Source organism: Dermacentor andersoni, chromosome 3, assembly GCF_023375885.2.
Source record: "Dermacentor andersoni chromosome 3, qqDerAnde1_hic_scaffold, whole genome shotgun sequence".
Taxonomy (NCBI): Eukaryota; Metazoa; Arthropoda; class Arachnida; order Ixodida; family Ixodidae; genus Dermacentor; species Dermacentor andersoni.
In genome coordinates this window covers 113,969,935-114,042,023 of record NC_092816.1, presented here as the reverse complement: position 1 = coordinate 114,042,023, position 72,089 = coordinate 113,969,935, and the positions used below count along the sequence as shown (strand labels likewise).

The 72,089-nt window shown below is 44.3% G+C and overlaps 1 protein-coding gene and 2 long non-coding RNA genes across 3 annotated transcripts; 1 reads left to right on the top strand and 2 right to left on the bottom strand.

The window, feature by feature from the left end:
• Window positions 1-17,900: 17,900 nt before the first annotated feature.
• On the top strand, window positions 17,901-21,447 carry LOC140216394 (uncharacterized). Its single transcript, XR_011893053.1, has 2 exons — window positions 17,901-17,995; window positions 21,172-21,447. It is a non-coding gene; the product is annotated as an uncharacterized lncRNA (long non-coding RNA).
• A 4,428-nt stretch (window positions 21,448-25,875) lies between these two features.
• Window positions 25,876-37,939, bottom strand: LOC129386414 (uncharacterized). The gene is made up of 3 exons (XR_011893052.1): window positions 37,851-37,939; window positions 33,764-33,934; window positions 25,876-26,019 (listed from the first exon to the last, which is right to left on the bottom strand). It is a non-coding gene; the product is annotated as an uncharacterized lncRNA (long non-coding RNA).
• A 14,906-nt stretch (window positions 37,940-52,845) lies between these two features.
• LOC129386294 (membrane metallo-endopeptidase-like 1) lies at window positions 52,846-67,910 on the bottom strand. The gene is made up of 3 exons (XM_055074109.2): window positions 67,683-67,910; window positions 66,264-66,407; window positions 52,846-53,363 (listed from the first exon to the last, which is right to left on the bottom strand). The coding sequence occupies exons 1-3, from the start codon at window positions 67,764-67,766 to the stop codon at window positions 53,001-53,003; spliced, it is 591 nt and encodes a 196-aa protein (XP_054930084.1). The 5' UTR covers window positions 67,767-67,910; the 3' UTR covers window positions 52,846-53,000.
• Between the last annotated feature and the right edge of the window lie 4,179 nt (window positions 67,911-72,089).

Here is a 72,089-nt window from a genome sequence, read left to right as displayed (position 1 = left end):
CTCACACTTTTAGAAACAGAAGCTCTACGGTCATGCCTCGGGCTTCCTAGATTTGTTGCCAACGCTGTTTTATATCAGGAAGCTCATATACCCACCCTAGATTGCAGATTCCGCATGCTTACGGTTCAGACATTTTTAAAAATTTATAAGTTTTAAAAAAGGCGTACGCAATATGCTTTTATCACTGAACCATCAGAGTTTTTTCAGGTATCCTGGTCAAGATTCCACAGTCCTGAAATATTATTTGTGCAAGCACAGTTACAACAATTGGATGTGTCTATACGCCAAGTTTGTCATTCAAATGATGACTTAACAGACCTCAAAATTGAGTTCGAGGACATATTTCGGAATGATGCGAAACTGTTACCAAGACGAGATTTGATTAATATCTTACACGACCACCTACACCAACTAACCACTGAAAATGTAATAGCCACTGACGCTTCTGTGTGCAATGAGAAGGCGGGAGTGGGGATCTTCTCTGAATCTCTACAATGGTCTTACTCCCTTCGCCTTCCCGATTTCACACCTATATTTCAAGCAGAATTATTAGCGATTATAGTAGCGTTACGAAAACTCCCCCAAAGCGACCCATTAGCTGTTATTGTGACCGACTCGCTATCTGTATGTGCAGCACTAACTGCATCTTTAGATACAAGAATTCAAATAACATTTCATTCGATGGTACCTCCGTACTTACGGAAAGTATGTTTGCTTTGGGTACCGGGATATCATGGGTTACACTTGAATCAAATGGCCGATTCACTCGCACGAGCATCCCTCAACGGCCCTATCATATCTGGTTTGCCGACATCAGCTTATATCACAGCGGCTAGGTATAGAAATTTCGCTATATCTCAAAACTCTGCAACATCCATACTACCACCATCTTCTGATTTCCACCATCTTGGCTTCTCATGGAATAGTAATTGGTGTCCTACAAGACAATTGGAAGTTTATTTTACAAAATTGAGATGTCGTATACCTCCTCTAAATTTTTACTTACACAGGTCTGGTCTCGCTATGTCTCCTCTATGATCTTTTTGCAGTGCATCTGAAACTATCGAACATTATTTTCTCTCCTGCCGCCACTTTATAAGACAAAGAAAATTATTAGTACACTCATTCACCAAACTTGGGCTATCGCTAACCTCACCAACCATTCTTTCTTTTGATGCGACCTCACTGGGATCCAGCCACAGGGATGGGATTCCTTTCTTGCAATTTACAATTTTATTAGAGATACAAAAAGAGTACCTTGCTGACTTTCTAAAATTACTAATATGTTCTATGATTTCATTTATTTACGTTAACTTAATTTATCAAAATTCTTAACAATATCTTTATCACACGTCTAAATTACGGTTTAGTCTCACGCTCCACAATTTAAATCTAGTTCGGCTTTACTTCTAAGCATACGAAAAACCGCCTGCTTCTTGGCCAATCCCCCATAGTGGGTATGCGCCACTGTCTGGGACACAAGACAAGACAAGAAGGCATTCCTGATCTCCTGTTTAGAAAGCGGCAGTCCTTTTTTATTTACCCCCAGGGCACAAGTTAGCCCACAATAAATAGTTGTACCTTAACTCCCTTAACTGTTCGTTACAGAAATACTCTGGTAGCTTGAATTTTTTCCTTATAAAGTATTGAAAGGTAATGTAAATCCAGCACTTTTTCTGCGGGTTTCCAATCTTAGAAGGTAGTGTAAATGCATTAACCATGACAGAGAGTCTTTTTATATTGCCCAATATAAACCCAACAGGTTTCATATAGTCTTGTCAAGCTGTACAATGTCTATTTTCGTGCACGGGTCCCATATTGATGAAGCGTACTTCAGTAAAGTATGTATACAGGTACTTTACAGGTACAGGTAATTTATTTATGTGTGCCGGGGCAGTTTTTAGTTTTCTTCGTAAAGCACATAGCTTTCCTAATGCAGTGTACAAATATTAGTAACATGTACTGACCACTTTAGAGGGACACCAAAGGCAACTACTATGTCGACGTGGACTGTTTAAATACCTTTCCAGAAAACTCACAACACTTGTTTCGAGCCAAGGAAAGACAGTTTACGAGAAAATACTATCTGTGGGGTCCGAATACCTTTTTCGAAATTCGAATCTCCCGCCACCTAACCGGGGGAGTGGTGACGCTGCATATGCCACCACCGCCCTTTGCTGCCGTCGGTGAGTAAAACGAAACCCGGCAGACGGCAGCACTGATCCAAGACAGAGCGGCGGATTCACCACTGCAGCTGCTCTTTGGTCAAGTGGCGTAAACCGTTCGGACATCCCGCAACATCACATGGAAGTTGAATTCTCTGCTACTTCCAGCTTGTGCGAGTTTCGCGAGCCAGCAAACCCAGCGCACCACTACGCGACCAGGAAAGTACTGAAACGGGCGAGCGTGGGCGGCGCAGTGTCGAGTGAAAACAAAACCTTTGGGCCACTCGCGTCGTTGTCAACGGTAATTTCATTTAGGTTTTCTAAACATAAAATGGAAGTGGACAAGTGACATTTCTATTTCATCTTATAATGCAATACGAGGTCTTTTTTGCAACAAGAAGTATTGCACTAGTCACAGAATTTAACTGAGGAGCGCTTTCTTCATCGGCCAAGTGCTTGAATGTCCCGGGGGAATCTTTAATCATTTACCTCAATTTCTCGATTATTAAGGCTCTGTTCGGGATAATATTGACGCCTCAGAGATTTTCGATCACTCATCTATCACTTTAGCTTGACTTAGTATTTGTCTCTAGTGGCGCTTTAACTTATTATCAAGTGTTACAACTAGATATTTAGATTTCTCAACTCCCAAATAGCATTGTCATGAAGGAGATAAGGAAACCAGTTCGTGGATGTATTCTAGTTATTCGCAAGAGGACAGTGTTTTTCGGTATTCAGCTCCATTCCTCCTTTCAGCCACTACTTATCAATGGTGAGAATCGCTTTTTGTACGCTTTATGACATCGGCACTATTTCTCAGCAAGTTTTCCGGGTGCAACTCCTAATGGACGTTTAATAATAATAATAATTACGGTGCGCAGGTGCGTGAGTACCGTGTTACCAGACCCGCCAGACAGGCTGTTTAGCGTGCCCTCGTGTGTCGCGCGGGTAGCTTTCGCCTACCACTACCCCCTCCCCCCTGCCTGCGTGGCGATTCTCCGAAAGTGTGTACACGTAGTTCGGTGCGTTGAGAAGTGGTTGACCTTCGCCCAGAGAAAAGCTGCTTCGCTGCACTAGACGGTCGTTCGGGGACGACCACGCCAGGAGGCAACGCGGGAGGGATGTGCCGATCTGAGAGGAGAGCCCAGGGAGCGTCCCCATTAGCCGAACATGAGGTCACCTGTACGGGCTCGCCGACTGACTGAAAATGACGTGACCTCGATGGTCTAAAGGGGTTATAAGCCACAGACCCATCGCAAAGGGAGATATGTACTTCTTGCCACGGGCCGCAGCGTACAATTTCCTACCGGTGGTTGATAACTTCTTACTTTTATTTTACTTGTTTCTAAGTCCTGCACACAATCAGAATGAATTATCCGTTCTCAAGGTCCACCTCAACGTCGGCCAACTGCCGCTCTTAAGTGCAAGATCAAATTGCACCTATGATCACGTTCTGATCAAATTTCTTTGAACACCCCACAATCGCTCCCGAATAACTTAACAGGTACGCCGTCAGGAGCAGCTACAACTAAACCGTTCACGTAAATTAGGAACAATAGCGCACCACGCACACTTCCTTGCAGAACTCCGGAGTAAACACTGAACACACTTGAAGGGGTCTCAATTTTCTACGTATTGTCGTCTGTCTTTAAGGTAGGCTTGCATCTAGCGGATGATGCGAAAAGGGACATTCAAGCATTCCACCTTGTACAAAAGTTTGCCATGTGGCTCTTTATTACAAGTCTTTTTGAAGTCAAAGAAAAAACCACTACCCTTTGTCAGGACATATTAATCACAAGCGCAAAATCGTGCACAGATAAAATAGTCTAAGTAGGTGCGGACAATCTCTGCCTAAACCAACACCACCCAGAGAGTACAAGGCCTGTTCACTCCGATCCATGACGTCATGCTACTGGTCCGACTGCCATGAAATCTAACGGGCGTGCTCCCGAGTAAGCCACGGTGATTTTGGCGTCCCCGCTTTCGTCATGCTAGCCTTCGCAATGAAAATTTCGGGCAAGTAGCATGACGTCATGGATCAGAGTGAACAGGCGTTGCGCAGTTTAGGTAGAGTTGCCTAAACCCCTGCTGATTGCCAGACAAAAAATTTTGATGATTCAGGAACTTTTGCAGTTATTGGGCAACAATACACTTCAAAATTTTGCATCTATATGAAATGGAAACAGCTCGATAGTTTGCAGCTGACAATCGATCACGCATTTTACATAGAGGAACCACACGCGCTATTTTCAAATATTAAGGTATTAGTCCATTTGATAATGACAGCTTAGAAACTGTGATATGTATTTAGCATATCGCCTCAAAGATACATTCCGAAGACCGTCGCTTCCGGTGCACTTCTTACTGTGAATATTGAACAACACTGCAAGCATACCTTCACGAGTTTTTCCAGTGCCATCATCTCTTACAGCTGTTGGTATTCTTTCAAATTAATCTAATGCTATGAACACCCCATAAAAATCTAACTATCCGCTATTTCAGTAGAACCTGGTGCAGTCGTGTCGCTTATAATAATTTCCTTAATCTCGTATGTGGGCTTGCTCAAGTGAAGCCGAAATTTCTGCTACAGTCTGCGAAAAACATTTAGCCAGGGTGAAGCTCACTTTTGAAAATAGCTCATATTTATCTTCATTAAACACTGGTTAATAAAAGGAAAATTAGACATACACTCAATCGTAGCAATTGCTACAGAGGAAACCCATGCGGGTTCTTCGAAAAAGAAAGTCTCGTAGTCGAAAAAAGAAATATTCTTGACCAGGAATCGAGCCAGACACCACCGCCTTTCTGGGGCCGCTGCTTTACTCTCTGAGCTATCCAGGTGGCTAGCAGATGGCCGGGCCAAATCCAGCATATCAACAACTCAAAGCAAAGGCAAGATTTTGACGTAATAGTTCTGCGGACACCCGCAAGGTGGAAAGAAGTAATTACTAAAGGCAAAATGAGCTATGAAATTGAAAATCTGCTAGCCACCTGGTGAGTTATAGTGGGTTAGATTATAACAATTCCTGCTCTGAACGCTTCACTAATGAACAGAAGGTCCATAATTCTTGTGTCGAGAGCATCTATCTGATCAAGAGCAAACATAATATACAAGAAATGTCCCTCGTGCACAATGATTCAAAAGACACATTATTCCAAATGATTGTAGGCAAATTAAAGCCCCCAGTTAAAATCAGATTCTTTAGTAACAACAGCAATCGATCATGCAGTATACTCAAGAAGCTGTCATCAGCATCTGGATCACGATAAACTGCACACAGATAAACGTAGTTTCCTGCACTTTAATTTTTGAAAATAGACTTTCATGTTCAGCAATCTTGCTTTCGATTACAACGTGACACCGTATTTAACATCAACAACACCACTCACATTATATCCTTTGTCGCTTCAATATAACAGACATCCTGGTGGTACAATCTTAAGAGTGCAAACATTCTTCTAGTTTTTGTCTTGTTCACAATCTGATTAGATCTAACGCTGAAGCTAAGAAAATAAGGGAAGTATTTTATTCTTACGCTGTTGCTCGTATTCGATGACTCTGGCCGTGAGTAGTGCGACTCTGCTGCTATGAACGCCGTACTTTTGGAGTAGCTTCCAAGTGGGTCCTATGGTCCCCCAGATACCCTTTTTTTCTAGGTATTCAAACCTTTCCATATCCGCCTTGTTTACATTTAACTGTGGGAAAGAAGAAGCAAAAGCAATGTGACACTATTTCAGCAAAGAATCAGTGGCTCTCACCTCCAGGTCATCCCGACACACCCAAGGCGCAATAATACGCGCACAAATATTGAGGAAAGAAAACAAAATTTTTTAGCTTGTAGTCAAGTCCTGGACACTTCTTACACCACTTATCTTCGAAATACTAAGCGTGAGGTTCGTGCCTTTAGGGAAAAATGCTTTTTCAAACCCTCAATTAAAAACTGGGCGGAAAGCGAAGCTCTTTTTATGCTCCTTCAATCTTCAGTATCTTCAGTGACGGCAGAATCAAATTAGTAAATAAATGCAATTTTCTTTATTTATTTTCTCTCACGGCAGAGTGTTTACTGAGAGGAGAGGGCGGTGAGAAAACAAAAATAAAGCGAATTTTCGTAGAGCAGTGAAGAATTTTGTTTAGTAACAACAGCAATCGATCATGCAGTATACTCAAGAAGCTGTCATCAGCATATGGAGCACGACAAACTGCACACAGATGAAAAGTACTTTCCTTCAATTTAATTTTTCAATATAGACTTTCATGTTCAGCAATCTTGCTTTCCATGACAACTTGACACCGTATTTAACAACAGCAACAACACCACTCACTTTATATCCTCTGTCCCTTATTATAACTGACATCCTGGTGGTGCCATCTAAAGACACCGTATTTAACAACAGCAACAGCACCGCTCACTTCATATCCTTTTTCAAACACTTAATTGAAAACTCGCCGGAAAACGAAGCTCTTTTTATGCTCCTTCAATATTCAGTATCTTCAGTCACGGCAGAATCAAATTAGTTCCAAATGGTAACTAGGGCTTTGGGGAATTTGTTGGTTTCGACGATTAACAACATGGAAGCGGGTGCAGGTGGCGCTTGTGAAAATTGTAATACCACTTATTTTGGCGACATCATTCCTCAATATTGAATTGGTCAAGATTTCTGAAACAAATGCGCAATGATTGTAACCAAAGAGGGCCACTTAAAGAATGGTTGTAGTTACAGATTTTACAAAATAGAGCGAGACGCGATGTCTTTGGACGAAATGGTAGGTTAGGCAAACGAAGATTGGGTTCCATTAAAGTGGCACTTGCTGTGCGCGAATAGTTGATGAAATAAATTGTGCTGCATAGCTCTGAATGGTTTCCATGCTGAGGCAAACGGAACTGACATGAGGATTGTAGTGACAGATCTTGGCTCATCTGCTGCGTATATGCAGTAAACTCTCTTCTGAATACTTTAAATGTCGTAAGAACCGACGCAACAAGTTTTTGAGCATCTGCGGCCACTTGTGTAGAAGCCTGTACGGAGCATCATAGCGTGCTGAAAATACCGATTATTTTCTAAATTATTATTCTATGCTTCACGCTTTTAATACAGTGTGATCCTGTACCAAAAACCCGGCGTTGTTGCTTGTGGCTTAAACAGAAAAATAGAACCAGTTTCGCATAGCCGGTGAAGTACTGAAAGTGTCAGCATGATTAAGCGTTACGCTAGCGCTTCTGAGATGGCCTTTAAACGGCGCAGCTTGTCGATGATTTTGCGCGACATAGCACGAGAGGCAACGGCCAGCATGCAGAGAAAACAGTGCCCGGCAGCAGTTGGCGCTCGAAACGCTGGCATGTTGAGCAGCGTCGCTAACGGCGTTGCGCGAGTCATACCGCAATGTTACTCTAAAAGGGACCGAAGGAAAACGCAAGCTTTGTAGCTTGAGGTGCACCGACCAGGTCACTGCACCCACCGTTTTATAATTATCAGGCACTATGTACCGTATTTTTACATTACGGGGTACGTGCCCCTAAATATAAGTGCAGCAGCTCGCTTGTATTTCGTCCGTTTTGAAATGCGACCGCTCTGGCTGGGAGCGAAGCCGCGACCACGAGCTCAGCAGCGGAATGCCACAACCACCGATCTACAAGGGCGGGTCGTCGTTCGCATCCAAAAACAGAAAAAAAAAATTGGTGCATACACTTAAGAGGAAGCTTTAGCTCGGGCCCAACTCCGACGCGGCCTATTCAACTACATGTAAAACGCAAAAACGTTTTTCTGAGATAACCTCTGGACCGATATTAATGAAATGTACTGCATTTGAGAGAGAAAGTTAAATTCTAGTGACTGTTGGTAGCGGAATTTCGATTTAGGGCCTGAATTTTGTTTGAAAATTTTCAAATATTCGAACGTTTGAAAAGAATAGAAGCATGGAGTTTACAAATTCATAGCTTTGCATTATTAACAGATATCGCGGTTCTGTAAACGAAATCCAGTAGATCATTTAAAGCGGACAAATTCGATATGTCATTTTATATCTTACGTGAATTCGTTACGTTGATTACAAGGGTTCTGCGAAAGCTGTATTTCCATATTACAATTTTTTTTTATATTCATGTGTAACATATCAATTTTGTCCGCTTTAGACATACTATTAGATGAAATGCACAGTATTGTATTACCCTTTTTCATTGTTTAGTTAGAGTGTTCTAAACTTGATAGTCTCGCTTTGAGAAAATTTTCGGTTTTTTCTGACTTTTATTAAAAAATCGACAACCTAACTCAATAGTTTGAAACCAACAGTCACTAGATTTTAAGTTTTTCTTTTAAACGCAACAAACGTCGTCAAATTTTCTGCGGTGCTTGCCGAGAAAAACGAGTTCTCCTTTTACATGTATTTACATAGGATCAGTCGAGCTAAAGCTTCCTCTTAAGACTAGGTGAGGGCCTGCGAAATCATTATCGTGCCTTCCGGGAGGTGTCTTAAAGCGAAAGCTTTACTGACCTACTCGAGCCGAGTTTCACCGTAGCCAGCAATCTGACTTTCATTTGACCGTAGCTGCGCTTTAGCCTAGGCAATGAATCACGTGACTCGCCTCACCGAGCTCCGCTGCCGCCGCGGGCGCTAGTCGTCGCCGTCGCCGCTGGGCTTGGTGCATGCGTTCTCTTCTGTTGGGTCGCCACCTGACCACGTGACTTACCGCGCGCCTGATTGAGACGAGCGCCACGCTCGCCTCTCGCATTGTCACTGCGAGCCACGGAGCAAGAAACATTTAGGAGTGGAAACTCCGTTCCTTGCGGCAACCAGAAGAGGTCATAAGCCCGCGGACCCACTATCATGCTGGCGGTACCTGGCGGCTGAGAAAGGAATTACCGAAGGTTCGGTTGCCAAGGCAACCAGTCGCGCGTATTGCTTGCATTCGGCTCCCGCGCGCCTGGCACAAGGCAGTAACGCGCGCCTCTTCAGCGCTGACAGCCTGGACAGCGATCCGTGCTACGCCTCAAATATTTGAGCACAGTAAAAAAGAAAACGCATTCTTTTCGGTGACCGCTATAATTAGGTAACCTGTAGCTTGCGGTTGTAAGCGGCCCTGTTTTTTCACCCACGCGATGACTTTGACTGGATTGCTGTAAGCGCTGCTGGCATTCGTCGAAGGCAAAGATGCTTTCGATTTCTTTGAGCATATTACCAGGCTGATTTTCGTCCAGCTCATGGGCCTCGTACAATGTGCGAACATCGCTGACGTTCACCGCCGTTGATATTCCTGGCTTGTCGTATACGCTCATTCTTGATCATTTAATGGTAGCATGACTGATATTTGATGACGCTTCCCGGTGAGTCCGCTTCTTTTTCGGGGATGTCAAAGATGACGGGGACAGAAGAAAGATGCATGGAACAGCCTCTGGATGTAGCCCATTTTTTTTCGGGTGGTCCAGGAATACCTCATCTGTAAACTCATCCCGTCTCATCATGTTGCTCGTGAAGTGCTTCTCACAGACGTAATCTCTCCATGTGAGCTGGCGGCCGTCCGCAGCAATCGCCGCAGCCCTTGGTTGCAGACTTTCAAGGTCATTCGGAACTTTGATTATGCTCACCTTTTCCCTCCAAGAGTTGTACTCGGTTTCGCCTTTTTCAACGAAACACTTGCGTCCCATCTTACGCTAGCAAATTCCGAAGAAGGGCATTTGCGCGTACCAGCGCTGTTAGTATTACGGTCCTCCAACAGACACCGAAAAGAACTGTTGGTGTTTGACTTGTAAGGGCGCACAAACACAACGTTTCAGCGTGCCCGCTGAAGCGAACGTCCGTGTCGTCTGCTTGTCGTCTGGTCTGCGCGGAAGACGCGGGTTCCGCCGAAGAGAGCCCGCCCGAGGTGTCCGCCCGGGCGTCTGTATTTTTTTTTTCTGCTACGGCTTGCATGACGCGCCGCAATGCGCCGCCACTGCATGCGCCCCCGTCGGAGTATGCCATTTTTGTGACTTTATCTGGTCGCCCGCGCGCGCCCTCGCTGACAGGAGTTTCAACTCCTACATATTCTTCCTCCGTGGTGCGAGCTAAAACGATGATCCGTGCGTGACGATATGTATGATGGCAGGGAGATTAGTTCATCCTTAAGAGTTTCGTGAGTGTAATACATCTTATGAAAAAGGCATAGGCGAAAGTATTTACGACGTAGCTCTAGGTTAGGCAAGCCAACAGTTAGTTTCATCGACGAGACACTTGAATGACGAGAATAATTCGAAAACAAGCAGCTCAGTTTTCAATGGATTCGGTGGTATTTTTTAGCTTGAGAGTAAAAGGGTAAAAAATAGAGCATGCATATTAAAGTTTAGGCCTCACTAAGGATTTGCGCAGGAGTAACTTGGAGTTACCGACGCAAAATTGCGCGTAAGACCCAAGCATGCGATTAGCGTTACCGTAAATCTAATTTATAATAATGCTCCATGTAAGATTGTGTGTAATGTGGATACCAAGATATTTGTATTATGAAACATTTTCTACATGTATGTTGTTAATCTTGTACGTAGGAAGGCTGGTAATTCTGACAGCACAGGACACACGCATCGGCTTACATTTATTAGAATTGAGCTTCATTTGTGATCTAGAACATCGTGATGTTACTATGCCAATGTCAGATTGAAGAGTATCGCAGTCGCCAGGGTTAGAAATGACACGATAGAGAACACAGTCATCGGCGAATAACTTAATTGATAATTTAATTTGGTATGGGAGGTCACTAATATAAGCAAAAGTAACAATGGCCCTAGAACTGACCCTTGCGGTACACCGGAGGTTACTCTACCAGTCGAAGGGAAACATTCGTTAGCTTAAACAAATTGTGAACGGATAGACAAAAAACGTATAATCCAAGCCAGCACGTTAGGATCAATGGTGTAGCTACTTAATTTAGTTAGAAATAATGCATGTGAAACAGTATCGAAGGCTTTCGCGAAGTCTGAAAATGCGGTCAATAACGACGTTAGCATCCATCGCCTGGAATAAATCATTAGTGCATGACAAAAGCTGTGTTCCGCAGGAAAAGCGTTTTCTAAATCCGTGTTGGGGGGTGGGGGGGTAAAAAATAAGTTTGAATCGAGAAATGAAACCAGGTGTGAGTAAATTATGTGCTCCATTAATTTGCAGGGAACACTGCTTAGGGATATAGGTTTGTCATTAAGTGGGAAAAACGGTTGCCAGACTTATGTACGGGAATCACCATCCCTGCCTTCCAACCGCTCGGAATGATGGTGGTTTGAAGTGACCGAGCAAAGGTTTCACTTAGAATCATAGATGAATAAGTAATAGTTCCCTTAAGAACTTTAGAGTTGATGCTATCTACTCCAGTATATGCAGAAACTTTTGACGCCTGTATCTACTTTACAACGCCATCGAGGTCAATGGTAAGAGGAAGCATTGAAAAATAATGCACATCAGAAAAAACAGCGCTTGCACACAGCACAGAATCCGAAAATACAGAGGTCAACGCGTCATTCAACACTTCACAACAGACGCTGCGATCGACAGGTTCATTTTTAAGATCGCACAGTTCAATGGCACTAGATTTTTTGCCGTTGACCACACTCCAACATTTCTGTGGGTGGTCTTTCAAGAAAGAAGACAACGTGCGCTCATGAAATGTTGTTTTCGACTCAGCTACAGCATTCTTGTAGTCGCTCAGTGCTATTGTGTAAGCATTCCAACGCTCATCCCTGCCAGTTATTTTTACTCCTCGGAAAAGCCTTTTCTTTTCGCTCAGTAAACGTTTAAGACGCGCCTTCAACCAAGGTGCCCGAGAATTAGAATACGTTTTTGCGGGATGTACCGCTTAATTAAGGAGTTGGCTTTTTCTTTGAATATTGACCGGTTTCCTTCACCCGATCGGGAGTGGAAACTTCGAATGTAGTCAATTTTGAAAGATTCTAGTTCGTTAGTAATTGAGGCAAAATGTGAATTTCTGTAATCACCAATAACTTTGGATGAGGCAACAGACAGGATGGTTAACTGCAAGTTACACTTTATTATGCTGTGGTCGCTTAATCACGGTAGGTAAGTTAGAGGTGAAACAATTCCGGGGATGTAGTTAGGATTAAATCTAGAACATTAGCCGAGTGTGCAGAGCATCGAGTAGGCTTCAGAACAAGCTGGTGCAGGTTAAAAACTAGGCAAAGGTTTACGAATTCATAATATTCAGAACAGCACTCTTGCGTTGAAGCGGGCTCAGTATGCCCGTTACCAGGAAAGGTAAATACCAGGAAATACCAGGAAAGTTATGCTCCCCGAGGAGCATTAGTGGCGTGGAAGGGCTTCGTGAACGTTTGAACAAAACGTGATAGGTGAAGAAGGGGGCCTGTAAATGACGCAAATGATAAAATTTTTGCGCTCGAAGCCTATGCGCGTGCACACTAGCTATAATGGAGACGCAAACTCAATTGCAGCAGCGGTAATCGAATCACAAAACCGATAAGTATACCACTGCCATAACGCGCATCACGGTCATGTTTATAAAAACGGTGAACACCCTCGCATTCCAAACTTTCGCGGTCTTCAATTTTGTTAGAAAGCCAAGTCTCTGTCAAGATAACAATATCGGCACTGCACGTGTAGACGACTGAAGATAATCATCCCGCTTGTTGCATACGCTCGAATATTTGAATACAAAAGAGAAAAATTTTTTTCGCCACCGGACCAGCGATCTTGGCGGCGTCCATAGGCTGGAGCGTAACCCGCGGTATCGCAGTGAAGCTTCAATTTAAATTTTTTTTCGCCGTCATCAGTTATAACGCATAAACTTGCCGACTCCTTTTTGTAAGTATATATTCCTCTGTAATCGTAGTATATAGCTGTAGCATACATAATCATCATATCACCATGTTTTATGTCCACTGCAGGATGAAGGCCTCTCCCTGCGATCGCCAATTACCCCTGTCCTGCTCCAACCGAATCCAACTAGCGCGCGCCAATTTCTTAATTTCATCGCTCCCCCTTCTGCCGTCCTCGACTGCGTTTCCCTTCTCTTGGTACCTATTCTGTAACCCTAATAGCCCAAGGGTTATTTGTGCGGTTCCATTGTTTTTTGCTTTTGTTGTCAATTACAATATCGTCTATACCCGTTGCTGTCTGATCTAAACCTCTCTCTTTCTGTATCTTGACGTTATACCTAGCAATCTTCGTCCCATCGCTCTTTGTGCGATCCTTCACTTGTTCTCAAGCTTATTTGTCAGTCTCGAAGTCTCTTCCCCATATGTCAGCACTGGTAAAATGCACTGATTGTACACCTTCCTTTTCAATGATAATTTAAGCTTCCAGTCAGGAGCTGACAATGGCTGCCATATGCGATCCAACCCATTTTTAGATTTCCTATGAATTTCCGCCGCATGATCAGGGTTCGCTGTGATTAATTGACCTAGGTAGACAAACTGGTTCACAGACTCTAGCGGCTGACTGGCGATCTTCAACTCTTGTCCCTTTGCCAGGCTATTCATCATTACCTTTGTCTTCTGCATATTAATCTTCAACGCTACTCTTACACTCTCTCGGTTAAGATCCTCAATCATTTGTTGTAACTCGTCTCCATAGTTGCTGTACTGAACAATGTCATCGGCAAACCGAAGTCTGATGAGATATTTGCCTTGGATCCTTACTCCCAAGCCTTCCCGGTTAAATAGCTTGAATACTTCTTCCAAGCACGCAGTGAATAGCATTGGAGAGATTGTCTCTCCCTGTCTGACCCGTTTCTTTATAGGTATCTTCCTGCTTTTTTTGTGTAGAATTAAGGTAACTGTAGAACCTCTGTAAATATTTTCCAACGTATGTACATAGGCGTTCTGTACTTCTTGATTACGTAATGCCTCTATGACTGCTCGTATCTCTCCTGAGTCAAATGCTTTTTCGTAATCTATGAAAGCCATATAGAGAGCTTCACTGTACTCTGCAGATTCCTCAATAACCTGATAAATGACATGAATGTGGTCCATTTTATGGTGTCCCTTCTTGAAGCGAGCCTGTTCTCTTGGTTTGCTAAAGTCCAGAGTTGCCCTTATTCTACTGGAGACATTTTTGTAAATATTTTATATAATATTTGGAGTAAGCTAATGGGCTTATAATTTTTAATTTCTTGGACATCTACTTTTCTGTGGATTAGTATAATGTTTGCATTCTTCAGGTTTTCTGGGACCCTTGCAGTTGATAGACACTTCGTATAAACAGCCGCCAGTTTTCGAAAGAATATGTCTCCTCCATCTTTGATTAAATCGACGTTTATTCCATCTTCTGCCGCTCATGCTCGATTCATGTCTTGCAAGACCCTTTTCACCTAATCGCTAATTATAGGAGGAGTTTCTGTATCTTGTTCATTACTGCTTCTAATGGGGATATCCTGATTCTTCTGGCTATTGTACAGGTCAGTATAGAATTATTCCATTATTTTACAATCTCTTCAAAATTGCTCATGATATTACCCTGCTTATATTGCAGTGCATATATCTTGATTTGTCCTATGCCAAGTTTCTTTCTCCCTGATTTTATGCTGCGTCCATTTTTTACGGCTTATTCACTTTTTCTCACGTTATAGTTTCGAATGTCACTTATTATCGTCTTGTTGATAAGTTTAATTCTTTGTCGTTTGTTTAGTAGGTCCTTTGTTTCTTGGGAGGGCATTCCTACTGGTTGCCTTGGTGCCTTCATTCCCACTTCAGTTGCTGCCTTTGAAGCCAGCCTAGTTACGGTTTCATTCATTAGCTCTATGTCCCCTATGTTCTAAGGCGGCATATGTGTTTGCAACTACCAGCCAGAATCTGTCTCTTTTTACACATACTGCGTCTAGGTTGACCTGTTTATTCTTGATCAAGTTTGCTCTTTCTCTAATCAAATTGAGGTGAATCCTAGCCCTCACTAACCAATGATCACCGTCCTTTATCCTGTCTACCATTTCTACATGCTGTACTACGCTGGGATCAGCAGAAATTATGAAGTCGATTTCATTTCTTGTTTCACCATTAGGGCTTTTCCAGGTCCAATTTTTGTTGCTATGCTTCCTGAAAAAGGTGTTCATTATTCAAAGTTTATTCCTTTGTGCGAATTCTACCATCATCTCTCGTGTAGCGTTCCTATAATCGACGGCGTAGGTGCCAATTGCTTGTTGATCAGCCTGCTTTTTCCACACTTTTGCATTGAAGTCGCCCATTTGTACAGCATACTGAGCTTGCACTTTTCTCATCGGTAATTCAACATCTTCATAAAAATGATCTAGTTCCTCATTATCGTGACTGGATGTTGGACCGTAGGCTTGTAATACCTTTAATCTATACCTTTATTTAATTTTGATTACGACTACAGCTACCCTGTCATTAGGAGGTAGAAGGTCCCGATACAGTCTGACTATGCGACCTCCTTATGTATACTACGCACATGTAATTATCTGTATTTTTACTATGCAATAAATTCTGGATTAAGAAATTACGAAATAATGCTGTAGAATTCGTCAATGTAGCCCGCTATGTCCTTATTGATTAGGAATCCTACCCTGTATTGCTTCTTATCTAGGAGACCTCTATAGCAGAGGATATGTCCGTTATTCAGCAATGTATAAGCCTCACCAGTTCTTCTAATCTGACTAACGCTGATGAAATCGGAAACAATGTCTGACAGTTCCTCAAAGAGTCCTGCTAAGCTAGCCTCACTCGAGAGGGTTCGGGTGTTATACGTTTCAAGGGTCAGTTTCCATTGGCCTCCTGTCCGGACCCAGAGATTCTTCGCACCCTCTGCTGCGTTACAGGTCTGACCGCCACCTTGGTCAGCTACGCCGCAGCTTCTGGGGACTGAGGGTTATTGGGTAATTGAGCGAGTCATTTGGGAGAAAGTCATTGTGCAGCGTACAACCTAGTATATGATCCCACAGGCCCAAAGGCACAGAAGAAGCTGTATTGTAAGATCTCAAGTTCGACGGCCTTGCTTGTTGGAAATAATTGCAAAACAACCTACGCACACTATGCAGGCTATCCGGAATCCAGACCCTGTCTTCTTGAGTTATCACACTGCCACTGCATCAATGAGCCTTACACTGCGTGTAATATTCTGAAATGTTGCTGTCACATTGGACGAATCGCCCTTACGGCGAAAGTGCGACCTTATTTATTGTTAACCCGACGCAGGTAAGCCCGTGGTATGTTGTACTTCTTGCCACTGAAATGGGCAGTCGCGGCGGGATATAGATCCCCCAACATAGCGTTTAGCCGCGCTAGGCAGTAACCGGCTAAGCCACAATGACGCGTTCCGACAACACACGGAACGTTCTCGTGTTAGATGGGCTTCTCGTTAAAGGCACATAAGCTCCTAAGATGAAATTTTCGAAATTCACTTGGATGTGATTAAGAAAAGTATTCGTTCACGGAATGAAGTGTGGTGCATGTGTAACTGTACAAAAGACTTTACTCGTATTCTTATCATCCAATTTCGAAAAATTTGGCGCGGACGACCAAACCATGTTTGAGGTGTTTCAAAATCATCTTACATTGCATGAAAATACTGACCCACGAAACAACACGAAAAACGTGTGGCCCCAAATACCAACTTGAAGGAAAAGACGCTGTTGCCGAAAGTCGGCAGATCGAAATCGGTGTCGCATTGGCCTAGCGTGAATGAGCTTTAAGCGGCTGCTAAGACCACCCTGCTTCTTATTCAACTTATTCATGTATGCGATGTCTATTTTCGTTATCTAACTCATGTCCTTTTTTCCGTATATTTCCTTCATTTCATTGACCTTTCGTCTTTCATTTTCAACTGCTACAACTGCTCTTATCGCGCGCGCACAAATTGAAATGCCGTGGCTAATAAATAGAAAGCAAGCACATATACATACACACAAATATAATAACGATATAGCGGTAAGGAATAGATACTCACAGTAACATAACGTCTCTTGTTGACCACGATCGCTGAGTCGAAAGTGAAAGAAAGCAAGACTGGGGTGCCGAAATCGAGCGCGAGGCGCACCACCACGTCCAGCGGGTCAAACTGGTCGGAATTTGTCAGATTATTCAGATCCAGGCCAATCGAAGTCATCCACGCTATGAGATCCTCGGTCTGCAATGACATTTAATTTGTACCACTTTCCATCTCTGTCTCTCTTCGACGCGCGTCTGTTCGATACACATGGTGTCCCGAATATCATGCAACGAGCTCTGGAGATAATTACATGATTTAACGGAGTATAACATCAAGCACATGTGGCTTTCAGTGGAGGTGCAGCTGACGTCAGAGTGTTTCTCTTGTTCCTGTTATTCAATTATGTACTGTAAAATGAAAATCTTGTGCATTATTTGTTAATTCTCAAGTTTACAGTCAGTATTGCAGTATTGATTTTTTTTAGCTTTAGACACTATCTGAATATTGCCTGTTGATGAAACAAATATCTAGTCCTTTAGCTGAATACTTAAGAGAGGCAAGTATTACTCGCACGATGAATTCAAACATAGTCAACTTCATGAAGGGGTAGCGCAAGACGAGAAAAATAGAAAGCACAAAATACACAGGACAATGCTTAACTAGCAAAACATTTTATGAGAAAGCGTACACCAACGTGCTCTGCCATTGATGGCGTCGTTATCAGTGCACAGGTAAACAGCAAAAGCCTGCCATTTAATGCTATACTTCGGAGCGCTTTAAAAATGCAAATTCATTGTCATGCAAACCAAATGAAGGCATGCTTACACAACGCGTTCCTTTTTTTTCTTTATATGGCAGGCCTCAATCATCTCCATCGCAGTCTGATTGCTATGCGCGGAAAGATTTCTGGAATCTTCGAAGATGGGAGCACACCCATGTTCAAAGCAATGCCACGTGACATGTAAGTAGGCATCACCCGCTAGCGAGTGCCCATGACCTGACAATCTAATGATCGGCAGCAACCGGTTTGGCCGATATAGACGTGAGCGCAAGAAAACGGAAGTTGGTATAAACTACCATTGTAGAAGGCCCAAAAATGTGTGCTTAACAGTGGAGCCTTTCTCAGTAAAAGTGGAAGCAGCCTGTGCCAATTCCTATCAATCTTACCGCAAATTTCGCTCATCTTGTTAGTTGCGAGTTCAGCGCGATCATGTGTCTTGTCTGCCCTGCTTTCTATTTTTGTAGTCTTCGGTTGTACCCTAAAGTTATTTAGCCAGTAACAACTAGCCCAAATGTGGATTGTTCTACATCTCCAACTAAATTTTAATCTAATTATTGACTTGCTAATAAAACAATTTATTGGGCCTAATGAAATTATGGAAGTGTAGCTGGTGAGCTTGCAAGGGGCCTCTTGGAAGGAATTTCGAGATTGATACCAATCGGCAGATACTTGCTTTTTTAACGAAACTGCCTTTTATACACTGAACATTGAAGCACAAAAGTAAGTGCAACACCTATGCATTCTAACAGAAATTTGGGAAATAATTTTTTGAAGCCAGTGTCATCTTGGAGAATCATTTCAAGCGCATACATCTGGCATATACACCGGTTACTATTCATAGATTGCAATATGTGCTGTACACTTACCAAATAAAACGTTTAGGGAATGTAGATAAATATTATAATATGTGTTTTGATTTCTCATGCTAGTAATGTCCGCCTCATACTCCGCCGAGCCTGGTACTCGGGCGGGACGTCGATGCGTCCCCTAGGAACTGGGGCAGGACCCGGAGAGGCGATATCCGCCCTTCTCCTGGAACGCTGTGCCCCGGCCACCACATCCTTCTCTGAGCGCGCCCCTTTCTCCAAGATGGCGGCTCCACGCGCTCGCTTCTCTCCCTCTTCCTCGTCTTCTTACTTTGTTTACGCTTGTCATTCCTGACACTCACACAGACACACCGGCCACTTTGTCCTATATAGGTCTTGCCACAGGAAAGCGATACCTCATAGACTATGCTAACTTCACAGTCAACATACTGATGCCTATGATGATGGCGCAGGTGTTTTAGGGAAACTGTGCTAAAATGTTTAGTTTCTTATTTATCACTCGTTGCCGACAGTTTATTGGCTGAAAAGAACACGACGTCTACGCCATGGCGCTTGGCAGCATTTTTTTAAGCTGGGCGAAATCTTGTGTGCGTATCGAATAACAAACACGTTTTGGTCTGCGACTGTTTTCGTTATCTTCTGGCACTTGTTGCTTGGACTGAGTTGGTTTCAATATTTTTTCACAGCCCCTAGAGGTAAGTGATAACCGGGTGGTCTGCCTGTGTTACACTTTCTACCTGCTCCTCAAAATGTACGCGCAGTCCGTTTACGCACGTCTTTTTCTAAAGCTGACCTAATAATAATCAAGGAAGGTTTAGCGCTTTCCTGTAGGGAGCCAGCTTTAGGGAAAACCTGAGCACACGGACTGCGTATTAGTTTTGACGAGCAGATAAAATGACTAACAAAGACAGGCTACATGATTTGCATTATCGCAAGGGGTTGTGAGCAAATGTTGAAATCAACGATGTCCGAGCAACAAGCGACACCATATAAAAAGAAACGGTCGCTGACTGAGGTTCGTGTTTATTCCTTACGCACACAAGTTTCGCGTGGCTTCAAGAATGCTTCCATGCGCTATAGAGTAGGCGCTGTGGTGTCTTCACCAAAGAAATTATCGGCAATCAGTGTGAAACAAATGACAAATACATAAACACTCGCTGGCTAATAACAAGCTGTCTCACCTAGCATGTCATTGCCAAGAATGTGGCTTTAAATCATATTTAAGCGACACTGTAGTTTTATCGAGGAACCCAGCCGAGTATGCGCGTGAAATAATAGAAGTATCTCACAGAAGAAAAAGTCAGCCAATCGTCAATTTGGCTATGGGTGAAGGAATTTGAATACTTGTTGAGCACTTGTGGCAGCATCAGATAGGAGATGATGGTGCGCTTCAAATTGGAGTATGCGCCAAGAATACAGCAAGACGTCGGGTGGCTTGTCACGTGTTCAAAGATTATGGATTGCTCTCTGTCCTAATGTTTTTTCTTTATTTCAAATTGAACGTCACTTGAGAGTCAGCGCATGTTCCGTGTGTTTCTGCTACGTGCTTCGCCGATTCATGGGCGCTGCAGAAAAAATGCAACAAACGTGCTTCCGGCCCGGTGCTAAGCAATTACGGCATTTCCGGATGCTTGCACGGTCACCCAGGTGATGAAAAGTTGGCGGCATGGAATCTCCAACACGCTTTAGTTAGCTTCTGTTAATGCGTCAGCATTAATAGTGGCAAAGTGCAAAAAAATTGTATGTTTATGAAGTATGGGAAGCAGGTCGCGCAATGTACATACATACATACATACATACATACACACACACGCACATACATACACACATACATACACACACACATACATACATACATACATACATACATACATACATACATACACACACACATACATACATACATACATACATACATACATACATACATACATACATACATACATACATACATACATGTAGGTTTGTATGCGTGTGTGCGCATGCGGATGTGTGTAGTGATCCTGATGGTGGTCCGTTCTGGACCACCGTCAGTAACACTTTGCTCCTCGAAGAGGGAAGACGTGCGTCAAGTGACCTCCTGAAGAACACTTTGCAATGTGGCGAACGTGGTAGAAATCATCGATACAGACCCTCATGTAGGTGTGGCGCAGTTCTAACGCATTTTTCTGGCAGTAACCGCTGAATCACCACTGGATTTTATTTTTCTTTGTGTCGGCGCGTGTGAGCACATCTTATTCATAACGAGGAGTTCTATTCGCAAAGATGAAAAATATTGAGGTGAGACACCTTCAACGAAGGCAAGACAAATTGTATGCCCACCGTCCATTCCTGCACCTGTTAAAAAGCATTGTTCCAGGCCTGGTAACAACCTAAAAGCCAATTTTCCTTTACCCTGGAAACTATGATGCCCCGCTATGGAATTCCAAACAAGGTATAATGCACGCCTAATATTACGAGCAGACTAAGGCATGCTACAACAGTCGCGAGTGCGCGTGTGTGGCTCAAAACAGTCGTATTTTCTCGTAGGTGCATTAGGCATGGCTGGGGAGTGTCCCGTGCTCACCTCGTCACGCTTGGAGTCAACCATCGTTAAGCAGGCCTTGAAGAGTGCCGCCGCCTTCTGCCAGGCGGTCTGTCCTGTGGCCGGGACGGTGGTGGTGCGAGCGACAGATTTCCCAATGCGTACGATCTCCTGTGTCAACTGCGCATGGCACGGGCAGATGCTGCCTTACAATCACTTCAATATGTACTTATTTAATAGAATATAGAAACAATAAAAATAACGGTTAGGTTCGGGTTCAACTTGCTTCGACTTATTCCCGTACAGCTCCGGTTCTGGGGAGTATCAATTTTGAACGGTCCGCAAACACGCGAACCGGTTCGGAACGGTTGAAATTATGCTGTGTAGCCCTGTCGAATTGTCAAATTCCATAAGCAGGACACAAAAACGGGCTTACTGCCACATGGAAGACGGCAATTGATGTTTTACATAAGTATGTATTAGTGGGGTTAATGACTAGTAAGGTACAGCTGCCATTTCCATGAAGACGTGGACTTGCAGTCTTAGTCAAGTCTTGCATAACGTCATCCGTATAAGGGTCATGTTCTCGGCTAAGCCCCGAGCACCGCATATAAGCATTCTTTCAAGCGAGCAGAGGCCTCAAAAACGCGGCCGATCCGCTGCTCAAGGCTATATGCGGCCAGTGAGCAAATGCAACGTTTATGCAACGTGCAATAGCACGTTGACACGTTGAGAAAGTGCTACGAAGCAAAATCTGAAGGAGCGGTGAGTGAGATCCTGTGAGGGAGAAAGAAAAGCGAAAGGTAAAACGAGAGAACAAACAGACTAATAAAGAACTCATCACCTCTGGGGCCTCTGTGAGTTGTTTTGATAGCGGAATGGCCCAGAATGGGCCAAGAATCTGGCCCAGAATGGCTGTTCACTTCAGTGCGCAAAGATCATATGCTTGTGAAATAGCACACAGAAAAAAGCTGATATTTTGCCAGCACGAAATTGCGGCGGGGCTCAAAAAGAGACACGTGTTAACCACTTTACTCGCATGCAGATGACATTGAAGCACTTGCACCAACTGTACTATCACTACAAGTAGACACACATTAAAGAGCCCTCTCACACATTTCTGCTCATTTCACAAGAGTGGGAAATCACTGAGTCAGTTGAGGCGATTGTAAATTAACGCAAGTGAAGCTGAATGCCAGTAAGTGTAAGGGACATAAATGAGTGCCCCTCAGTGCCAACTCACAATGTAGACCAACTAGTTATCAATTAAAGGTGTAATAATATATGACTGTGAAATAAACCATAAGCCCAAGCACATTGAATTGATTTCGAAGTGGACAAGTATATGTGAAATGTTTGTGCAGAACGCATCTGAGTGTGTTTTGCTCGATTTAGTTGCTTCCTCAGATCATTATGTGTGTACGTCTGTTGACCTGCCTAGAATACATTGTTTACGCTACACATGCGCTCATTGTATTCAAATTGAGTAGGGATGGACTTTGGGACTAATAATGCAAATGAAATGTCAAATACGCTAGTTCTGTAATTCGAAGGGATAGACACATTCGCACGTCGTTCACAATTACTTATGAGTTACGTACATTTCAAATGTGATAAAGAATGCTCTGCTTTCTGTGGCAAATCATCGATACCTAGTTTCATAATGTTAGGACAGATAGGCGGGGGGGGGGGGGGGGGGGAGGTGGCTGAGCATGATGTAGGCACGAAGACGACGACGGCGAAAGAGAGAAACACGCGCACACATGCGCCTTTTTCCTTGCAAGAACGTTTAATCAGGAAAAAAAAATGGCTGGGGCTTAGCTAAGGTTAAGCCTGGATATATCCAAGCGAAAAGGTTCGGTGATGCTTATGGTTTAGCTTATGGTTATGCTTTATCATTTAGCCTATGGTTATGCTTACGGTTTAGCTTACGTTTATCGACACGTTCTTCTGGTTGTTCGGGTGTCTCGGACGCTCGTTGAGCTTTCAGGCTTTCATTTCTTCACTCCTTTTGAGCCAACTCTCGTGGTAGCAATTCTGTATCGGTAGCAACACTCTCGTCTCCTTTCATGTTGAATGCGCACGCCTAATCTCTGGCAAGCGGTTATATAGTCGGCCTCCGCGATAAACTTGCCCTTGCGGTGAACGTCAAACGATGACACATAGCGCGCGGCTGCGGCCATCTGCGCCACGCATGACGTCGCCAGCGGCAACGGCGAAAGGTCAGGCGACGGAGTCGGCGGCGGCCACCTGCGGCGTGCGTGACGTCACTCGTGCTCCGACATACGCCGGCTCACGTGAAGCGCGGTGTTGACTAGCGTAGTGAAGCTTTTCGCGTCAGAACACGCCCCTATTTTATACAAGGAGCGCTATTGCAGTTGGTCCGTACACATTCGCGTTCAAGTTTTTAGTGGTGCCAAATGACGGGGGAAACGCGGCAATACGCATGCCTCTCAGACGCCATTGCATATGGCCGCTCATCAGCATAATTCGCGTGGCTTGTCGCACCAAAAATCACGGCGGAAAATATCTGCAATGGCGACCCAAGCAATGTCACGCAACGTCAAAGTGAGATTTACAAGAACCAGAAAAAAGTATCAGCCGACAAAATTTCCAGCTCCACGTCTTGTTTCGACATCTTGATGAAAAGGCAAATTTTTGCAAAATTGCATTTTGCGAAATTTCCTCTTCCCGGCTCAAATTTCAAGACACGTGGCTTCTGGAAAGCCAATGCGAGGATCAACATGGTGTATAATGGCCGCCGTGCAGCAGACAAGACTGTCGACAAAAGAACCCCGGAATCATATCTGAAATGGCAACCGCAAGAGCAGCACCGTTGGCGCAACGAATAAAGTGATCAAACACAAATATTATGCCAAGAAAAGAACATACGAGGACGCAATTGTTGTCTTCATAGACACTGTTCATAAGTACGCGCTATGAGAAAATGATTAAATTTGCATTATATTTTACGTGTGCACCTTTCGACGGCGCACCAAGCTTGTGTAGTGACCAATGAAATCAATTTTCATTTCACTATCCGTAGCTTTAAATGCATAGAACACACAAGGGAAACATAGCTGGTAGCGAAGCTTCCACAGAAGCCCATAGGTGCAAAACGTGGCGGCTCATCGCCGGTTCATGGGCTTAGCGCCATGTATGTGACATGCGAACACTTTTGGCGGAAGAAAAAATAATGTGACGTCATATCCGTTAAAAACAGATGTGACGTCATTTTGTTGTCCAAGGCACGAAATTTGTTTTGGTGGCCCGTCATTTGAGCTGTATATTCAAATGCCTTGGTGTAAGACTTGATGGGCGTTTCATGCTTTCAGCGTGGTAAGCGATATAGGAAACGGCCAGCTGAAATTGCACCCCAGCACATTACATACTTTTTTCAGAGGTCGCCACAAGCTTTAGGTGTAGTGTGCTGGACATATCGTCGGACGCAAACCCCGTCGGCCAGCGCAGTCGGACAAAAACCACTAAAGTAAACAATTCACTGACCGTCATAACTCACTACTTCTGACTCACTACTTTTGCTAAGGTTGTGGCATCATTCCCCACATGCGGCAAGTTTTTTTTTTTTCATCCGCTTTCATTTCCGTTAATTTATCGTTTTTTTTTTTAATTTCATTTCTTAAGCACAAGTAATTTCCCATGTGTTGTCCTTTGTGTCCGTGTTTGTTGGCTTCTTATGACTAATAAAAATCGGGCCCTTCGGTTAACCGCCTTTCTTCTCATTTACTTTCGGTTTCACAGATTCAGAAGCAATGAAGCTACCCGCGTCACTAAATTCAGAACAACGTCGACAAGCATAACAGCACGACGTGTAAGGGGGAGTATTGTAACAGGTGAACTTTACGAGAGCGCCTTTCTTCACCATTATAGAGTTGCACTGCATAGCAAGTGATAGCGGCGTCCACACCTTCTCTTGCGATGGGCGCTAAAAATGCATTTACTTATACTAATATAAGTAAGATAAACTTCTCTCTTGTACGTTCGTCATGCATATGCAAAATTGAACAGGAAGGTTATTTTCGGTGAGCCAATCTTACTGTCTCTCTCTTGCAAAAACACAAAACACGCCTTCTTTCTTCCCATCTATTTGTTCCCTTCAAATAGAGCCGCGCTTCAATCGCTGCTCCCCTAACCACCCTTGGTGATGTCGGTGAGCATTTGTTCTGAACCGCTTTTCGGCGGAAACTCCGCTACCTACATGCATCGACCTTGCAACACGACATTATTTCAAATGTTTTGCTTGTGTGCACAGTATAAACACACAAGATGTAGTCTTCGGGCCGAGCCAATCGGAACAAACTACATAAGTCAGACGTCATTGCGCCAGACTCGCTACGAATTATCTTCATGTGTGACGCTGAAGTCGGCGTGGAAACTGATTTCATAAGCGAAATAAACTATCAATAGCCCCGATATCGGCATTTTCCCCTTGCGCTGGAGGCATCGCCATATCCCATATTGAGGAAACGTAAAATTTAAAACAAATGCGTATGAAGTAGACCTCGGTACACCTTTAGTCTTTAGTTTTAGGGAGCACAGTGTTATCACACAGTGATATCACAGTGAGCACAGTGATATCACAGCCTTATCTGTGATATCATTTCTTTCAGCATTATTTCGCGCCACATTGCAGCCAGGCACCATTAGCAGTTTTTGCCGACGATGCGACGTTTATGACTTACTTTAATTAAACTAAATTCACCCTTGTAATCATCGCACACGAACTGGTAGAAGTCATGGCAAGGGTCCACATTTTGGTCGATTTTCACCCTCAGCCACTGCGCCAGGTCATTGCAGTCACTGGTGGTGCATGCGAGAGGCTTAGCTGTACTCTGTGGAAAGAAAGGAAGGCCCGAATAAAGAGTACTTGTGTGCTACGATTTTGGCTGTGGCGCAGCCTTCGTTAGAGCATACACACAAATAGGTCCACTTTTATTTTTAATACACATTAATGAAATAGCAATAAATAATAATTCGACAGTTCGCCTTCTTACCGATGATTATATAATTTAACGACGATTAACGCATAAACCGCTTTAACGGCTTTAACGACGTCATAAATTTTCAAACTGATCTGAATAGGATAGCAGAATGGTGCTGGAAATGGCGGATGCAAATCATTAAAGAAAAAACACAACATTTGAGCTTCACTCCTGTCTGAATGTTTGAACAATATACTTACATGTTAAGCGATAGCATAGTAGACTAGATAACATCGGTTAATATCTTGACGTTTTCATCAATTCTAGTGTAAGTTGTACTAACCTTATAGAACATATGTTTAAAGGGTGAAATAAAGCTAGGATTTCTGAAGCGATGTTTATGTCAGGCAGACACCAGGCTTCAAGTGCTCATTTTCCTCGTGCGTCCTTCCTTGAAATACGCATCAATTATTTGGCATTCCTACCAGATAATCCCTTACCGATCTACTGGAAGCCGTCCAAAACAAGGCAGTGCGATTCATCTGATCATGCTACACGCGATTTCAAAGCGTTTCATCTCTGAAAGAAACGGTCAACATGCCACCTTTTAGGGAAGAGGAAGAAGCAGAAGAAAGCGGACGTACCCCGCATCGGTTCCGTCTTTTTAAATGATTCTACAGGCACTTTTGGCAGGACCACGCATTGAAGCTCATCATCGGAGTCATGAGGTTAGCCCGAATCGGTGGATACCTTTGGACAACGTGGGCCAGCATTTTTTTTTTTACTTCTATAGCCTCTTTTGTGTTCATCGCACGTGGGCGCCACGCTGGGCCTAACGCCATGTAGGTCTAGCGAGCCCGCCAAGCCGGCATGGCCGATATATGCATGGACGACGAACTCTCCTAGGAGACGGAAGACGGCGAGGAAGAAATGGGTTGGCAGGTGGTCACCAACAGAAGATCGCGACCTGCGAAAAACACCTGGGGAGCTGGTGGAGCCGCCAATTTGATTCAAGAATCAAAAGGAGTGGAGATCGCCAACAAAGGTGCTGCCGGGGCCGACAAGCTCAAGCGCCGGATTGTGAAGGCATCAAGAATGCCGCAACTGCCGGAGGAGCACAGGAAAATCATCGTTAGGCCTCGGGGAGGCCTCAACCTGAACAAGGTCAGCACAGCTATTGGAGAAGCGATCGTCGAGGCAGCCGGACTTACAGCAGACCAAGCGAAGGAAGACATCGTCTGCCCCAACTTCACACAGAATATCGTTGTGGTTAGTACACCGGACTCCTCTCATGCAGAAAGGTATGTGAGAACCAAGTCCATTACCATCATGGAGGCAGAATATGAAGAGAGCGCTTATGAAACAGCCCCCCACTCTACGTGCAAGGGGGTTATTAGAAGAGTGAACCTCAATGACAGTCAGAGTGTGATCACGAAAAAGATTGTGCATGAATACAACCCAAGGGCGTTGGCTGCACAACGTATCAAAGCTACGGGCTCAGTTATTGTGTGCTTTTCGATGGATTCAGGGTGCCCAACTTCATCAAATATGGGTCAACCCTCGTGAGGTGCTATCTGTACAGAAAGCAATTAAACGCATGTTACGCATGTGGAAGAATCGGACACAGATCAGACGTTTGTCCAACACCTGATGTTGTGCAGAGCACGGGATGTGGTATGCAAGACCCAGGGGAGGCTCATATCTGCTCTCCCAAATGCAAGTTTTGCGGTGAAGATCACCTCAAAGGTGACAGGGCTTGCAAGCAGCGGTACCAAATACCATATGTAGTAAGAGTAAGAGAAGACAACGCTCCAAAGTGGTGACCGAGGTGGAATCGGCCCAACCGACAAAGGAAACCCCTCCAGGCGCCGGAAGGCGCTCACGCTCGAGAAGCACATCAAGATCAAGACAGCGCTCAACATCGAGGGGAAGAAACCGTTCCAGGTCTCGGGAAGTGCAGGTGCGCTTCGAGGAGCAGGAGTTGAAGACAAACAAGAAAAAGGAGCCAGGAGCGACCTGGGCTGAGAAAGTCAAAGGTACTGTGAAAGTCACAGGTGCGCTAGCCTCGCAGGAACAAAGCAATGATGCCAGAGTAGAACAGCTGATCAGAGAGGTTATATCACTAAAGAAAGCAAATGAAGAGCTTAAGCAGCAGATGCAGGAAATGAAAAAAGGGTTGAAGACAGAACGTGGCAGTGGGGCAATAGCTAAGCCGGTGTGTAGAACTAACAGACAGGAAGAAGAAGACACACCGGCGCCCAAAAAGAGAGCTGTAGTTCTGGAGGCAGAATCGATGTGCTCGGTTCTGGAGGAGATTAGGAATGCGATCAGGGACTAAAGGACACGGTAGACAGCGTTAACCTTAAAGTGGACAAAACATGAAAGTGGAAGTTAATAGCCGAGAAAAGGTTGAAAAAGCTTGACGCCCAAGGAGAGGATGAAGAATACATGCGCTCGGAAGCCGAAAGCGCTAGAGCACCCCCAGGAGCGGTAAGTGGTACAGTCAAGCGAACAGTAACAGGGGGTAGCAAGTCAGGCGGCAACGACAATAATAATGGATAACAGAAATATACTTAGTGTCTGGCAGTAAAACTGCAGAGGATTTCAGCAGAAAAGAGCGTCACTAGCACAGATAATCAAAACGGTTGAAAATAGGTCGAAATTAATAATGCTGCAGGAAACCCTGGCGGAGGAGATCGGGCTGTCCGGCTTTAACTCGGTCTGCAAAGGCAAAGAACCAGGCAGAGGAATTGCCGCCCTAATTGACAAGAAAATTCCCTACATAGAGCACGATCTAAAATTAGGGGAGGGTAAAATTGAATACATATTGATAGAAATGATCCTAAATAGGCACAGAGGTAAAGCGCACAGCTTGCTCTGCCTCAACGTATATAGCAGTCCCAGAAACATGAGACAGAGCTTCAGAGCAATTTTTAATAAGGCCATGAGGGTAGTCAAAACTGCGCCACTACTAATAGGAGGGGACTTCAATGCCTTACACCAATTTTGGGATTACCGCTGGAGTAGTAAAAAAGGGGACGGAATCTGGCATCTCGCCACGGATTTAGGCCTTCCTCTTATCACGGACCCAGCCTTTCCTACCAGGTGTGGCAGTTCAACGTGTAGGGACGCTACCCCGGGCTCATCCTTCACATATAACTTACCCAGGGCAGACTGGATCAACTCTGGTATGGACCTAGGAAGCGACCGTTATATACTACACATAATGGTGGAAACGCCGGGGGTGGAGGTAAAGCATTTCACTTACATAGACTGGGATCACATTAGATAAATCAGAAAAGACAGAGCAGACACAGATAGAAAGGGGCGCATCAGACTACAGAGTGGGTGGCTCAGCTTAGGGACGACTTGAATGCAGCAACTAAGGCTATAGAGACAGAGGAAGAGGTCGAACAAATTGATAGTAGATTGGCGCATTTGATGGAAGCCAAGTAATCGATTTTACAAAGATGGAAATCACAACGCTCAAACAGGAGACTTAGGAAACGAATTGTTCAGCTCAATAAGAACATAGAGAAACACGCACGATATTTGCAGAATCAAAAATGGGATGAGGTGTGTGTGTAGACGGAAGGATAGAACGTGGAGGCAATTGGAGTCGGTTCAGGCATCTGCTCAACGAAAAAGGCACTAAATCGAACAAACGTGTGGCAGTGGCGAAACTGGTACACCAGGAAAGTCAGACTGCAAGCGCCGAGAGCATAATGGAGTGATTGGCTACTAAATACTTGACCCTCAGGAAAGAGGATCAAGATGTGAGTTATGCCGGTTACTTAGGCGTAGAATGCAAATATATGGATCAAGAATTCACCGATAGTAAGGTACGCACGGCACTGTATGATCTGAATAGTAGGTCAGCAGCTGGCCCGGATGGCATCTGTAACAGATTGCTTAAGAATTTGGCCGATGAATCAATAAAATATCTGACCACATACATTAATGAACTATGGAAAGACGGGGTATATCCAGAAGAATGAAGGACGGCCAGTACTATGTTAATACGAAAGCCGGGCAAGCAACTCAACGTGGATACTCTGAGGCCAATTTCGTTAATATCATGTCTAGGGAAGACAATGGAGCATGTCATTATTGAACAAGTTAACGAAATGTGTGGAGGACAATGACACCCTGCCGAACAATATGATTGGTTTCAGATCAGGCTTGTCCACACATGATGTCGTGTTGTTAATCAAGCATCATCCTTGGGGTAGGATGTCGAAAAAGCTTTTGACAGAATTAAGCATAGAGCAATACTTGAAGTGATTTCCGAACTGGGATTGGGGAGAAAACTCTGTGAAGTGGTCAAAACCTTTCTTGGCAATCGTTCAGCTCACCTTAGATTCGGAGATATTAAATCAAAGAAGATGGATCTCGGTGACAGGGACGCCACAAGGGTCGGTCTTGCCCCCTATGCTTTTCAACCCGGCCATGTCAAAAATGGCTAAGGGATTAAAAGGGATAGAGGGCATCCACTTTACCATTTATGCAGACGATGTGACTGTATGGACCGCTGTAGGAAGTATGGGACATGCGGAAAGCAGATTTCAGAAGAGCATTTATGAGGTATAGTCTATTTTAGAAGACATGGGACTCAAATGCTCTGCTAATAAGTCTGAACTCCATGTACTCAATAACAGAAGAAGGGGTAGAAAACCGAGGAGATATGTTCCCGAGGAAGAGCCCAGGTTAGTACTAATCACGAAGGCAGGCGAATCTATTAAGCAAGTAGAATCCAATAGAGTCTTAGGGCTATTCCTGGAGGCAAACGGGACAAACGGAAGAACAATACGACACATCACAAGCAAGACTGTGGAGGTAATAAGACTGCTAAGGAGAATCACTAACAGACACAGAGAGCTGGGAGAGGAGAGCGCCATGAGACTGGTCCACGCTTTCGCCTTGTGTCACTTCTCCTATGTAGCTGGGATGCTCAGTTGGACACAGACAGAGCTAAACAAGTTTAACAGATTAATTAAAAGGCTAGTCAAAACAACAGTGGGTTTACCGATTAACACGCCGGATAATAAATAAATGAAACTGGGGCTCCCCTACACAATAGCCGAGATAATTGAATCAGCAAATTGCCCACAGAGAGAGGCTCTCTGGAACAAGGCCAAGAAGAGCAATGCTAGAAGAGGTAGGGTGGCGCCCAACTAAAAGCTAACTAAAACTAAAAACGAACTAAAAGATAGCATAAGAGAGATAATCAAGACGACTTCTTTCCCCAGAAATATGCACCCGGTGCACAACCTGGAAAGACGAAAGGCAAGGGCCAAAGCTCTCCTGTAAGAGATAGAACACGACAGAGAACATGCGGCTTTTGTAGATGCTGCATGGGTCAGAGGAAAGACAGCCTTAACGGCAGTACTAGTAGATGCAGATGGTCTCACTCGGGATGCTATTACAATCATGACTAAAGACACGACAGTCGCGGAACAAGTAGCGATAACATTGGCTTTAAGGAATAATAAGGGGACGAAGATTTACAGTGACGCTAAGATGGCTATTAGACACTTTACCAATGGCTTTGTAACCAAAAGGGCTGCCCAGCTGATCGGTGAGTTGGACAGCCAAGGGATCGAAATCCGCAGGTTTCCTGCGCACATGGGGTCTGTCGATCCATCTCGGAAGAATTTAAACGAGATGGCTAACGCAGCTGCACAAGGACTTACTATCCGTGCACTACGCAACAAGGAGCTTAATATTATACAGGAGGAGAACAGGGACCAATTACTTACATATAATTAAATCACGAGGCATTACTACATGAGCAGAAGGGAATTCCCAGTGCCACACGCTAAGCTCAATAGAGCTCAAGGGGTGACTCTGAGATTGTTGCAGACAAGAACTTATCCAAGTCCAAACTTTATTAATAAGCTATATCCTGAAAGAGAGGTACCAACCAATTGCGAGAAGTGTAATGGCATCATTACTCTGGATCGCATGCTTTGGCAGTTTCCTGTGACTTTCACAGACTGTGACAAAGAGAGAGACTCGTGGCGGCGAGTCCTACACAGTGGAGTTCTTTTCGATCAAGTACAGGCCGTCCAGAAGGCCCACGATACGGCGGTAAGGTTAAACGTTACTGTCCCGACGTGGGAGCCGCCTGCGTCAACCAAAGCGTTGACCTCCAGGACATTAAATAAAGTTCATCATACCATACCATGCCACCGTTTACAAAGCGCAGAAAATTCGCTAGATTATCTTTTTTTTTTCGCCACTTTATCAGAGCGACATCTCATTTCCGGTCGCACATTTGCCGTCACCTCATACTTCACATCAGAGCAATAATGCCTATAAAGTTCACCATATCTTCGCCCGCACGGAAAATTAAAAGAATCCGCCTTTAACCTTATGAATAAAAGGCTGAAATGATTCCGTTCAAGGCCTCCACTTTACACGTGCATTATGCTACAAGGAAGGGAAGGGCCCGTCAATATATTTCGTTCCTAAGTTATGTGGTATTACGCGCAAAAACCACTTTCTGATTACGAGGCACGCCGTAGTGAGGGACTGCGCAAATTTGGACGACTTTGGGCTCTTTAGCGTGCACCTAAATCTAAGTACAGGGGTGTTTTCGCCCCCATCGCAGTGCGGCCGCCGTGGTCGGATTCAAACCCGCGACCTCGTGCTTAGCAGCCCAACACCATAACCACTAAGCAACCACGGCGGGTAATATATAGTTGTTAAACATTTGTTCGTTCACATGCATGGTGGCGTCACCCTTGCAAATGATTTGCTGAGGCTCTATATCGGCTGACGTGTCTTCGTTGACGTCCAGCTGTGAAGCACGTCTAAAGGGCAGTTTCCTGCCTTTGGTCAACTTCTTCCATTGCCTCCTACAGCCCACTGAACGTTTCTTCATTCAATTCCTCCATAATTATTCCTCCATAAGATTCAAGATTCAAGATTCATTTATTTCTTCAGGGAAAAAAGGCCGGAGACAAAAAGCTGCCTTGAAGCAGCTTGACGGGGTCCGGGGCCAATTTACAATATGGCAGCAGTGAAGGCGCGATAAAGGCGCTGCCGAGCGCCCCTTTCTACTAATGCGAGGAATGGAGTGCCCGCGGCTGCTTTCAGCAACGTTTACTGAAACTTTGAGTAAGATCGCCAGTTAAAACTACACCTACCCTTCCCCCCTGAAAGTCTATCCCGTCGCTGTCGTTCTGACAACTGATATGTACGCCAGCCTTCACTCCATGCGACAGTCGCCTATTGCAGTCGGCGAGGGAGCAAACCACTAGCAGTATCCAAAAATCAGCAGCTCGAGTACTACAGTTTATTCAAAAAATGCGCTCAATTTACGGGCGGCCTCTACGCAAATCCCGAGCGTGTTTCTGAAGGGAGGTCAAAATTAGTCCCGTCAGTTTCTACTGTGCAACGCACCCGAAAGAAAAAGAAGAGAAAGAAAGAAAAATAGCGGAACTAGTCTGTAGTACAAGTCGCCATATAAAGCCATTAGGTAAATATGTCTACCATATCGTGTTACTTGGCGTTCAAGATCGTAGACCAAGCAAGCAGTCATTGAATGAAGGATTGACTCTTCGCAAGTAAGAATAACGTTTAGTATGACACGTGGTGCACTGGACAGAGAACCAGGTTCCATTAAGTTTATGAAAAATATATCACTTACGTTTTTTGTCGGTGGAGAGACAGCTGACTTCGAGGGGCTAAACAGCACCGTCACCAGTCCAGAAGCCAGTGCTCCCGGCACCACTCCGATAAGGCACAAGAACAACAGCGATACCACAAAGCGCCGGCCATGAACGCGGTCTTCCTTTTGTGAGCTCCTGTTAGATTCTCCCTGCGGAGAGCGGAAGCCTTGAGTACCAAGTATTTTGCTGAATCATGTAACTGAGTGCCGCTATCCTAGGCTGTCTGTGCTGCCGTCCCTTAATGCATTTTATTGCGCTCGTTTCTGTACATACAGTTCGTGGCATGCGTTCTACGGTTTGTACCCATGCAAATTTGACATGACTGCACACAAAACTGATAACTTATTCGTTTCACTGCCAAAAATGGTGGCGTCTATGAATTGACAATATGGTCCTCTAGATAATGCAGCAGCATTCTGTTGTTTACCGCTAAAATAAGAAATATCTAGCAGAAGCAATTACGTTGACACTGGTGAACAAGGCCAGCTTTAAAGAAACAGCAATGATAACCAATTTTTCTGTATAGATACATTAAGGTATTAAGGTATTCTATTTGTGTGAGCTTTGCGATAACATATTTAATACCGCAATAAAAATAATTCAGAACATTCCCTTTACGAGCTTTGTAGCGAAACCTCTGGCCAGTTACTTGAGAGTGGCTTTGGACACTTCAATGTATTACGTGCAGTTATCATTCACACGCGTCAGGCACTTTCCCGTGCCCACATCTCTGCTTGTCCGTCTGCCCGTTGGGGTCTCTAACCTTCTCAGCTGAGCTTGTGTAAGTGGGTATTCCTTTGTCCATTGGGCTGTTTTGACGAGGGATCCAGGTTCAAAGCCAACCGACGGGCTAACTTGGGTGACTGGTTATGGAACACAGACTAAGTGCCGCTCTTGAATCAACCTCTTTGACACCAAGTTGGATCACTGGGTATGTGTTGTGATCCGCTTCGGGCGTTCGTGCTTCGTGCTCGAGTGTCACCCTTGCCTACGCCACCGGGGTGTGTAAAACGTGGTAGCTGACCTGCGCTACACCAGCGCGTCGCGCTAAATTGGCTAAGCAAAACCAGGTCGTCGTCCGTATCTATCACCCGGAGTTGCCTTTTGGTGAGGATGTGAGATCGGCTGTTGAAGCAAAAGAGAAGAGAGTTTATCTTACATACTTGCACAATTTGCTCCAGATATGAGGGCACACTCCGTGTAGCAGCACTTTTAAGTGTCTCACTACAACTCTTAGCCCACAGGTCAGCGCACACACTCTGCCCCAAAAGTGTCAGTTCTTGAAACGGTCGTCCACGCCATATAGATGGAACTGGTCGCGAAATCCGGCCAATGACGTCGCGCCTTTCGCCGGAGTGTCCCATTTTATTCCCTGCTTCTTCTGCATTGCAGGAGTTTTTCTGATAAGATATAGACGTTCCAAGTGCATTCAGCCTCACAGACTCTTCTGGGTGCCTTTTAATAAAGGGATAACCTGTAGCTAACTACCTTTGTTCCCGCGCGAAACGGGCTTTCTCAGCTTGTTGGGATTTTTTTTTAATTTCCGTTTATTTCTCTCTGGCAGCTATTTATTTTCTCCTAAGAATACCCACTCCTCTCAACTGTTCCTTTACTGTTCATCAAGATAAGCATCCTTGATATTCATATCTGCGTGGAAAATGCAAGCAGTTCATGCAACAGAAATGGGATATTGGCAACAAGTTTCTTTTTTTTTTATGTTCTTCCACTATCAACTTTGCGTGTTTTTGATCTTTTTATTTTTCCTTGGTGTGGATTGCGTGAAATCGCCAGTTGTGTATGAACACCTATCTTGTTTTACTGTCGCGTGGTTCTTCCTTATGCACTACCTTTAAGATGCGTCTTCGTGTGCGACCCTGAATCAGAGAGACGCCGTTCCAAACAATTTAAGTGTTGAATAATTATTGAAAGGTAAAATACTGCTGCCTAAAAAAAATCCTTGCGCATATTATCGAGATAGTTGTCTCAAGGAAGAGAAATTGACGCACGACACTTTTCTCTGACGAGCATCAGTTGTCTCACTAAGGAAGAGAAATTGACGCACGACACTTTTCTCTGACGAGCATCAGTTTTCAGACCCCATAAAATCGGCGAGGAAGACACGTTACTCCTGGTAACCTGCATAAATCAATATTCGATGAACACAGCGCTACTCTACGACTACAATGAAGCAGTTCCTCCATATTGCGCTCGCTGATGGGAGGGGTTTCTCATCCAACGAAACTCCGCTGTCGATAAAAACTCGTTGTTAGCACAAAGAAAAAGCAGGTAATAGGCACAGAGTACCATACGCTAGCGACTTTAGGGATTCACTTTTTTGGGCGAAACTGCACAACTGTTTTTATCTCGTTCCACAGAAGTGACAAACTCCGCCTTCCTCACGTTTCCGGAGACGTAATCGTTCGCCGGTGATTGCTCGCGCCAGTTAATAGCGTGATAGGGCCCCAGTGACCGTGAAAGTATACCTTGAGCCCCGATATAATTTCCATCACAATATTAATGCGGACTACTATTGCCTACAGTGAACGTACGTGGCATACGCGAAATATGCGTACTAGCGGTATTCACAAACAGCAGGATAGCATTAGGCGTGGACTTTAAAAACTTTGTGTGTCTGACGGAAAGATAACGCAGAAACAACCCGCCGTGGTTTCTAAGTGGCTATGCTGTTGGGCTGCTGAGGCCGAGGTCACGGAATCGAATCCTGGCCACGGCGGCCGCATTTCGATGGGGGCGAAATGCGAAAACACCTGTGTGCTTAGATTTAGGTGCACGTTAAAGAATGCAAGGTGGTCGAGATTTCTGGCGTCCTCCACTACGGCGTGCCTCATAATCAGGAAGTGGTTTTGGCGCGTAAAAACTTATTTTAATTAACGCGAAAACTTTGCTGAAGTTGTCTAAGTACGTGGAAGCATACTCCCAAGTTTGAGCTGGCCTACCCCTAAATTTATGTACACCCAAATCTGAGCTCGCACATCCCGAAATTTCAGTTGGTTCAGGCCTAAATTTAATTTGGACCAAGACCACAAGAAACTTATTCATCCATCCATCCAAATTTCAAGTTGGCCTACCCAAATTTCACTTGGCCCATCCCCAAATATCAAGTGGGCCCAAAAACACGCATAGCGCATGTGTCTCCCCGCCTTCCTTCCGTGTCCTACATTATTAGGGATGTTTTTAAACATTATAGAAGTCCATCAACTCGCCCAATCTGCCGTTCTTCCCAAAATTTAAGTATGGTTGTGCGTATGGTTTCGAGAGAGCGTTTGGTATTTTGGGCGGACCTGGCTGAGTACCCCGCCTCCGTGAAGTGCACATATATATATATATATATATATATATATATATATATATATATATATATATATATATATATATATATATATATATATATATATATATATATGTGTGTGTGTGTGTGTGTGTGTGTGTGTGTGTGTGTGTGTGTGTGTGTGCGTGTGTGTGTGTGTGTGTGTGTGTGTGTGCAAATATAAATATATACGGGTTTCGGAAAGCTGGTCGGGCCTCACTCCCCCCCGCCCCTAACCGCCAAAGAAAAATGAAAACTTTACGCCTATGACCGTAAAGATAACGCAGCGGGTGCTCCATGGAAGTGTTTATTTTACGTGTGACCGCTTCCACGGAGTGTCGCCTTGACCCTGCCGTGCTTCACTGCGGCTTTGCGTATGCACGCCCTGCGTCAGTTCTCCGCTTGACACACTTGTGTGGTGCTTATTTTCATGAAATAGAAGAAACGTACCGTACGGCAATTTAAGTTCGCCCAAAACCGCCTCTTGTGAGCATTTTCCTCTCCTCCCCCTCGTATTTAAATTGCGAGCGAAGTATGGCGAGGCGGTTATTCACGCACTCGCGACTAGGCACTGCTTTGGTACTACCCATTCACTACCCAGGGGCTGTTCAGGCCCTGAACAGCCCCTGACGCGCTGCGCAAAGCCGCCACAGCAGTAGCAGCGGAAAAGTCGAAAAAAGAGACAGAGCAAGCATCGCTTTAAATAAACCCGCAGCGCTGCGTCTGTAATGACTTACCGCTGTTGTGGAAGACTGTGACGAAGGCTCTGAATTCATACTGCTACTGTTTATCCTGTCCTGGCCTCAACGGTGCAGTAGCTAGCTTCTACTTCCTCTTTTCTTGGGTTGCTTCGTTGCTGAATATAGAAGGTCACTCCGTTTATGATGATGATGATGATCCCCACTTATCGCGGTTAGCCAATTAGGCGGATAAAGCAAGAATCTGGCGAAGGCGTAACTTAACAGAAATTCCAATTTTAGAAAGGGAAATTTAAAAGAGTTTGAAAAAGCATGCGGATCTTCGGCTTGGTGGGAATCAATGTAAGCGAAAGTATGTGGACTGTTCGCTTTGATTGGATACAATGGGCGCAGACGTTCACGACGTGTGTTTACGCTCTTCAGCGTTTAATGCAATAAGAGATTTATCGAGTATTACACAGCTATATTATGTAGCAAGAAAGTCGATCTTTCGCACAAAGGGCGATGAATTGACGGCGACTGCAAGGTTCAGCCTTACGCTTGGTCTCCTTCGTTTTGATTCTCTACTCTGGGATTCTGCCCAGAAGTCCAAGTGCAAGTGCGACACGCGATATCATTACAGAACGATAATAAAATCAAAGCAACGATAACATGAATAGTCAACATTCTATAATTGAAATTTACACAGACAGTGAAGATATGCCGATATAACGGTAAATTCGGTTGGATTCACCCCCCCACAAAATTGCGTGGCATCTGCATATATTTTTTTTTCCTTCTCCTCTTAGGGTTTTCTCATTATCGCCAGGAAAATACGCATGATTTATCTGGCCACTGCTTGGGCTTTCCACAAAACATTTCTTCAGCTCTGCACGAAATAAGTGAAGGGGCTCGGCAGCTCGTGGATGCTTCTGCTGATGCGCGCAAATTGTCTAGAGTCGCTGCTGCACTCCGTGTTCGACCGGCTGAGGAAGCATGCAAGATCGATACGAACGAAGCAGAATTTTTTATATAGAGTTTGTTGCATTAAACCATAGCTCGTATAAGAGACTGCACTTCAATCATCGTGGAATCCTGTTCTTACGGTCGTAATGCCGTCTCCATGCACGCACGATATGAAACTGCGTTTCGCATTGCACTACGACGTGGGGCTAAAGGCCTAAAAAGCCATTCAATTCTCGATCCGACAGTTTCAAATATCAATCTCTCAGAACGGAATCTTCTCAGTAGACCAATCCGTGGAGCCTACCGGGGGCTGACGTAGGCGAAGTAGTCCCGAAGGAGTCTGATCATGACAACGAAATCTCCAGACGAATAAAAATTATTTAAAGCGCGGCTCGCGGGTATTCATAAACCATAAACTCACGCTAACCTTGATTTTGATAATGAAACTACTATATGGTGAGCGTCTTCTTTCATGACTTACGTAACTGGACCGAAACTCTGGACAAACAAAAGAAGCTCGAGAAGAAGGTATGGAGTGCATAATGCGGATGCACGAAAATATAATAGGCGCAGCGTATAATTATGTAATTGATAAACAGCCACATTCCTAATCAGGTAAATTTAGATTTTGCTAGTATAGGTGCGCCACGCTCATCACTCTGCTTCCTTGCAAGAATGAGAACAAAGCTCCAAAAGCGAGTACGTTGGGCACGTTGGTTATCCGTACTGAAATTATCGACAGCGGGAAATCACACGAACGACACAGAAAAGGTGCACGGGCAATCGTTGTCCATGTGAGCGCTAGTCGTGTATTTATGCTATGTCGTTCGTATTCTTTCGCCCTGTCTATAGTGCCTGGAACAAAGCTGTTACGAATACCGACCAACTTGCTCTTCAGGCTGAAGAAGTCCATGAATTGTGCCATATGCAGCGCGGACGCTGATAAACACAGCCCCAATCACACGCGCACATAATCTTGCGTGGCTTCTACGACAACGGCTGTAAAGACGTGTGTCGACAATCTATCTTGACTATCTTGTCGACAACGTCTGCGTCTCGGCAACATCTCCGTACAGACCTAAAAGAGAAAACGTTAAAGGCCCTGTTTCGCACCTTACAGAATGCTGCGACCTCTCAACGACGAAATAATACGTGTTCTTTTTTTTCGTTTTTGTTTATTTAAGATTGTCGTATTTTTATTTTGCGGGTTTGTGTCAGTGAGTTTGCCCCCCTGTAATTCTGGTATATGAGAATGCGCAAATATTTCAAATCACGTGCACCTTTTCCATATTGCCCACGCCGCGATTATGGCTGCTTTACTGGTTCTATTTTGATAACGAGCGGGAAAATGATGCGACATAATTTTTTGGGAGAGCTTTAAAAAAAAAAGACATGGTATCTTAGACTGTGCTTCGACTACTTCTGCACTGCCACTGTTGCCACCACACAGCAATTTATCAACACAATATTACTTTTATCGACCAGCTACGCAGCAAGAAGCATACACAGGCGAGTATATGCGCGAAGTCACACAAAAGCTGAGTTGGTAAGCTTATCCGGCAGACTGCCGACAGAACCTGAAATTTTCATGCAGTGACACATAGAGAATAGCACAACGACCGTATCGGCTTTTCCAAGTTCAACACAAGAACCTGCGCTTGTTTGGCGGGTTCATGTTCGACCCCTGCTACATTGCAATTCACCCGAGAACTCGCCCATGTTCATAAGAGGCACGATGCACCGAGAGCCACCACGTGGAAAGCGAGGCTTGCCAGAGTACCAGAGTGGCGAGTCCGTTGTGCGAGTCTTACACCATAGGATAAAATGGCCCATAAATAATAGGTGCTCTGCTGTCATGGAACCGCCTGGCAGCCCGGGGGCTCTCTCTTTTTTTTTTTTTGGGGGGGGGGGCAGCCACGCAAACGCAGAATATGTCGTCGTTGTTCCCCCTAAGTTTTTGAGGTTCTCCGAGTCTGCCGTGTTGTTTAGAACTCCGTGCTTTGGCCGAGGTCATGCGAGATGCACAGCCGTCTCGGAGGTCATCAGCCTCTTTGCTTAGATCCGAATAATTTGCACTACTGATAAGACACATGTCTTGGGACAAATAGTGCGGATTGTATGAAATCGAAATATTGTTGGAAATCATCCTGTGATCGCTCACACGTCAGCACTACTCCTGCTTGCATTTCTTCTTTTGGAATGTACAGTTAAAATTAACAATCTTGTGCGGTGTGCGTTTCAATTATATAGTCGCAGACAATGTTCTGTGGCAATCAAAGAAATGCAAGAATTCCAGTAGGGGGGACCCACTGCAATGCCCATCGAAGGCGCTGTTGGTGCTTTCATAAATAAATAAATAAACTACGGAGCCAAAGTGCGTGCAAGTGAAAACAAACCCACATGTGAGTGGTAAACGACTCATTTTTCGGCGTTTATTTCCATGCCTGGGCTTATGCAAAACTGCGTCAAGAGTGGAAGCCACATCGATCAGTGCAACTCTGAAAAAGGAGTTGCACTCTCGAAAGCTGCAGGACATTATGGAGTGGTAACAGGGGCGCAATCGGTCAGCCCCGGTAGTGCTCCCTTTGTTGCCACAGAATAATCTTGTCGAGCATAATCGCCTGGTTCTAGCAAAAACCCCGCGCTATCACTTTGGTGTTCTGTCAGAAGAACAACAGCAAAAACTAAGTTTTATGGTTCCAAAGTGGGGCGGAAAGAAAATTGTGACTAAAAGTAAAGTTTTTCTTTGTATTGTGTTACTCTTGTGCTAAGCCGTTTGCCAATTCGTCTTTTTCATTTTCCTGTGCTGCCCGCTGCCAAGGCTGTCGCCGGTAGATTTGTGTACGTCGTTTGTGAGGTTCGCCGATAGCGAGTAATTTTGGATTCCTTCTCCGGGGCAGCATTTCGTTCCTAGATGCCATGAAGGCTTCACTGACAATTGCATGGGCGAGAAGACCTCAGTGCGCTATTGTGCTAACAGAGCGGCCTATAAAGACACGCTGAGTTCCATCTGCCGAATCGGCTGCCGTTTGTTATGGTTGATTTCTGCACTTGCACCTCGCTTTTTATATCCTGTGTACACATTCTGTAGACAATTCGCATATTCAAGAGGCCTTCCCTGTAAGATTTACAAGATCGGTGCACATTTGCATTTCCAGCCACAGATCACTGTTAGCATCAAATATTGGAGAAGAGATGCATCGCTGATATGAAATAATGTCAAACACAGCAAAACATGCATATCTACGCATACAATCCACGTTGTTCTAACCTTAGACGAGTCAATATGAGGGAAAAAATGGAAAGGTTAGAGAATTCGTACTGTAGCACATTCTTGGTTTCTTCCGCGAAGTTACAAAGAGGAAGACTAGAAGAAGACAAAACAAGCGCTACAATGTGAGCAGGCGAGCCACCTACACTACGGCAACTGTGATCCAGATACATACATCACGGGCTCCTAATTTAATGATGATTCTCGATTTCCATTGCCTTAATCAAACTTACCGTTTGCGCGTGCTACAAATTATTACTAGAGCAGACTGTTATCGCATAAGCGTATATTTATAGGCCATATTGTTCTCTCACAAAAACGCGGATGCTATCGCTGACACTATTGGTATACTGAGCAAGATGGTTGTTTAGGCTGCTGTACCCAATGCACCATCCCTTGTTTCCCGTTTGACACAGAGGTAGATAGTGCATCTCAGGAATTAAGAAATGTGCCCGCAGAACAACACTTGCAGACCCACCCATCTACATAGTGAACGCGACCGGTAGCTTGCGGGAACGGTGACGTACAGATGTTGGTACAAGGCTGCGTAGCTGCTTGCCGACTAATGAATATGCGCCGCGAGAAGCGAAGAGTAGTTGTTTTCAAATCTAAGATCAGAACTGAACTACAAAAGCAGTTTACTTCATCCTAACTGTTTTTCGGTTCAGATCCGCCAATGGCGGGTGTACTAGGTCTGCGGCGCCAGGCCTTACCTTCGTTAAATAGGATCTACATTGGCTCAAACCTCAAGTGCACGTCTTCTAAAGGTTGAAGCTTCAGTATTTCAACGTCGCAAGTGTGATCTGACTCAATTTAAGCGCGATGTAATATACAAGGGGATCAAAGTTAAGTTTTACGGTTTTCTTAAAATTAGGCCCTGGGATGCATGTGAAGTTCACCTATGCAAATAGGTTATGTGGTCAGGGGGACACAAAGTGAGATGATTATTTTCGTTGTCTGCCGACCACATAACAAAAATTGGATAAATACTTTTGCAGTCACTGCAGTAAGCACGCATATTTGTATTGAAAAGTTAGAGGCAGTCGTGATTCTACTCTACAGTGTTCCACTTGGCGGAATTCTTCTAGCATGCCCGTGTTCCGATATATCTAGTGGAAAATTTTGGTATCATTAGCATGCAAGACAGTGAGGATCGGCGCAGAGCTTCTCCCTGATATGACGCGGATGTTGTGTGCGCCATTTAGTGTGAAGACGAGGCGGCAGTATAGGAAAAGATGATATCTGTTCCTCTTTCACTATCGGCTTGCGAAAACAAAAATCAGCGAACACGGAACCGCTGCCTAAACACGCGGGTACGCAGCCTGTAACAATCACGGTTGCTGCCATGCCACTATAACAGGGCCAACGGAGAAGCCGGAGGACAATGCACTAACGTAGCAGCGACTAGATGAGCGGGCATTGTCCTTGCCTGGGTGACTTCTCATCTTTAAATATTCCATTTTTTTTTTAATTATCAATTACAACAATTTGCAGTGGTAGGAAATATTTTGTTCTGCTATTCATAGTGCAGTGTGCTGATGTACAAATATCGCTTTTAATGCAAAGGCGACGCCTATCAAGATGTTAATGATTTAAAAATGTTAAAAATATTTTCCTTCTACAGCAACACAATACGTTAGCCGCCCTCACGTTGACTCGATAACTCCAGTGCTTGCAGGTCGAGGCTGGCAAAGGCAGCTATTATCCTGTCCTTCACGTCATTAACGCCAGTGGGCTCTGTTGCATAAACCCGATCTTTAATGTAGCCCTAAAGAAAGAAGTCAAGCGGAGAAAGTTCAGGGGATCTCGGCGAACAAAAAAATCACACCTGCGCGCCCAATCCAGCAAAAAATGACGGTCCAACCAGCTCTTTGCTGAGGTGGAGAAATATGGCGGTGCTGCGTCATGTTGGGGTCCTACTTAGCACAGATCATTCATGGGAAGATTGGAGACAAAGTTGTCGACGTCAGTGCTAAGTATTCTTACAATTTCTTGCGTGTACTTTTCCTTCGGGTTGTCCTCAAAAAGATAAAAGTCGAATGATCCTGTCGCCGACTATGCACACCATGCACTCACACTCCAGCGAACTTGACTCTTGTGTTGCCAGAGCTAGTGTGGATTTTCTTAGGACCAATACTGGGTGTTGTGAACATTCACAGCGACATTCCGGCAAAAACGAGCTTCATCTGTTCAAATTACCCTTTGTGGGAACTCCTTTTCTTCGTCAATTTTAATGAGGCCCCAATAACAGAAGTCAATCCACCTTTCAAAGTCTGTCTCAGTTAGGTCCTGGTGAAGGCAAACATGTTACGGATGGAACCTAGGCTTCCTTAGCACATTTGCGGCTGTTCCGAAGCTGCGTCCGAACTCATCGGTAATTTGTGGGATACTGACTTTTGGCATCAACATTACCTACGCGAGAACGCCAATTTCGAAGATTTCATCGACGATTAGCTTCTTGGTCTTCTTCTGGTGGTGGGCTCAGTCAGCTGTGCAAAAGCGCAGAAAATATTTTATGAAGGTTGGCTCAGTTGAAAGTATGTCTGGGTGGCGAGCCGCGTACAGCCAATTGGCTAACGAGGCGTTGCCAGTCATCTCAACGCATTGCAGGAATCACGTCTATTTTCTTTTCAGTAGAATACCTCGTCCCGGGGGAAGCAGCCCTGTCTGCACCTGTGGATCCCAACGTGGTTTTTGTTGATTGTCCTTCCAGGGGCGCTGCTATGGCGGAAGTTGTCTAGTAGATGACAGTGAAGGTAACGCGCTCTCAAGATAATGTCTCCATGCCATCTCAAGTCGTGAAAAAACGTGCAGAAAAATTATCCTCCATAGTCGCCCTTAAGAAGTTGATGCGTACTGCGTACTTCGCACCACGTAGTCATTCTTTCATTTCGCGAGCCGAGAATAAAAGAGGAACACGTATCGTCTTTCCCTAAGCCCCGCCCCAATTTCTGACTAAACGCCGCACGCAACAGCCGCGTCTCATCAGAGAGCATAGAAGGGTGATGGTTTGGGTTATTGGCTTTCTATGAGACTGCGTGGGGCACTAAGTGCTTGTCCTCGTTTTTTTTCTGCTGTGCCATTTCCCGCTTCGCGATGCACCAGACCGTATCAGGGAGCAATGTTGCGCCGATCCTCAGTGTCTTGCATGCGTAATGATGTGAATGGAAATTAAAATTTGCAGCCGGATATCTCTGAACACGAGCATGCAGAAGGCTTCTCCCAGGTGTAGCTGTGTAGAATCACGACGGCATGTGACTTTACAATACAAACATGCCCACCTGCGTTCGCTAAAGTGTTACTCATTGAAATTTACTTAATTGGCTGCCAGAAAGCGATAATTATGATCTTACTTTGTGTCCCCCTGGCCACATAACTTATTTGCATTGCTGAACTTCACGTACCTCCTAACGTCTCAATTTAAGAACACCGTAAAACTTAATTTTGGTCACTCTGTATATACAAGTGACGGCGCTGCGGCTGTCGTGTTACCGGTTCAACGGCCGATCGCATGGTGTTCGGTGAAAGGATTTATCGGTGCCGTCGACAAGAAATCTCGTCGCGACACGACAACTCGCGCTCGTCGGTTTTGTCGGTTCCGGCCGCCTATGATAATGTGGCCAATAGTTTGACGTAATAGTCGCCAACCTAGCTAAGTGCTTTGTAGCACTTGGCTAGGTTTGGGTGCATGTCTCATTTTCCCCTTTATATGACCAATCGTTGGTGTGAGCGTGTTGCCAATGCCATAGCGACCCTGTGTAACCGCGCCTTAAACAGTACATGAAGTCAGGCATGCTTTACCACCACAAGTAAGTGAGGACAGATGCTGCAAGAAGACTTCATCAGCAACGTGATGTATTTAGGTGTCGCCCAAGTGTAAGGCAAGGATTTTTCGTTAAATTTACTAGCCATCAATGAGAGGCGGCAACTACGTGACTCACGGTGCAGTCAGTGCTCCGGAAAAAGCCCTGGCCGCTTTCTCGTCTAAAGACCAGTTGTAGTCGTCATGCTATGCACGTTACCGGCAGTGTAGCAACGTTGAGCTACCGATTGCGTGTCATCGTGGAACACGGCACGAATGTTTTCAGCATCGTGCATCCGAGCGCCTTTCTTTTTTTTTTAGAGCGCAGGTTTTAGGCGCCCGTTCCTGCGGTGAGTGTCAGCGTCTGCCGCCTAACTGAGCGAACAAGCAAGCGAGAGATGAAAGCGAACGCAGAGTGCGGTTGGCGATGACAGACGCGAGGAAAAAAAGCGGAGTGGACGGTGCAGTGGTATCATGAATGGAAAGGGGAGGAGGCTGTAACGAACGCGTGAGAAAAAAAGCGTAGTCCGGCTACGATGCTGCATGATGGCGCCAGGATAACGCCCGTTTTCTGGGAGGTCTGTGGGAGGCGACTGCTGGGAATCGTGCCGACGCGTCAACCACGTACTGGCTCTCGCGATGTCCAGATTAGGGAGGCAGACGCTCCGTGCTTCGCTCCATTTGCAACATGCCGCACGAGTAAGATTGTCTGGGCGAGCCAATATATCGCGAAATGAAAACAAGCGTACTGCTGCGCTCAAATTCCCCATTAGGAAGTATCGTAAGTGCCGGTGAAAACAATAGCACCACGAGGCCCATCTCGAGACTTTGCCCCGAAATGGGGCCGCCTGGCCACGCGGCCCCATTGTGCCTAATCCGCTAGGATAGTCCGCATGCACCGTCACGCCGTGAGAGAAAGACGTTGCCCACACGTGAGGGGAAAGTTGTGTTCTTGAAATCCAAGGAGGTTTTTTTCTTTAAAGATCACCAGAGCCTCATTGCACCTCATGTCCCAGTCGCAGTAAAAACCCGCAGTGATATTTAGATTAGTTAGATTAGCATAGGGAGAGAAAATATTTTGGCAGAACTCAATGGATAACAAGGAAAGTCACGAGAAAATAGTGGTACAGCAGGACGATGGTGCCTTCTATCGTCGATGGTATACACAGGGCTTTCTGTCGCTGGGAATTTCATTAAATGATTACGCACGGCGGGTCATTTTACGACGAATAGTTGCACTATTGTTAATATGGGAAAATGTTTTTAAGGCGAAAGCCTTTCTAGGCTCATGGTGAAGCTTGTGTTAGAAGATCTGACCACCTGACTGTCCGCCGAAGCGTCATCCCGCCATATGAAGGCAGATAAAAGACAGATTGAATGGAAAATGACTGGTAGTGACAGTTACATTATTAACCTTTACCAATCTGGCTGTTATTATTATTGATTAATAGTGACAGCCGTGAATGGCTAGGACGGCTAGTAATGAATAGTAATTTCTTATGACTTGTACCGACTACTAATGGCTATGAAATGACCAATATGTCTAACAACTTGTAACGACTACGACTGATTAGAAATGACTAAAAATGCTTAGTAATGACCAGTAATCACTAATAATGACTGAAAATTCTTGTAATGACTACTAATGACTACTAGATGACCATTATGTCTAACGACGAATTGTAACGACTACAATTGAATATAAAAGACTAAAATGCTTAGTAATGATTAGTAATGACTAATAATGACTGACATAACTTGTAGTGACTACTGATGACTATGATATGACGGACATGTCTAACGACAGCTTGTAATGACCACAATAGATTACAAATGATTAATATGCTTAGTAGTGAGCAGTAAGGACTAGAAAAAAAAAGAGAAAGAGAGAGGCAAATATAAACAGGCGAATCATAAGAGGACAAAGAGTACGCTTTCGCCGTTCGCCTCTTAAGAGAGATCTTAAGGGACCTTGTAATTATTTTTAACAACTGTCCTTAACATTTTAATCAAATTAAGGCGCTATAACATAAAGGTATTTCCACCTGCTGGTAATCCATTACGGGCAACGACCCTCCATGATTGGTCAAACATTTTCGAGACACCCGCAGTTCATCTGTCTCTCACGTGATATCAGGAAAACCGCGAAATTTCCTTGTTCTTTGTGACGCGCACTCAATTATTATTTATTGTTATACGGACCATATGAATAATTAGATGCGATTGTAAACCTTTTTTTTTTTGCTATTAGCTCTCGGCTGTTTGCCAAAAATTTTTATGACGCATCTGTTTCACGTGCCTATCACGCGACGTCACAGAACCCGAGTCACCACCGGAAGTGACGCGTACGCACTAAAAAATGTATTGCTCATCCGAAGAACATCGATTTACATTTTTCTCGAACAGCCAGAGGCTGCCTCATTCAGAAAAAAAATCAAACTTGGTTGTCTGCGATTGTTCTAGCACTGGCTACTCGATGGTGCAGGTGATAACGGGTTACTCGGCGGATAATATTTTATTTGGCGCAAAAGAATAATGTTTTCGAGCCATTTCGGTAAACACGCCAGATTTCTCTACCGATTCTACGTAACTTACGATCCGTTTGAGCGGAATTGTTGCGATTCGGTTGCAGGCCACCGCGATTTTGACCAGCCACCGTAAATTAAGCAGGAAAAGCGGGCAAATCGTCCACGCCAGCACCACGCTCCACGCCCGCTTACCTACTTTGACCGCGCTGGCTCGGACCACCGTTACCCTCTCCGTTTCTGCGTGCACCTCCAGTATTCTCGGTGTTAACTGCTACAGAGTTCTTTATATTGCACCGACAGAGAACTGGATAACGGTTGTGATCAGCCAATGAAACTCAACGATCCATGTGCGCATTCATATTTCCTAGTAAAATTACTTGGCTCGATTTCCAGAACTCATTGATATCGTTCGTAATAATATTCTTTATTTTATTCACTTTGTTAAATCCTTTATTTTGATCTCTGCTACCTGTAAAGAAGTCAGCGACTCCCAGCCATGGTGAATAGATGGAGATGGCCGAATTCGTTCATGGTTTCGGCACGCAAAACCCGAATCTACAGCTTTGACGAATCTGCAGCACAGTTTCCTGAGAGCAAAGCGACAAGATGTATTTTTAGTTGTGAAGTTTTTTATGCTTCCTGATATTTTCAGAAACTTAATTTTTGTATGTGAACATTATCAAGTGTCACAATCCTACTCTTTATTCTGGGAGCCTGAGTAACGCTAGAAAGACAAGAGCAGGCAGAGACACGACAACACATAGTGCCATGTTTTGTCGTTCTTTATGTCCATGCCTGCCTCTTTAATGCTAGTATGATCGCAGTATTATAGTCTAAGTAGCCTGAACTTCCGCCTTTCTCTGGTGGTTTATTGTCACCTTCTTTGATTGGTGACCTCTGTGAAAAATAGTTAGCCATTTGCATTGTTTTCAGTAACAGGGCTAATGTGCTTGTCAAAATTACACAAGCTATAAATCTCCAATTCCACTTTACGGTTCAAGGTAGAATCATGCAGGCTGAGTCGTACTTGTGGTCACGTGGCCAGCTGTCGACTGTGCCAGTGTCCGAAGCTGCTGTCTTGTGGTACTTGCTAGGTTCCAGTTGTGTGTCCTGTAGCAAACAGACTTAGCTTGTGGCATGATCATACGCACTGTCATAGTGGTACTAAACTGTGAATTTTGATTTTGGAAAGCATAGCAGTCAATTCAACACTCTAGATAAGTGTGATACACTGTACATGTTCTTTCTGGTGTTCACCGATGTTTATTGCCTCGTGTGCAGATCAATTTAAAATATCTTTGTTGAAAGAAAATGTTTGTTGGTTTATAACAAGCAGTTCTCTTTTTTCCCACTCATGCCTGTGAAACATTTATTGAATTTGAGACTAGCAGCACGGTTACGTGAAAGTAATGTGCCAAACAAACCATAAGAATTACATAACAATAACCCAAGGAAAAGAAGCACGTTTTCACAAAGAAGACATGTTGCAAATGTTAAATCAAGATGCAAAATATCCTTTCATCTAAAAATAAATTTTAGAACCATACGCAATCACAAGAACAGCCTAAATGTTGGACATCTTAACTGATCACCGTGGTCGTTGCTGGCACCATGGTTAGCATCACTTCTGCCCCGAAGCAAATATAGCAGCGAGCCTCAAAATTTCGTATTCCGCACTGGATATTACATACTTTATTTAAGGAATGTAAACATTTCATGAACACCCGGAACATCTTAAGATTGATTTCAATGGCAGACGCAACTTTTGCATTTACAGCATTGCTTTCGTTATTGAAAGAAGTGCATACAGTAAAAAAAAAAAACAATATTTCATACAGTTTCTTTACCGCCCTAAATATATGCAGCCAACTATCGCACAGAGATAGAAATGAAGAGCGAAAGACAGGGAAAGGCAAGGCCTGTGCTTAGTTGGCTACCCTACACATAGAAATAGGGAAAAGATAGATGAAAAAAGGAAAGATGAGAGAAACAACAAATCGAGAGTCAGTGTGAATGCATTTGAAGAGGAATGTTTGCTAAGAGCCACAGGTGCTCGTACAGTCCAGCTGCCTTCAAGAAGCACAATAGGCCTTTTGTAGCCTCGGAGTAGCGTCCGTCATACAAGCTACTCAGACTATATCTCACAAGTGACATCAAACACCACTGAAGATGCAAGCTGTACACAAGAAATATCTTTTCACAGCATAATATAGTTCTAGGCTTTACTGTGTAATAATTGGAGGGATCAGAGAGTTTTATTTCTGCTTGACATGTATAGTACCGTGATTATGCAGCAACATGGGAGTGGCCCATGCTGTCTAGACCACCCGCTTCTATCCCAATTCGCGCTTGTTACTGGCTCTCCACCCCGACAGAGCAAATATATAGTAACAACTAGCTGTCGAGACCAAACCTGCACCAAATTGTCAAGAAGTGTTCTGGGGTAATTAATGCAGGTTGCAGCGAGAGGTAATAGGTCACGGAGATCCAGGCACACAGCTTCAACCAAACTAGTCGCCGTATTCTCCCTCGAAGCAATGTCTACTGCTGATTCTTCTTCAGTAAACAACAAATAAATCACCGCTTAAACTCATCTTAAGCTGAATACAAATCATTAAGTATTTTTTGGTCGATACTATAGAGATTAGCTGTTTGTTTTGACGCTGCGAGGACTACAGAGGTAGCGCCAAGCAGAAAAATTAGTTTGATTTCTATCTAGCTGATGGCGCGAGAGTTATCACGCTGGTGATGCAATGATAATGCAGAGCGCTATAATGGCCTAATTCCCCAATGCATTAATAATTTACTACCCCGCTCTAGCATGGTACGTGATGGCGGTAACGAGAAAACGCCAAGTAGACGCCGAGTAGACGCTGTACCGTAGGTGAACATTTATGAGATCATTCAGCTTTACTACTTACTATCCAGGCTGTAAGGTAAACGGACAAAATGCGTACAGGTGAAGCGAAGCTCGGCTGTCGCGTGCATGTAAACAAAGCTTATGGTTATGGCGTCGAATACATCTATTGCGGCAACGCAGCCATGCAGCACGTACTGACAGGATGGCAAGCAGACACTAATCAGACAACGCAGCTCAGATGAACACATCTTGAGGGGCATTTTGCCGCCCTGTTTGCTAATGAGCCGAGCAGCTTTCCCAGTGCTGCAAGCAACTAATGAGATGGAGCAAAGCTTGCAGAGCACAATGTTAGCGTGAAAAACTGAGCAGCGGCAGAGAAGGCGCTTTGCTGTGTCGTCACATGCACGAAAAAATAGCATGCGGCCCATTTGCATAGTTAACATTAGAGCACATGACACCTTGCACAAAAACAATAATTGCAATACGTGGAGCAGTGGTATAAGTTCTAAGCTGTTCCCTAGCTCCATCTCTTCATAATGTGTAAAATATGCAGAGACGACCCGGGAAGCAAAGGCTTGCAAGGCAAAGAATGTGGTTTGATACAATACGTATATTGAGATGCATAAGAGCATAAGCGACCAGCGTCGCTTCTGCAGTGTTTAAAGAACATGCAATTAACAGGAAGGAACCACAGACGATTCCGATACTCCCAAAGGTAAATTTCAGTGCAGCTTTATATGCGTTGTCATTTCGCAATATATTGGTTGGCGTGGACAATCAGTCCCGTGCGGCATGTTGAAAACCGAGCAAAGTGTGGTGCCGCTGCCTGGCTAATCTGGGCATGGGGACGTGTGGAAAGTCGGTGGAGCGGGTCGTAATAATAAAAACAAAACGAAAAAACAAAGAGCGCTAGGGTAAGGAGGCACCATGCTGCTGCTGTTCGTGTTGCCATGACAACAGGAACAATCGTGTGCACCGCCATATCGCCGAAGTATCGCCCTCCTGCTAGGGCCGTAGCTGAAGGGGACGTTGGCGCTAGCGTCGAAAGAGCGTCTGCTTAAAAACAGCCAATGGCAGCCATGCAGAGATTCACCCCTGGGCCGCCACTTCAGAATGCGTACCGCGCGCGCCGCGCATTCCAGTGTTTACGAGTTCTTTCTGGAGCATTAATGACGCAACCGATGGAAATTATTCGTCTGCTTCTGCTGCTGAACGAGTTGCCCGAACAGATGCTCATCTCCGTCGCCGACAGGACCCTGTTGATCAGTATCTTATTCTTTGCCGCAATATATCGCAAATTAAAACACGAACATCTGCGTTCAACATTTGCATTACGGAGTATCAGAATCGTCGGTCAATTTTTGGGGGGTTATCACATTTCTACTTTGCATGTTTGTTTCCGTGAATTTCCTGCAACACGCTTTGGTACATGAGAATATGCACACATTTCGCGTAGATGAGATATTTTTCGATATCCCAGACCCCGAGCCGATGGCGTTCTTACACTTCTTTTTAAACTAGCGAGAAAATATTATGACATACGCTTGCAAGAGGACTTTTAAAAAATACATGAAATCATCGACTGCGTTTAGACTACTAGTGGACTATAGGTATCAGCACCACACAGCGTTGAAGAAATAATATATTATTTCGAACGCATATGCAGCAAGAAGCACACACACAAGCGAGTTCACGCGTAGAGGGCCAGAAAAACTGGGATGGTAGGCTTATCTGTTAGATTGTCGAGTGAAGCAGGAATTTTATTACATTATACTTCCTACTTTCATGTCCAGAACTTGCACTTGTTTGGCGGGTTCATGTACGACCCCAGCTTGCAGTTGAATGCATCCGAGAACTCGGGCATGTTCATGAGTGGCACGATGCACCGGGAGCGGCCAGGTGGGTAGCGATCGTGGCCCGAGAGCCAGGGCGGTGAGGTATTATTGAGCTCAATTTCACACCACGGTGTGCAATGACCGACGAAGAATATCTGGTTCGCTGTCATGGCAACGCCTGGCAGCATGGTGTCCCTCTTTGAGGGAGGCAGCATCCTAAAAGCGGAGTATGCCATCGTTGTTCCCCCTAAGTCAGCGAGGTTTTCCGAGTCTACAGTGTCGTTTAGAACTTCTTGCCTTGGCTGGAGAACCTGCGAGATGCGCAGTCGTACAGTTGGCCATCAGCCCTTTCATTTACACCGTTATAATTTGCATCACTGATCAGATACAAGTTCTGGTACTAGCAGTGCGTTTAGTATGAAGTCCTACCATCATGGTATTGATGGCAATACCTTTGTGGCATTTCAGCACGTAGGCACTGAGCCATGCTTGTGTTGCTTCTTGGTAATGAATTATCCAAATAAATAATTTCTGCGTTTCAGCTGCGTACTCGCGGGCACCTTTTTGTCGCAATAAAGGAAAAGCTACGGCGGAATAGCGCGCATAGCACTGAGAGTTGCTGAAGAAAGTCGCGTGTTTTAATCCGCGATATTTTAAGCTGCGCAAGAGAAAGCACACACCTCCTTTACAACAACAAAATAAGACAATATAGACAAGTTAGCGCTAAACATGACTTATTTTTCTGTTTTTCTCTTCTATCTCTGGGGTACATGCGGAACCGCGCCGAGAGCGGAAACTATGCGGATCTGTATCTGCTCATTGCAGTATCTGCAGTATCTGCAGATAGTTAATGCGCTCTCAAACACTTTCGGACTTCAAGGCACGCTAACGTGGGTGCAAAAGGCAAGCCCCCAAACTTTTCCTTTCGTTGCCACAAAATATTGTCCACGAGTATAACCGTCCAGTTGCAGCAAAAAAGACGCACTATAGCGTTCAACTTATATCACTAAAACAGCAGTAATAACTACAGGTTATGATTCCAAGCAAGGATTTACAAGAAAAGAGTGCTGAAGGGCAGTGTTTTGATTGTAACGTTATAGTCATGAATATTGTGTTAGGGCCTTGGCCAACTATGCACACGTGAGAACTTTCAGGTTTTCCTGAAGTTCAACGAAGTTTTGCCTTCTAATGCTTGCCAGAGCGTCTTCGTGCATTGCCTTGCACTGACAGCAAAAAAAAAAAAAAAAAAAAAAAAACTCACAGTGACATTTCAGTTAGGTAAGTTAAGATAACGAGAGCAAATAATTTAGCGAAACTCCGTTCATATCAGGGAAAGTTACGAGAACAAATTCGCAGCCCAGGCACTGTCTGGCTCAACAGACTTTCGCCGTGCCTGTCGTCTTTTGTGGTATTACAAGTGATTCTATTTCGCTGAGAATTCAAATAAACAAGTACGAGCAACTTGTAATTTCCTATTGAGCACTTATCGCGCTATTCTTAAGACGCCGAAAACTTCTGCCTACCGATACACAGAACCTGAATTGGATTAGGGGTGCTCTAAGGTACAGCTAACTCTATTTGTTTCTATTTCATTTGCACCACTGGTTCTCTGCGATGGGTAAAAGATTTTTTGTGACATCACCACTTTGCGTGTCTGTCATGCGACGAACAACAACCGCGAAAATTCCCCAACTGACAAGACGTGTGCACGTTGATTATGCGTGCCAGACAGAACAAGTGAAAACTTTTTTTCCGGTTCTTAATCTGTTTTCTCATTCGCCCTCGCTATTCGCCTAAATTTATTGGGCTTCACTCATCTTGCCTGTCTCGGTTATCCTACCGTGGACCTCGCTTATCCTCTCTTTTAATCATTAAGGTTTGGTTCATTAGACTGATGCAGCACTAGAGAAGCATTGCAATTAGCATATCAATTTGAATCATCCATGTGCGCCTTCATGTTTTTTATTGAATTCATTTACCCGAATTTGCTTATCTCATGGGTATAGCTTAAGGGCAATCGATCAATTCCTTACTTTGATCACTGCTATAGCTACATATCCATAAATAAGTTGCTCCCAGCATCATGTTTCTTGTTTCCCGTGTGGCGCTAATTTGGAAATGCTCCTTTCCTGCTTCAAACTTGCCATCTGCCACTTCATACTTTGTTTAATTAGCATGCCTAAGTATCCATGTTTTTTTGACCAAGCCATTTTGTTACACCGTTCTCACACAAAATAGACCATAATAGGTGGCTTCACTAAATTTTGTAGATGCATTTCTGTCAGCGCGTTCACAGTAATAACTTCGGTACGCAGCTGCGTCTGCATTTGTAAACATTTGTCTTGCTTTCTACCTCCGTCAGCAAGGTTGATGGTAGTTGAAGTGTTTACCGTGGCAATTCTTGAGAAGAGTAGCACCTTGGTCATTTAAGGGCAAGCTCTATGCTGAACTCAGAGGAGTGGAGGAACAGCTTGGAGTCGATGATAGTCTGGGAATACGCGGGTAATAGCCGTTTCAGCACTGTTGACTAGCATATCTAAAGCACCGTTTTAGGACCGTGACACGGCTGCATACGAAGTAGAATATGGCGGGTGGCAAATGTTTCAATATCGTATCGGTAATTTAGTGGCTATAGAGATTTGCTGCTGAGAGTGACGTTTCGGGTTAAGCTTCGGGGTGGAGCAGTTGGATATCTATGTGGGCGGAAAACAAAAACGCTAGTGCGCCGTAGTTTGGGTGTATGTTACAGAATGCCAGATGGTCTGCATCTAAACATATATAACCTCCAGTAAATGTTTCTGTAAGTTCCTTTTTGACCACAGATTGCAGAACTATAAAGTTTTATTGCCCTTAAGAAACCAAAGTGTGCGGCTATATTTCAATCGAGCAACGTGGGGTCTGTTCCATTCACCAGCTTCTTGAGATAGGATTGCGGGGCAACTCCCGTGAAACAGACGCTGGGGCGTTTGTCAATCACGCGTCCGTGGTTTGGAGTTAAACTTATAGACGTGGCCTAAAGTGTCATGTACAACAAAGGAGCGGAATCAGCGGAAGGTCTGCGTTTTGTGTACTTTGCACATCGCTGTATTCCCAGTTCCCAGCGAGTCGTGCACGATATACTTAAAAAAAGTTTAAAAATTTTGTACATGCGCCAGCCATAGTCTTTGACGTGCAGAAGCCGTATTCTTCGTTCTTGAGTTCGCGTGATGTTGCGTCTAGCACTGTATTTGACGGGAGCTACGGTTGCCTTCTCAAAGGGCATGCGGGGCACCCCCTGCGGGCTCTAGTGCAAGTTTACAAGCCCTGTATTGCAAAAGCTTTCTTTAACACGGGTCTTTAGGGTAATATATGAAACAGAATGAAATTACATGAAACTACCGCTGATGGCACAGTACGGTCCGAATTCTGCTTAACACACTCGAAATTTCATTATAAGTTATGATGTTATACGAACCTAAAACTTGATATGATAATAGGTGCCTCGTAATGAGGAACTCGGTAATATTTCAGACCCTCTGCGGTTAGCTTACTTGCCCCTAACTAAAAGTACAAGGGAGTTTTCGCATTACGCCCCCATTAAAGTCAGGCCAATGCGGACAGAATTGAACCAGTTACTTCTAGTGACTTCTAGTAGTGGAAGAGGGGATTGTTCGGCTAGGTGGAGGGGGGGAGGGGGGGTGTTCCATATTTGAAGTAGTAACTTAGCGTGGTAAAAACCACAGAGACAAGAAAGGTGGACCAAAACAAGCGCTACTCACAACCCTTTAATGGAAGAATAGAATCGTACTTATATATCCTCCGCTCACGCATGTGTATACCCAGCAAAAAAGGAACAGGCACATACACGTCAAAGGCGTTCACCTTTGATGTGCAAGTTGATGTGCAAAGGCCGTCGCCTTCGAAGGGATCAAGTTGGATGCTTTTTGGCAGCCGGTTTCCTTTTGACGATCGTCAGTGCCATAGTATAGTCTCTTCAGCAAAAATTAAAGCTTTGAGCACTAAGGACAAGAGCAGAGGTACAATGACCAAAGGTGGGACCGGAGGTTATACGCTACGTGCACAACGTGTCACGCAACCTTAAAAAGTTTCTAACTGTCATGATATTCCTTTGGTATAAAGGTTATAAACAGAGATAAGGCGCCTCAGAAAGGCCGGCCAACGTTTCCATAGGAGGACCCACCTTCGGCAAAGGCGGCCTTCATACAAGACCCAACGGTCACCGCGCGGACAGAAAACACAATTTACCTAAAGCAGTATCCAGCGACTTTGATGAACATGGTCATATATTCTACAAAGCAAGGCTCTATATAAAACAAACAAATTTTCATTGTCCTCGCGAAAGGAAATATACGGCATCATACCTCATACACAGGTGTAATTGCCTACACCTGACGAGAATTAATTTGGCACGTGGCAACTTAGAATCTTTAAAAGCGGTAACTTAAATCTGAAATTCTCATATCGTCAACCAAGGCACAAAACACATTATGCCACTAGCTAACCTTAATTCTTAATCTCACTTATACATCGATTTCGAAACTTTTTTTCATGCCTACTACTCAATTTAATACACCCTTTCTTGTTTTTACGTTTATATCAATTGTACGACCCCCTTTTCTCATGTACACCTTCCCCCGTCCCCTTCTGCGCACGTCACCCTCCTATTTGTTATTCCCATTTCGGTTCCCCCCTCTCTTGTTTTTTGTCAGTTTTTAATTATTGATATTTGGAACACCCTCACCAACACATTGCAAAGTCCCAGACGTCAGTACACCTTTTTTGGTGCCTCAGCCACACAGGGTATCGCCATTTCTGTATACCGCCGTAGTGACACCTACGCTGAGCTACTGGGGCTAACGTCCCTTGAAGGACCATGCCGTTGACTTCCAGTAACCCCATACATTGTACCCCATGCTCCTTGTCGCCATCCTAACTACTTCAATTTTACTCGACGCATTGCTCTTATGCTACTAAAGTCACTCTTTCAACTCATGTTTTTTTTTTTTTTTGGGTGGTCTTTTCTGGTACTCGCGCACTGACCGCCTGACCGGCTCTTCTAAAGCCACAAGACCTTGCCGCTAACGACACCCCTGAATGCTCTATAACCTCTCGCTTGTCCAACGCTCTCCTATACCCTCCATCTTTTTTTGATTGTTTTTTTTTTCTTGGTGCCCCCTCCCCCGTATTTTCTCTCCTTTCTTTTCTTTCGTACCCGCCTTCCCGCCGTTCTCCCGCTCTTGTCCCCTCGTCTTGGGTCCCACGCTTACAGGCGTCAGGCGACAGCGCTAATTATCACTGAATGTCTCTCCCTTTATAACCAACCGCCACCGACAACAACCGCACGTGACGTCACTGCACTAAACCTTTAAAACCAACCTGCCGAGGATGACGAGGTGGCCTTTGACGAAGATAGGTCCTCCTGTCGAAACGTTGGCCAGCCTTTCTGAGGCAACTTATCCCTGTTTATAAACTTTATACCACAGTGTGCTATTCTATCTGTCAGCCCCTTTCTTGAATCTATGACATTCCTTTGGTTTTTTCTGCGCCCAACAAGCTTTCAAAGCTGGGCTCTCGAGTTTGCCGTGAGAGCAGGCGGGGCTTCCGCACGAGGCATTTAAAGCCCTTTGTTAAGTGCTCCAGAAAGGTTGTAAATGCAATTCTCTTGCATCCTTGTGGGCAGATCTACATTGGCAAAACCGAGAGTTGCGTGAATGGCCGGTTAAGGGAACATACGCAGGAAATAAAGAATAAGGAGGATGAGGTCTCACATATGGTGGCTCATGTTACCGCGTGTGGGTGTGACGTTCGATGTTCTGAGACTACCATTCTGGGCAGGAGCGGTAACATTGCTTCTAGGCATGTACTTGAGGCCTTCATCATTATTTATTATTATTTATTAATACCTCAAGGTTCCAAAATAGGACATTACATGAGGGGTGGGCATGTAAAAGGCGGGATTGATGATGTGGAAATTACAAAGATGAGTCGGAACACTCGATGGCAGATCTAAAGCGTGCTGTATCGCGGATGAGTGCAGTCATCATTTTATTTATTATTTATTTTATTTTATTTATTTATGACATTCTGCAGGCCATGAGGCCCAATCAGGAGTGAAATAAAAAAATATAACAGTGTTAAATTGTACCATCCAAATTCCCTAAAACGAGCAGTAGAAAAACAATAGAAAAAAACAACTTGGTCCCTGATAAGATCAATACAATCCACACAGTCAGCCGGCAAGGAGTTCAAATCAGTGCTTGTGTGTGGAAAGAATGCTGAAATAAATTAGTCTTAGCAAAGTACGGGGCAAGAGAAAGGTGATGGAAATGTCGGGTTTGTCTATAGTTGTCAATAATACTATGTGCAGTGAGGAATTTAGTTCAAGTTTCTGGTTAATTAAGAAATAAAAAAAACTTCAAACGAAAAAATTTGCGGCAGGACTGCAGGGCTGGGATGAAATTCGGTTGCATTAGTGCTGAGACGAAAACGGTTTGACTGTATTGCGAAAAAATTAACGAACCGCTTTTCCTTGGATTTTCTCAAGTGCTTTTATGTTAGTGGTGGTATGTGGGTCCCAGACAATGCAGGCATATTCTAATTTAGGCCTTATAAAGATTTTGTATGCTGGTTTATTAACCTGGATTGATGTATCTTTTAGTTTATGGCGCAACAAGCAGAGTTTACGTAAGTCAGAGGAGCAAGTATGAATTTGAATGAATTTTGAATTAAAATGCACGTAGCCTCATTAATAAAATTGAAAACTTTAACTGGCAAATTGAATGTCATATTCCATCAATTATACGTGTGACTGAGACTTGGCTATACGAATCCATTCTTCATTATGAGTTCTTTCCTCCTGGTTACACGGTTCTAAGAAAAGACAGGCCTTCTAGCTGTGGTGGCGGAGTAGCACTTTTTATTAAAAGTCGTATTGAATTCTCATTACTACCTCAATTTCCAAATGTTGAATCAATATGGTGTAAACTATTATTATCGGTGCTATCTACCGTCCCCCAAATTCCGCCCCTGACATTTTTTCGGCTATCAGTGATTACATTGTCCGACAAATGCTTAACTGTTCTAAACTGGTACTAACCGGTGACTTTAATGCACCCGCTATAGATCGGCATCCGTTATCATCAACTGGCCGTGATAGGATAACTTGTGATTCGTTAATTGACATGTCAGTAGCTTTCGATCTATCGCAGCTTGTTGTCGATACAACGCGCCAAAATTCTGTCTTAGATCTTGTTTATGTCAATGGTGACTTGGTAAAGAATGGATATCAGTGCCGTGTTGCGGACGGAATTTCCGACCATAAGGCTGTTATTGTTCATCTAAATGTTGCTGGTGTACTATTACGACGAACGTTTAAAGCTGTCCTGAATTTTGAGCGTGCTGACGACACTTCTATTATTGCTAAACTTGCATCATGTTTAGATGATTTTGTGTCTTTTAGTGAACATTACAGCGTTGATATATTGACTAACCAATTTTATAGTATAGTTAATGAGTGTACAGCGTAATTTGTTCCTCAAAAGAGGATAAAACACCATGCTACACACCCGCGGTATATCCGACCAATTATACAACTCAAACGTCGCATTAAGCGACTGCGAGAACGACGGAATGCACACAATAATGACGGGGAGTCCCTAAATATATTACTTAAATCTGAACTAAAAGCCAAAATGAGTGAAGCTAGAAAGTTCTATTTCAATACCACATTATCCTCTTTTATGAAAAATAATCCACTTAAGTATTGGAAACCCATCAATCCTGCTAGCTCCTGCCAGTGATCCTTCGTAATAAATGATGTGTCCTGTTCGGACCCTTCGACAATCTCGGAGGCGCTTAATGGCTATTTCAAATCTGTGTTTGGAAATGACAATGATACCACCCTCGACATTGGTATTATCCAGGAAATGGCTCCGTTTCCAAGAATTGAAATTAGCTATACCGGTATTTATAACATTCTCTTGAACATCGACATTACTAAGGATGCCGGACCGGATGGTATACCAAACACGTTTTTGAAGCGCTATGCAGAATGGAATGATCATTACCTAACCATAATTTTTTGTAAATCATTAGAGATTTATACTGCACCGGCCATTTGGAAAATCACCAATGTAATTCCTGTGTTCAAATCGGGTAATGAGCAACTAATTTCCATCTACAGGCCTATCTCGTTAACAAGTACTTGTTGCAAACTCTTAGAGCACATAATTCACAAGCATGTCCTTCAGTATTTAAATACTAATAATATATCGTCGCAGAATCAACACGGTTTCCGCTATGGTTTTTCTACAACTACTCAACTCATTAAATTCGCTAATGACATCGCTTCGGCTCTAAATAATCGAGGTCAGGTTGATGATATATTCATAGATTCATAGATAGAAGCGTTTGATATAGTGTGCCACAGACAACTCCTTCTTAGGCTCAGTAAAATTATTAAAGATGACAAAATACTCGGCTGGATGGCTGATTGGCTACATTTAGGATCTCAGTATGTTACCTTTAATCACGCGCAGTCATCGTCGGCCACAATCACTTCCGGGATACCGCAAGGCTCAGTCCATGGGCCCCTGCTGTTCATTATTTATATTAATCATGTCGCACAGGTCATTAGGGACACACCAGTGCAACTGCGATTGTACGCTGACGACTGCGTGCTCTATACCAGAGTAACTAACAGACGAGATCAAGAGGTTCTTAACAATGTATTTTCGTCCTTTTGTGGTTGAAGCAACGCATGCCAAATGAGTATTAATTACTAAAAAAACTGTACAAATGACTTTCACTAATAAAAAGCAGCCGTTAAATTTCAGTTATAGTTGCAATGGGCACTACCTAAATTCTGTGAATACCTTCAAATATTTTGGAGTTACCTTCACTCAAAACTTAAAATGACACCTTCATATTGAAACAATATGCGCTAGGGCACTTTGGAAACTGGGATATTTAAAGCGAACCCTGAAATGCTCAACTAAGGACTGCAAATTAACAGCTTATAAATCCCTCGTCAGACCATTACTAGAGTACGACTCAGTCGTATGGGCACCATTCACTGCACTGGACATTAGTAAGCTTGAAGCCATACAAAAGAAAGCAATACGGCTCATTTTTCGCCGATATGACCGCAACTTTTCTCCCTCATCTCATGCATGCGCATTATCAATAGAACCCTTGGCTCATCGACGCACACTTGAACGTATCACTTAGCTACCTAAGATTGTACACGGCCAAAGTTGCATTCATGCCCCGATTTCCTTCAGTCATCCCACTGGGCGTGCAATGCGCCGTGTAAACCCACTTAATATTGTTCCTTTCCAGTCTTTTGTAAATTGTTTTAAGTATTCGGTTTTTCCAAGCACTGTTGAAATTGGGAACAATCTAGCTGGTTCCTTGCGGGAAAAACCTAACGAACAGTTTTTGAAAGAATTGTTTACCCACATTTTTTAATTACGTTTCAAATTCATTGTATGTTGTTTTGATCTAGTGTCTGGTGTACGCACTCCTGCTATGTCTCATGTTTGAGACAGCAGTATCTGTAAATAATAAATAAATAAATAAAACATAAATAAAATGTGCGTGTTCCAGCTTAAGTTGCTTGTTAGTGTCACACCAAGGTACTTATATTCGTTTACTTTTGTAATAAGTCCCGAAGCCAGAGAAAAAGATAATTTAAATGGATAGAGTTTTCTAGTAACGCGTAGTAGAACTGTCTTTTCTAAGTTTAGTTTCATACCCCATCTATTGAACTAAGTGCGGATTTTGTTAAGGGCCGTGTTTAGTGCAACCTGATCACCAGCTGACTGGATCTCATTGAAGATGATGCACTCATCCGCATACATGTGAATCTCCACAGGTTGGTTAATCACATCGACAGTGTCGTTACAGTATATCAGAAATAGCAGAGGCGCAAGCACACTACCCTGACGGGCGCCTGATGTGACAGGAAGGGCACCAGATTCCTCAGCGTTTATGGATACATATTGGTTACGGTGGCTTAAATACGTTGAAACTCAGACAATAAGATAATCGGCCAGTTTCATAATTAGAAGTTTTTCAATTAATTTTTCATGCGGTACAAGGTCGTGAGCCTTGCTGAAATCCAAGAAGAATAGGTCTAGCTGGCCGGCCCTGTCAATGAAGGACACAGGAAAGTGAAATAAGGCGTCTAATTGTGTAACTGCCGGAAACCCTTTCCTAAACCATGCTGGTGTTGCGAGAAAATATTATTTTCCTGAAGAAATTTTGAAATTATGTTGCCTAGAATGTGCTCTAGGAACTTAGAACAAGAACGCAATAAAGATATGGGGTGGTAGTTGATGAAAGGAAGCGTGTCACCTTTCTTCAGGACAGGAACAACACATGCCATCTTCTAATAGTCAGGTATGCATGCAGTTTTAATAGAAGCTTGAAATATAACGACAAGGAACTTGCCCAGGGCTTCAGCGAAACGCCGAAGGAATGCGCCTGGACTGCCATCAGGTCGCGGTGAAGATTTAACTTTTAGTCTAAGCAGCTTGTTAAGTACGCCTTCATGTGTAATCAAATCGGTCGAATTGAAGCTATGAGAGGAAAATCTTGAAATAACTGTCCAGAAGGTGTGGAAAAAACACTGGGAAAGTAGTGTTTAAAATGCGGCGCAATAGTCTTGTGATAATTCATTACGGGACCGTTATAAGATATTTGTTGTACATGCGTTTTACTTCCTTTGGTAAAGTACCAGAAGCCCTGAGGATCCTCAGAAATGTAGTTCGGGAGGGTCGTGTTAAAATTGAAATACTTGTGGCGGTTAATGGCATCGGAAAGTGATGCGCGAGCTTCACTGAAAGCATGAGTTCCTGTTCTTTTCCTTCACAGGCGTTTAGTCTACCGTTTTAAATGTATTATATGCCTCTTCATCCATGGTGTATATCTGGCCATTTTCATTGTCTTATCAGGTACAAGATTACGTAAGCAAAAGTAGCACGCATTCCAAAACTTGCTCCAAAGAACAGCAGCATCATAATCAGAGAAGTCGGCAGACTGGGAATCCAAGTAGTCTAAACTGGCACCATCACCGCCACGCTAAAAATCCTTCACTTTTTTTAACAACTGGAGTATTAGTGTTACATTTGGGAGCGAGTGCAAAGCAAACAGACACAACTTTATGATAGGATAGGTCGGAATATACAGACACTTCACAGTCGTCGAGGCAGCGTTGAAGAAAAACCTATTCAAGAATAGAAGAAGAGTTGCCTAAACTTGTAGGTACACTGAAAATCTGAGCGAGGTTATTATGAAGCGTGATATCAAACATAGTATTGGCATCGTTGACAGAATCGGCACCTGATAGCAAGCGGTTCCAATCAAGGCTTGAAAGCTTGAAATCCCCAACCACAATCAACTTATATTTGCTGTAATGTATCATATGATCGCTTAGCTTAACCAGCAGATCCGGCGTCGACTCTGGTGGTCTGCATACCACATACAACAGGAACACATGTCCAAATAGGTTAACCTTTCAGAACAAACATTCAAGATCATTTAGGCCTGGAAGAAGAATTGCTTCTATGTCCGATTTGATGACGACAGCGAGTCCTCCGCCGCTGCTTTGCCTATCTTTACGAAACATTTTGAATGCTGGAGGAATAAGATCGTCAATGCTAATTGAATTGTGGAGCCAAGTTTCAGTAATGACGATGATGTGTGGGGAATAAGCAAGGAGAGCTGCTTCAAGAAAGGTGGTCTTGCTGACAATACTCCGAGCACTTATGTTTAAAAGCCTGACTTGCTTGTCCTGAACAGGTCATGGGAGAGGCGCTTGGGGGGATCTTGAAATTATCCGGCGTTCATGTTTTGTCTATTCACAGACAAGCACGTAACTCGCGATGTGCAACTTGTCGTGAACAAGAAACACTTTCTTGCCTTGCAACTTACCGTATTTCGCACTTAGCCAAAGAAAAATACACATAGCGGTTATAAGTGAGCCTTCTATGACTTGATGCCGAATTGGACTTCTTGCGCAACCGCATTTCATGTGCGTGTGCCTGTTCCTTTTTTGGTTGGCAAGTGCATGCGTCACAGGAGGATATATATGTACGATTCTATCCTTCCAATAAACAGTCGTGAGCAGAGCTCGTCTTTGTGCACCTTTCTTGCATCTGGGGTTCTTATCGCGTTGTAACTACATATAGTTCAGCAGCGCAGCCTCTAGGTATCGCGGCGGGTGTGCTCTAAAGGTAAGCTGTCATAGCTCGGCTGGCTTTGCCGTAAGATGAAACTCCGGCATTCTGTGGCCTCAGTGCCACTGAGTCCTTGAACACATAGGATGAAGATCGCTCAACCAGCCAACGCATACTATAACTAAAGTTCAAGGGGCACTTAGTTATTGCTACGTCGATGAACGCGTGAGCATTGCCACAACCGTTCGATTCTTAGACATTATGCCACAACGCAAGCTCATGGGTTCGACTCCTACCAATAGCCTTGGATTCGAGTGCCTTAATTAACTTGATCCTAATTACATATGTTTTATTCAACTTCGCCTTCATTAACACAAATAGTCGTGGGTTTGACTCCCGCCAAAGGTCGAGGGTTCGATGGCATTTTCGGCCATCTATGGTCACGCCAACTACTGCAACTAGGCCGAATTTTCCGCCTGTTGGGCTATATAATGCCTTTGTATTAATAATCGACCTTAACCTAAATCAGCTATTAAGGATGTAGTTAGAGGTCCCACGCCTTAACGTGCCACATATCCAGCGCACGTAACCGAGCGTCAATAAATCCAGGAGCTAATGCTGGACTACTTATGAGCAGTGCTTAGCTGGTCAGGTTAGCTCTACAGACCTATGGCTAAAAAATGAACCAAATGATGCACAAAATTTACTGAGAAAATAGTTTGATGCAGTGTACTTATATGAAGGCTTTAGGATTTTGCCATAAGTTGAAATTTGAATGGCAACCGAGGTTACAAAGAAATTTATTCTCACTTCGGTGTGACTTATATAAGGCGCAAGGATCCCATCAAAAAGGCCTAGCGTTTCAACACAGTGGGGAGGTTTTTCTCACGTTACATCGGAGGTTAGATTGCAGCATGGTATTTGTCAGGAATACTAGGCTGCTTCTGAAAACAAGCTTCGACTACGAGTCTGTTCACTACAAGTGCTTATTGCGATGATATTCCCGCCAGCGTTGCGAGAGAGTTCACTTACGTGCTTGTGCAAGTGCCGCAAGCACAGCGTCCTGTTCACGTAGTGGTTGGCCGATTCAGGTGACAGCCAATGCCTCTCCTTGGCGTTCTCATCATACTGTGATCCTACGACGTCGTAGCCATGCATCATCTCGTGAGCAATAATCTGGCACAAATGCACCAACAAAGAGAACTTAAGCAATGGTGAACACTTTTGAACTCTGAACAATAGCTATGACATCTACGTGCCGCTCGTCACACCCATATAGAGAACAGCAGGTACGTGGCTGCCAGGCCAAATATTTAAAAAAGCAATTAGTCGCCGTATGTTGCGGCAGCACTGTCTGCTAGCCTGATGCCTGTTGACAGTGCTGGAAATGCGGTATCAAGGAAATACCTGAGTTTGAACATTGTCCAGTGCATGAAATCTAGAACTTGGAACACTGCCACCAAGACTCCGGAATGATCGCTAGTCACGAAAGAGTTGAGCACTTCACTGTTTGAAATTCTTTTATCAGCCGCATGGAGACCATAATGTTGGCACGTATTCTGCGGGCGTTTAATGCACAGTACCTCTGCTCTTTCTAGCGCAAGACCCTCTAATCGGGGATCACTATCATTCGAAGTGATAAAGCCGCACTTGCAGCTACTGATAAGATTAAAGGCTGAAAAATATTGTCATATCTATTTGTCCTTCCTCACTTCTTTTTTTACAGCAAAGTTGTATATGGCTAGTTTCTAGCGGACTGATCTTCGGAGGTCAAAACCATGCGCCGATCCTTAAGATACTGTATTACCGCGCCGGCCGGCGGCGGAAGTGAAGCTGGTTTAAAGCCATTCACCAACTTGCAAAAATCGGTTAAATTCCTTGGGTCCAACTGTAACCCGTATCAGATATTCAGCTGATACGAGCACATATTACAACTGTACCCACGTCGGCCATGTATACGTTCGCACCGCCCTCTTTTGTCGGTGTTGTAAGCGCATACATATCTCTTTCCATTTCCTTCCTGTCTCCCGTTGTGGTGGCCCCGTCGAAACGACTCGCGTCTCTATTTTCCTCTGGCTTCTCGGGGCGGCGATCCCGTCGTCAACGCGAATTTATATATAGAATACGGTAAATGAGTCTGCAGCTACGTTAAAAATTCTGTGTGACCTTTCTGTCGTATGCTAAACAGCTTGGCTGGTCAATCACCTTCACAGAGTGAAATGGCTGATTTTTGGTTTTGTTATTCCGGATAATTTATTTCGCCTTTGGCTTATGGTACACTTGAGCTCTGCTAAAGCCGCGCGGAAAGTTCAGAAACCGCGCCAAATCTTCCGCGTTTGCAAACGTGATGTATCACACTAGGCATCGGACATTTTACCCAACATAATCTGTTTTTTCTACGCAGGACTCACGCAATATCCGACATCAAATCGTACCAACGCGTGTTCTCACCGTGCCAATGCTACCGTAGTTGAAGGCGGCTGGACCTTCGGGGAGAAAGGTGTTGGGAAGCAGAATCGGTGCCGGGATGACCATCGTATTAATGTCGGCCCTGTAATGCGCGGTCACCTCGGTCGCCGAATGCAAGAGCAACGTTGTGTCAGCCCAGGCTTGATGAATGGCGGCGGCTGTGGCCTCACGCCAAGCTTTGAAGAACCGGTCAGTGGGCAAATCCGGAAAGTTCGCTGTGGCAAGAGGTGGCTCACCAGTAAGAAAGACGAGGAAGACGTATAAATTGTTCTTTTTGATGCGTTACCGTAATCTTTCAAAATTTACTCTCGCATGTAGCACAATAAGATTCCTTGACTTAAGTTGCATGAAGAAGCGGACATTATTTGTACAATCGAAATTGGTTTTCGGCTAAAGGCTAAAAATTCACTTACAATTAAAATATTTCTTTGTGGCACCTGTCGTAATTTAAAAACGGCAGCGGGTGAACTTGTAGGATATACCTATTTGGAATAAATAATGAAAATGACACCATTTACGAGATTTGTGTTCACAACATATGCATCGATTACATTGGCATTACAGTTATTCTATTGCATAAATGTATAAAAGGGCATTCTTCTAGTAAAATGGGGCAACATTGTACTTTAGAGCGTGTTTTTACAATCTAGTGTCACTTTCAGTATTCTTTCAATGTTGATGTGCTTTCAAAACTGAGTGCCTCTTTTTAGAAATTTGAATGTACCCGATGTAGCGGGATATAAAATTGATTAGTAAGATTTCAACACTCTTTTGAATACCCAGTTTCTGTCGCAAGTATGCGGCAGTGCCTTCGACCCTTCGGCTCAATGAGAATGTTTGTGCTACATGCTGCGGGAGGTTTTCATAACCTTCGCCAACATTACGAAAATCCGCTGGTACATCACAGATGACTGCACACAGACACATGAGCGAAAAACAAAAGTACCCGAAGTAAAGAAAAAGCATCAATAGAGCACCAAAGAAACAATGCCTAGAAGTTCATCAGTGGGGCTAGAACGGCTTAAGACGCAAGACGTGGGCGACGTCATGAAGTGCACAGCGCTGCTGCTACTGCTATATGCCGTCTGGCACGATCTGAGATTTCAGGATGCCATATACGTTAGATTATTTAGCAGGGCCCGAAATAAAATCGCAAAGAAGTTTAACTACTCGTAGTCGTATCGGGGCCTAAGTCCAAGCATGGTCGCCGGGATGGTATTCCACGTAGTGTCGTTGAAGTCCATTGTGTTGGCTGTCCGTCACTTCCTCGCTCTTGATGGAAAGGTGAGTAAGTTGTCGTGCTTCTTTGGCACCCTGCAAATAGGAGTTGACATCGAGATTCTATTCTTCGGTAACGTGCGGCAGCATCGCATCAGGAGTCGTCGTCGGAGTCCTTCCGTAAACCGCCTTGAATGGCATAGTCTGCGTTGTTTCTTGCCCGGCCATGTTGCAGGAAAAGGTTACGTAGGGAAGGAATGCATCCCAGGTCTTGTGCTCGACACCGACTTGAATGGATAACATGTCGGGGAGAGTCTCATTGAGGCTATATGCGAGGCTATTCGTCTGCGGGTGATACGTGGGTTGTCCTGCAGGATAGCTTGCGTAAGCTCCATCGCAAAAGCAGTTTCACTGTCGGTGATCATCACTTCTGCGGCACCTTGTCGTAAGAGGATGTTCTCCACGAAGAATTTTTCCCCTTCTGTCGCAGTACCTTTGGGTAAGGATTTCGTTTTGGCGTAGCAGGTAGCGTAGTCGAGAGCCACGACAACCGGCCTATTACTGTGTGTAGACGTCGGAAATTGCCCTAAGATGTTAATTACGATGTGCTGGTATGATAGGCAAACCGGCTCGATTCACTGCAGCAATTCCGCTAGCAGCCTCGCCATGTCCCGAGGTAGTGGGTGGGACATGCCGAACATACTTACCTTGTATTCTCGATAGCATACGGCAGAATTTGAGGTGGCCGGCTGTCGGAGGCTCATGTAGGGCACGCACAACTTCTAGATGCAGTGCTGAGAACAGAGCATAAAACATATTCGCTGAGTCTGGTGAGAAGTTTTCTGCACAATTACGTTATTTAGCAAGGAAAACGAAGGCAATCCTTCCACTGAATCTCCTAGGGACAGCATTGGTGTTGCCTTCTAAGTAATCACCGAGGGGTTCTTTAGCTCCGGGTCTGCTCGTTGCTTTTCAGTGAAGATTCGCACGCCCATTCTTCCTAGGAAGGCTTCATAATCCTGGTCGTCCTGCAGCAGCGTGTCCCTATGGGCGTGTGATAGACAGTAGGCATCCGAGTGCGCCCGTCTCCACTTGCAGATGAAGGAGATATAAAATTGTTGGAATCTGAGACTCCATCGTACAAGGCCTCCTGAAGCATCCTGCAAATCTGCTAGCCAAAACAAGGCATGGTGGTTGCTTACGACTTTGAAGGACGAAATTTCTTGGTAGTCGAAACAATGGCAACGTACGGCTTTTTCGTCGTAGAATGATTGGCTTCTGCATTCAAAAGCAGCCGGCTAGCGTAAGCAATGACCCTTAAAATCCGCATGTGGACAATTATGTCGCCACGGCCTAGGCTACATGCGTCGATGTGAATTTCGGTGTCGGCGTCCTCATCGAAGTGGGCGAGTACGCGTGGTGTCGTTTAAGCTCTTCGAATGCTTTGATTTGCACCGTTTCCAACGTGAACACGACGTTATGTTTTGTGACATTTGTCAATGGCTCGGCGGTGCGTGAAAATTTGTTGACGAACTGGCTGTGATAGCCGCGCAGGCAAAGGACTCTGCGCGCTGCCTTCTTGCTAGCGGGCACTGTTAAATCAGCGATGGCAGATGTCTCCTGAAGATAAGGATGGCCTCCAGAATTGCTGATGATGTGGCCCAGGAATAGAAGCCCGTCGTAAGGGGAGCAGCACTTCTCCGGCTTCAGAGCGAGCCCTGCTGACTTCATGCAGGCTCACTGGCGTTGATCGTCATGACTTCGTACGGGTCGGACTATCCCAAGCTGCCTAAGGTGGTCATCGAAATTTCCACCGAAGACAACGACGTCATCCAAGCAGATAAGGCAGGTCTTCCATTTCACCCCACTAATACCACGTCAATCAAGCGCTGGAACGCTGCAAGTGCCGAGCACAGTCGAATTGGCAATGAGAATGGTCGTGTGCGATAAAGGCGGCCTTTTCGCGATCCCTCTCGTCGACATCTATTTGCCAATAGCTAGTCTTGAGATAAATGATTGAGAAATGTTTAGCATTTAAGAGCCGGTCCAATGTGTGGTCTAAGCGTGGGAGCGGATATACGTCCTTCTACGTGATCTTAAACAAACGGCGATAATTCACGCGGAAACGCAGGGTTCCGTCCTTTTTCTTCGCCAAGATTACAGAAATGCCTACAGGCTTTTTGAAGCGTAGGTAACTTCGTCGCACGCCATTTGATCGACTTGTTTGACGCTTCTCATTCTCACATCCAAGCTCAGGATGGGCTTAGCAAGTGCCGTTGAAACCTCAGTGACATCAAACAGCAGTCTTTTTACAGTGAAATTTTTTTAGTTGTTGCTTTACTCAATGGGGGACTGGAAATGATGTTGCAGGCTGGTTTGGGAACTGCGGCAGTCGAAGTAGATGCGGCAAAATCCGAGAGGAGAAACAAATTGATGGTTTGCACAATTTCTTTAATGTATGCGATCGACGTCCCCTTGCTAATGTGTCCCCTGGCTGAAGTTTGTCAGCATTACTTTCGCTTTTCCTACATGCAGTTGAGCGATTGATAGGTCAACGCAAATTTTGCCGTCTTAAAGTAGATGTTGGTCGTCCTCAATGATGTTTTGTATCTCTTCTCGTTTTTTGCTGCAAACAGGAATGGTGACACTCGAGTGAGTTGCGATGCTGACTTCAAGCACGCAAGGCACTTAGACTCGGAGATTTCCCTGGCGATATTACAAGGTCTTCCAATATAATTATTGACTTTGACGACAGGTCGATAATTGCGCGGTGTTGGCTCAGGAAGTCCATGTCGAGAATTACGTCTCTCGCGCAACTTGGAGGATAATGAACGTCGCAGCTTTTGGTCTGGTCATGAACTGTAATTCCTGTCGTGCAAACTTCAGTCGCTCTCCTCTAGCTGTTCGTAATAGAGCGCTGTGCTATGTCGCTTTGGCTCTGCTTCTATTTGGCGGCAAATTAACCACAGATTACGTTGCAGTCGGCTATTATTTCTACGACAGCGGTGAGTTGTGTTGCGCCATTGATGCTACCTCCTGAATGTGTGCCATGCTCGCGGCCGCGGCCTAGAAGGATTAGTGCAAGCTGGTGAACAAGGTGAGCAAAGCAGCAAAGAAACATCGGTACTTGCACTGTGGAGCCCACTCACCACGGATGAAGGCAGAAGAACG

Bases quoted from the DNA above. Each gene is read 5' to 3' on its own strand.
- LOC129386294 (XM_055074109.2), bottom strand. From the start codon at position 67,766: ATGGTCATCCCGGCACCGATTCTGCTTCCCAACACCTTTCTCCCCGAA. The intron at 66,408-67,682 runs GTGAGAACACGC...CATTTGTGCCAG, and splicing joins ACTACGGTAGCATTGGCACG to ATTATTGCTCACGAGATGAT. The intron at 53,364-66,263 runs GTAAGTGAACTC...CGCATCTCGCAG, and splicing joins TGCGGCACTTGCACAAGCAC to GTTCTCCAGCCAAGGCAAGA.